The sequence below is a fragment of the Pipra filicauda genome, unplaced genomic scaffold, assembly GCF_003945595.2.
Source record: "Pipra filicauda isolate LSUMZ 115617 unplaced genomic scaffold, ASM394559v2 scaffold44_size3831614_pilon, whole genome shotgun sequence".
In the NCBI taxonomy this organism is placed as follows: domain Eukaryota; kingdom Metazoa; phylum Chordata; class Aves; order Passeriformes; family Pipridae; genus Pipra; species Pipra filicauda.
Window position 1 is genome coordinate 3,119,045 of NW_024104587.1, and position 72,089 is coordinate 3,191,133.

Sequence of the window (72,089 nt, forward strand, 5' to 3'; positions counted from 1 at the left end):
AGGCAGGAGGGACCAGCTGCAGGTGGCTTCCCCACTAAGTCCTCCACCTCTCTCCTATTTTGGGGCCAGGAGGGCATCTCTGCCGGTTTGCAGGGAGGTGGTATCGCCCCGTCGTGCCAGGCAGAGCGCGCAGGGAGCGGCGCTCCCCCGGGCCGCGCTCATCCCCCGGCTTTCGCATCCCAGTCCTTGGACCTGTCACGTAGCTAGAAGGATGCCAAGGACTTTATGGAGTCTGTCAAGCACTCAGTACTTCTGTCTTTAGTGGCATCCTCATAGACAAACTTCGCAGGTGTTAAAAAAATATGCCGGAAAATAGTAATAATAATACTAATAAAAAAAAACCAACAAGCTTAACAGCTGCTCAGGGACACTGTAAACCATCTGATTTTGCAGGATAGGGCTACCATCCTAATTCTCCCTGGCAGCTTTTCAAGTGCATTTCATCGCTGGTTGCCAATGGAGGATGGCTCTGTCTCTCCCTTCGAGCCCCGCTCGGCGCCTGCCGGGTGTCTCTGGGAGCGGTTTGGCACCGGGAAAATCAACTCCCAGCTCGGGAACCGGGGTGGAAAAAAAAAAAAAAAAAAAAAGGACCGGTGTCTGGAAAAATAATAATAATAGTAAAACCAAGTTTTGAAGTGTCAGACTGTAAAATTCAGAGTTTCAGCCGGGATAATGTTATGCCTTCTGGCAGGTGAGCACTGCGCGGGGAGCCCCTCACCCTCCACAGGGCAGGGAGAAACTCGACAATCGCAGACAGTTTGGGGACACGCGTGTGCTTTATGAGCCCAAGGGTGACCTCTGTGCCAGCCTGTCACCCCTGTGCAAGCCATGAGGAGCACAGGGTTTCATAGGAAGGACCGAGGGCAGAAATCACAGCGCGAAGCACCTCTGCACCCCTTCGCCCCCAAAGGATGCACCCCCAGCCCTCTCCAGCTTGCCCGGCCGGGTGACTGTCAGCTTGTTATTTCTCTTTGGCTCATGGGTCTTGTGCCGGGTGTATATTTATTTTTGAAGTGTTGAAGCCCCAGTAACACGAGGGGTTTTTCTCGGAAGGAAAAACAAACCCTAACGAAATCCCAGAGCAATCTTCACCGCAAACCGGAGCTGCCTGTTTCTGGAAATGATGCTTGCAGAAAGGGTGAAAGTCATGAGCCTCTAACCAAAAATGTAACAAACCCTGGCCAGTATCACAAGGGCAAACTTCCCATGGGCCTCAGGGTTTGCTGTTATCCTTGCTTACACTGATAAGTCCTTTTGCTAAATCCCCCAAAGTTGCTTGCTCTTCCCTTTCATGTATAAAGTTACCGAAATCTGACAGATAAGACAGATTTACTGTTTCTGGATAAGACTTATAGCCACACATAAGAGACCACACTGCAAAAGATCAGTTAAAATGTGTTGCCGCTTCAGTGAAAGACTGTTGAAAAAAAAAGTGGTTTTACTTTAAACGATAGCATGAGGAAAATCATAATATAGTAAGAGGAGAAAAGAGGCAGCTCCCAGAAGAATAAAGACATTTTCTGCTCTGCTGTCACTTGTGTTTTCACCTGTATCTCTGCTTTCAAGAGCAGGCAGTGCGGCTCAGGGAGCCGCTTCTCTTCTCCTTTTCTTCTATTTTATTTCAAAATGCAGCTGACACCTTCACAGGTACACGACATTATCTGCACTCACACTAGAAGATAGGTCTGGAGAATGTGGTGGAAGAATGTGTCAAGGATGAGGCAAGAAAGTGAAAAATTAGAAAATCTTGGAAGTTTTTCTAAAAGCTACCTGAAAAGACAATTTAGCGTGGAGTCCTGGGATTTTAACATTTTTGTACTCTTCTTGGAGACCTTTATCATTTCAGGAAGGATGACCAATTTCCGCATAGTCAACTGTTTGTTTCTTCCACTTCAGCGACAAGGTTTTGCCTACATTTGCAGCCGCAGGTGTTTTGCTGCACTGTTGTTTTGGGGGAAGAAAGCCCAAAACCAACCTCCTCATCTCACCAATAAATTCCAGCTTTCCTTTGGTTATCCAAAACTGTTTGAGCTAGTAAGCCCCGAAACTCTTACAAAGCTGAATAGAGAAATATCCTGTGTGAAAGTGTGTTAGAACTCAGGGAGACAAATCACAACGCAGTGGCTAAAATAAAAATTAAATAAAATAAAGTATGGGCTCTCGCTCAGGTTTATTTTTAATTTTTCTATTTATTCTTTTAATGGTAGTAAAAGAATCGAGGGGACGAATAACAGCTTTAAAGTTAAATAGGAGAGGAGAATGGGGGATCACAGGAAGAGGAAAGCCAGGTAGGAGTGCGGCTGCTGGAAACCAAGCGTTCCTTTGCTAAATCTCTGGGAGATGGGCGAGCAGACACAACCCTGGAGCCAGGCAGCAGGATTTGCCCCTCTGCTAGACACAGAGAGGGCATCGCTCTTCTCTGGGTCCCCCTAGCCCTCGGATAATAAACTCAAGTGTCTGCAAGTCTCAGCCCTGCCCATCTTCTTTAGCCAACTTGACAAAGTGGAAGAAATATGACATGTGAATTATTAAAGAGGAGGCAGTTGACTCCTAACCTCTGTTGCTTTTTCTCAGAACCCATTACCTGAGAATTTATCTTGCAGGAATTACAGTGTCTGAAAGCTTCGGGAGGAGCAGCGAGGAGGGAGGGGGGCGTTTGAATAGGAGTTTTGAAGAAATGCCGCTGAAAAGCACCAGGTTTCACCTTAGCATTTGCACCACTCAAGAGGTGGATAACGTGTTAGAGAAAACAAGCCATTCCTCCTTAGAAGTGGATCAGTTCGCCACAGGGAGCCAGGGAATAAAATCCAGACTGAATTTAAAACGGCTATCACCACTTAAATACCTTTAAAAAGTAGAGAGGGGGAAATAGCTTTTCCGTGGTTAAAATTTGTCCTTTAGCCCAGTTCTTAAAGTTAACGAGGGCTCTTGATAAATAATCTCCCCACCCGTCCTGGGTGAAGAGGGGCTCTGCGGTGTGTCTGCTCAGCCCTCGGCACCTAGAGACAGGATTTAGTTCCCTGCCAGGGATGCAGAGCCCGGAATCCCGGGGGAAAGGCACAGCTCTCGGTACAGGCTCTAAAGTTTGGAAGATCCGACATAATCTTCCTTGCAAAAGTTTCACAGTGCGATGGAACTGCCAGGTAACTCTCAGGCCGAGCAAAGTGGTTGCTATTTTTTTTCCCCCCAGGAATTCGTAGCAGAGGGACAGATTGAATGGCACGATCATGGATTTTCTTTTTTCTTTTTCTTTTTTTTTTTTTCTAATATTTATTTTATTTAGGAAAGGGAGGAAACCCACTTTGGGAGACAAGAAGAAGGGGGTGATTTTCCTGGTCCTTTGGGCACAGATTTGTATCTACCGCTGCCAAGCCTAAGGTAATAATTGAATCTCTCCCAAATCTTGGTGATAGAGCAGTCAGAAATGACTCCATCTGACAGCAGAGCCATGAGGCAAGTGATGGATACTATTGTCCAAGCCTGACCCTCCATTAACACCACCTATCAGCATCTGTATTCTGTCACCAATTCCCATGCCGGAGCCAAGAGGGGTGACTCTAATATTCTGAGCACATTGAAGGCTTCCATGCTGAGTTCAACCCTGCATCAACTAAATGGGTGGAGAGGATGACCTAAACCTTGCTCTCTCTATCTCCACTCGCCTTATTACCCCTCTCCAATCCCATTGTTTTGCAGGTGCCTGCAATTTGCTCCTTATCTCCTCACTGTTTATGAGGGCTCCTTTTTATTAATACAAAGGGAGAAATGTTATTAATATTAATTAACAAAATAAAAAATGAAGCAGTTTTGGGAATCCACCAAATGAATAATCTCATCCCCTAATTGGAGATGAAGTGGGGGGGGGGAGGAGGTGTAAGAGAAACAGATGACCTACTGGGTGACAGGCACAGGTTGGAAGGGTGACATTTTATTGTAAGCCTCCCTATGAAAGGAAGAAAAGGAAAGGACCAGTCAATTTAATGCAGGGACCAAGAGTGCAAGAGTGTTGCTAAGAGACAGAGATGCTGCTAAAGTTCTGTGAGAAGCTGTACCCTGACCTTATGCAAATGGAGGCTTCCAACTCTTTGTGGAAAGGCTGCAAATTCCACCCACTGTGTCACCAATACCTGGCATCGAGCCTTTTATTCAAATGTTCTCTAAAAACACACACGCAGAGGATGTGACAAAGCATGACACATTTAGGGCTGGAAGGGGGAGATGCGGAGAAGGGGGAGCAGAGAGGGGGAAGGACAGATCTCATGGTGGAAATGTCACCCATCCATACCTCCCAGAGCCTGTCATCTTCCCGAGCTGAGAGACGAACCTAAGGATTCCTAAATTACCTTAATCCAGATGTATTAGGAGTCATAAATAGCATCTATTTCTTGTGCGTGGGGGAAGCTTTGGAAAAACAGAGGAGCCACCACGATCTGCTAGCTAACAGATATCTAACCTACACCTGCAGCACCTATAGCTGAGCAGGGACTTCCTTCTGGATTTGATTACTCCTCATGGTCAAAATTAGACCGAGGAAAACTCTTGGTACAGCTTAGACAGGGCCCAGCCCTATGGGAAAGTGTTAAATCCGGGGGAGCAGGGAGGTGAAACACTCCCAGTGAAGTTCAAACACAACCTTCACCAAAGATTCAAGGTGAAGAGTGACTCCACAGTGGCTTTTTCTCAATGCAATCAGTAGAGAGTAAATACCCGGGTAGATCAATACAGCCCACCTCCTGACGGAAAACAAGTTGGTTTTTTTTTAATGGAATGTGAGTTCCAGGCGGGCATCAATGTAATTGAAGAGTTATCTCGGGGAAAAAAATTCTATCAAACAGGTTATGCCAACTATCTTACTAGTATATTAAACACCTGTAGATGCTGGATGCGGGCTCCCCAAAGCCCCCGGACGTTTCTCTCCCTGCACCCTCCTCACACACAAATGGCAAATTTATATTTTTCCAGGAATGTGCAGGTTTGCGATGCAGAAAAAGGAAGGGCTGTTTGTGCTCGGAATGTTAAATAATAATAAATAAAAAAGAGCAGAATGACCTGGGCATCTCTCTCGAATGGGAGCGCGATAAAATGCTCCGGGAGAGGCTCGTCCTGCCGGGCTGAGCTTTAACCGGTGGTTAAATTCGATACCTCCCTGTTTTCCACGCGATCTGGAAATTATCGGTTTACTTTCATTTCAGTTGATCCTCGGGGCACTTTTGGGACTCCGACGGCCAATTTGCCTTTCACAGGAGATAGGATTTCTCTGTCCGCCCTGAGCAGTAACTGAAAAGTGACTCAGCTGCGGTCTGCGAAGTAAGCTGATGCCCGATTACTCATCTCTGAGACGCTCAGGGTTTCGCTTGGGCTTCAAACCGGCTCGAAAAGTCGAGCTGGGGAAAGCAGTCAAAAAACTTACAACTCCTCTCTCACCACCGGACCCACCTGATTCCCCTCGGCCCCATCGCTCGCCGGGGAAAAGCTGCTCTGGGCATCTCCTGTCCTCAGGATGCCACAGACCAGATGGAAAACGTGACCCTTCACAAGTAGATGACTCAGCTCCGTGGGTGGAGGTGGCACTGAGAGGAACATGCTGCTTCCTGCGGTGCCACCCCTGCTCCGGGGCTGCTCCCAGCGCAGCCCCTCTCCACCCCTCGGCCCCCCGCGCAACCCTCCCCGCGGGGCCGGGGCTGCGGGTCCCCTGCGCCAGGTGGACACACTAAATGAATTTTCCCGTGCCAATCGCCCGGTATATGTTTTTTAATAATAAGAATTTTCATAATGTGCACAATACTATTAATATTTCATATTAGCAGCGCGTGTATGGTGAACTTTGTAATGGGAAATTCAATCGCCGCTGTAAATATTAATAGAATATGAAATGAAGCCACAGCTTCCATGTAGCACTGACAGTAAAACGGAGTGAACATGTGGTGGCCCTGGGGCAAGATAGGCCTTTCCTCTTGTCTCTCTCGCTTTATTACATTAGCCCGAGCCTCTCCTTACAGTCCTGGGCTCAGAAGCTGAAGTTCACAGGTCAGCCATGACAAATGTCCTCACGTCTAGCCAAACAAGACCCCCTGGCCTTGCCATTACATCTGCCCAACAAGCCCCTGGAGAGTGCTTAAGGGTGGCTGGTGCAGGTAAAAGGGCTCTTTAGCGCAACTTTCCAAACAGATCAGAGGAGCGGAGGCGCCCTCAGCTACTCCAGGGCCGGCTGCGGGGACCCTGCCAACCCCCCACCGCCCCCGGGGGGCACCGGCCCGAGCCTTCCTCCCGTGCTCCGCGCCCACGCGTGGTGCCCTGCCACGAGCTGTCCTTTCCTGGAGAATTCCTTCCACCCGAGGTGTCCCGACCGCACCCGCGAGGTTCGGGACATCCCCGCGACGCCCATTCGCGACGAGTGAAGGGTTCCCCAGGGCAGACGGAGAGGGCCGGGAACCAAATGCCTTTTTGGTTTCTCAGCCCCGTTTATTTTGGCTGACATCAGCCCTGGATCGGGAGCTTCCTGGGCTTTGGGGCGTTTTCCCCCTCTTTCCCCTATTTCCAGGATTTCTCCTGTATAAACATCACTTCCAGCCGCCTTTTTTTTTCTTTTTTTCCAACGGGCATTAATCTCCATTTGTTAGGGGAAACCTCGTCAGAATTCCCTTCTGCCTTTCCCCATGGAGGTTTGGGCCGCCCAGTGATTTATGTTGTATCTCCCCGGGGCTCGGTGCGGACTTTTCCCGTGCCTTGAGGGGCTTAAGGTGGGCGAGGAGAGGCTCGGGAAGCGGGAGAAGGGGTCTAACGCCGCATTGCTGCCGCCAGCCCCTCAAACGCGCCGAGGGCTTTGCAACCCGCCGGGAGACCCGGCAGGATCAGGGCCTGTGTGGGGAGGGGGTGAGGTGGGGAACTGGGGCAAGGCACCGCAATGGGAATTAAAAAAAGGGACACTTAAGTGAGTGGAAAGCGAGGAGGTAACAAATGGGCGATAATCCCAAAGCGCACTCGGGCGACGGCCCTTTTTATCTCAGTAGGTAAAACTTCCCTCACCTGAGACGGGGAAAACACATTGCACCCCGAGAGTCCCCCTCCTTCCTACAAAAAAAACCCCAATCCAAAAAAAAAAAAAACCATGATCCAACCTTACCAACAACTTTTATTTCAAAAAACACCCGGGAGAACTGATTTCTTTTAGGAAATTCTAATATTTTTTTATTTCTTCGACAAACTATTAAAAAAATATAATCTGAGCGTCCTTGTCTCTCCTGCTTCTCCAGCCGCTCCAACTGTCCGGCAGCTGCGATAGATGCTGAGCTGGTAGGGAAGAACCCCCGGTCGTTTCCTCCTTGGAGGGGCTCGTCCCTAATTGCATGCCAAGAAGAAACAGTTCGGGAGCCTTTTAGCCACCCGGGTTGTGAAATCATGAATGGAAAGGAAATAAACCCTAATGCGCAGCCAGGAATCGGCTCCGGCCACTTCTACATTGACTTGTTCTTTTAACAGCTTCTGTATTTTTCCAGCATCGTGGCTCAGGTACTTTGTACAGTGTCTGTGGCTTCATTAAAAGCTTTCTATTATATCCCCCAGGAAAATGCAACTGTCACCTCTCCTTGCCTTTTAAGAAGAGTTGCACTTTCAAAGAATATTTTTCTCCCCTTTTACTAAAAGAAACAGCACTGAATTCAGGTTTTGTAAGTGTTAAATAACTTTCCCAGCGTGTATTAAAGGAAGATTGTATTTTATCAACAGCTGATTGATGCGGCCATGTGATCCTCTCGGTTTGTCTATAGTATCATATTTATTTAACCTGCTGGGGGACTGTGTTCAGGGGCCGCTTGCTCCCGCTGGCAAGAGCACACACATTACACACTACCCCAGGTATTCTGATTGATTGTTCCCACCCCACAGCCTTTGGATCATAATTTAACACAGCAGGTCCTACAGCACAGAGGAGGTTTTCGGGAAATACAGTGAGGGGTTTCTATGAGCCAATACCGAACAGCTACTAGGCTTTTCTGAACTAAAAATTTGATGTATGTATGGAGAGAGGTGGAGGAGCGCTTGCACAATCGTGATGCGAACGGTGGCACAAGTAAATGCCTTTAGCCCCTACATTTGATCCAAGCCCTTCATTTTTAACAGGTTCTTCCTGCAAATGAGCATTTTCAGGGACTTTCAGGGCACCCACCATCATCCACGTCAAACGATCCATAGCGGCAGTCAGTCAATTATATTCAAGCATATTTAAAATGCGGAGAGAGTCAGACGTCATTTTTCTCCTCACTTTCCCCAAATGAAACAGTTCAGAAAGTCTTTTGGCTGCCAGCTGCTGTTTGGCCCCAGAGAGGAGGTAAAACCAAAACACCCTCCACCGACTCCCCCTCCAAAAAACCCCTCGAACAACCCAACCCCCCCAGTCCACAACATGCTCGCCCTGCAAATTGTTTAACAAGCTCTGTGATGAATTAATTTGCGCGGGGAGATCTGGATCCCGGTGGCTGCTCCTCGCAGCGGGGCTGCTGGTCCCTTCCCGGGCAGCGGCGGTGCCAGAGCAGGGCGTCCCAAGGAGAGGTGCGGGATGCGGGTCTGGACTGCGCCCCATATAGGGCAGGTTTATTTAAGGTATTACTTTCCCCCCCCCCGTGTTTATCCTGCGTGCAGCCACGCTTTACTGCGAAAAGCAACGTTTTCCAACTGTTTTTCAAAAATAATTATTATCTTTATTTCCCCCCCCCCTTCCTCCAGCCGGGTCAGGGATGCGCTCCGGGTCAGGTCCTCGCCCCCCAGCCGTCTCCTCGTGCCTGTGACTTTTTTTCCTCTTCCCTGTCTGTGCCCTTTGGAATGATGGGGAACTCACTCATTTACTCTCTGAAGGCTGCACTCTTGTCCCGCAGGAGCCCCTCACGCTGGGGCCGGGAGGCGCCGGCCCCGGGCGGGTACCCCGGGCACAGCCTGGCACCCGGCGGTGTTTACCCATGACTCAGGGCCAGGCGAGGGATGCAGGGGCTCACCAAGGTGAGGGAGATGGCAAAGGAGGTGCCAGGTAATAGATCGGCTCCGGTCCCGCGGGGCAAAGGCGTATTGACAGATCACGTTAATCAGTAATTCTTTTTATTTTTTTTTTTCCTAGTGGGTGCCGGTGACAAACAGGTCCACTCTCCGGGCTCGTAACCCTTTCGTGGCCGGGGCCCCTCTCCCTGCCCACCCTCTCGCCACCCATGTGAGCTTGTCCCGCTCACCCCTTGGGAAATCCCCCCCGGGGGAGGCCGGATGGGTTTCTCAGGGCATTTCTCCTTTCCAGCTTAATTTTGCTCGAGGGAAATTCCGTCACTCAGCACCACCTGTGGTGGGACCTCTTCAGCTGGCCAGGAAAGGCGGTTTTATGGTCCAAATGTCTCTTTTGGAAGAGGGAACGGGAAAAGCTTTTACTCTCCAATAGAGACTTCCCACATTACCTGTTCTGTTGACAAAGTAAAGTAAATCCCGCTTAAAAAACATGATTCCTAGGCTCTGTGAGAATGAGGCATATATGTTTTTAGGGCTTGTTAGTGCCAGGTCATATTGACTAATTCCTGAATAGTTGCCATTGTGCCGCGCTTGCTAAAGGAACCCGAGCAAACACCGCCCGAGAAAGGCTTGTGGTTCCCTTCCAGCGCCGGCTGCAGGCTCGCAGCCAGCCTGTCCCTCCCCTGCCTAATCTCTTCCTTCTAAATTTGTTTAGGAAAGAAAAAAAAATAGATAATTCCTGAGAAGGTGGAGAGGGAGAACGGATCAAACAGCACGGCGAGGGTCATGCACCTCCGAGGCGGTCCCGGGGAGAGCATCAGCCGGAGGGAGATGGAGCGCGCCCGGGGGTTCCCGTCGCTTTTCCCGCTGAGGGGCGATTTCTCCCCGTCCAGGAACGGGATGAGGGATCCCTGCGTGGGCTGTGGAGCAGGGTAGGGCTGTTGCCTTTGGCAGGGTGCGGGGCAGGACCTGCACGCACCGCGCTGCGGGAGCGCCGGGGCCGGACCCGCCCCGACCCGCCGTTCCCCCTCCCCGAGGAGCTGTGGGAGGAAAACAACAACGTTTGTTCATTCCAAGCCTCGGCAAACAGCTAAACTAGTTTACACAGTTGGTTTTGACGAACGAATAAATTGTTTTCTTTAAGTACACCGTCCTAAGCAAGCACACACTTTAACTAGTTTTCCTAGGAGGGAGCTTTTTACTAGATTGCTTTTTCATTGCGTGGCTATCGAAATAAGATAATGACCAAAGAGGTGGAACCTAATCAGCCTTTTAGTTGAGTTTAAAGAGTCTAGAGGTAGTTTAAAGGTAGCTTTGGTCATGTTTGCTGGCCAGCTGCGATGTTTGCACTACCACGTTATGATGGGGAGAGTAATGTGTTTGATAGATAAGGGAAAGAGGCTAGCCAAAAAGCAAGGTCAGGTGTGATAAGGCTTGACACTTTTACTCATTTTTCACACACATAAAAGGAAACTTTAAAATATGAAGCGAAAAGAAGGAAAGACTCGACATGCTAACAGCTATCATAAAAACTGTACACTAACAAACCTTACTTCTTATTTAATTAGCCCAAAACCTTATCATAGTTTGGAACGTGTCATGCCTTTTAAAAAGAAAATCCCAACTTCTATTTTGTCAGCAACTAGGTATGTTCTAAAAATAAACCCTCACTGTTCATGGGATAACCACACAATTCCTCTTCTCCTTTTTCATGTTTTATCTTCACTTTTTAAAGTAGTTAATAAAATAAGTTATAAGCTGAAGATAAGAGCTTGTGAGTGTAATCAATAGTGAAGGGAGGGCATAAGGTTTTGATAGAGACAGAAATCCTGGGGGAAAAGGAAAAAAAAGTCTCTCTGGAGTTAAAATCAGTTCAAAATAAAAACACCAGGATTTGATGAAGAAATATAAAGTCCAATGTAACCAAACAATCAATGGCAAAACTCTCACTACCTTAAATAAGACCTGCTGTGACTTGAATGGTATTTTAGAAATACTGGTGTCCAGGAGCACAGCTCCATATTATTGATCCTACATTCTATGAAAATGAATTGATTTTTGCCATATACACAAGAATGCTAAATCAGAACTTACTATATTTTTTCTTTCAGGAAACATTTCTGCCACCTTCAGCTGAAATCTAAGCTACACTTTGAAGATCAGTCTCTCAACACGTACCTTCCATTTCAGTCCCCATTCAACAAAAAAGTAGTAAGACAATATTTGCAGAGCCATCTAAAACCAATTTTCAAAGGCAAATTAGGCTAATGTACAGAGGCACTTACACACCCATGTCCAAAATGTGGCTTCTCAAAATGCCTGTGCAACTGCTGGTCAAAATAAATCCAGAATGTGTAGGCACTGCAGTTTTTCTCCTTGAAGCCTGGCAAGCACCTAGAATTTGCCTCTGGGCAGGTCTAAGGTGCTCTGTCCCTTGGCAGGGCTGAACAGCTTGGTGTTTTCTGCTTTTTCTCTGAGCTCTTCACAAATGAGGCTTCTGTGCTTGCCCAGGGGGTCTCTAAAAGAGAAAATGAACCAGGTGAAGAAAAAGGACTGACCTGCTGTCTCTTCCCTCCTGGAAGGTGTGCTTTTCCTAACCTTTCATCAGCCCTCTGGGGGTTAGACTAGCCCCAACGGGATAGTGATCTAAGCTCAGGGTCCTCCTCCATCTGAGAGGACATAAGCCCCTGCCCCATCTCTGCTGGGAGATGAAGAGAAATGGGTCACATTTTCACCAGTTCTTCCTGAAATGGCTCCATCCTGAAGAAAAATGGGGCCAGAAAGAATGCAAGCATGAGCATGGCTCTGTATCTCCATGGTTAGAGTCAGCACCAGGGAAAAAGAGGAGGAAATGTAGCTCTTGGGGGAAGCTGGTAAGTCTGGGATCCCCTGTGCTTTCAAGCACCTAAAGCACTGCTGCTGCAAATCCCAGCCCTCAAAACTCCCCAGTTTCTGATATCATTCCAGCTCATAAGGGAAGGAGATTGGACGTTGAATGGTCCCTTGATTCCCACTCCATGCTGAGCACCAGGGCAGATCCCTGAGGGTGGACTGAAAATTCACCCAGAGGAGTCTGATCTTGGCAGAGCTTTCCTGCAGAGTTCAGTGCAGTGCTGGGTTTCGAGGTCCCTGAGCAAACAAGAACTCACGTCCCACGGCTGGTACTGTCACGCCAGCACAGCCCTGTGCCAGCAAACAGCTCCTAATCAGGTGGGGCTCAAATACCTGCATTGTTCCCAGCCAGCGCATTTGATGTGCACTCACACATCCAAGCATAGGATAGGCTTGAACACACACCTAAGGCTTATGAGATTTAGGTGCCTGAACACCTACAATGCTTTGGAAAATCAGTCTGACACACCTGAGTCACTCAGGTATTTTTTATGATACTACTCTTAAGCACCTGCTTAACTGATGCCACATGAGGGGATCTCATAGACTTCATGGAAGCACCTCATGTCTAAAATAGAATTGAGGGCTGTGCTGAACAGGAATGAGATCACTCACCCACTTGGGGATCATACCATGTCCTAACACGCCGCTGGATCATGGCCAAGGCAACAAAAGTACAAAAAGCAGACATGGGATAAAGAAGGTGAAAAGCAGTTTCTCAAGCTTAGCAATATTTTCAGCAATCCTGAAAATAATCCAGGTCAGTGTCTTGGCAAAATCCACTGCTGCACTTCCAGCAAGGACTCATGTAAAGATGGCAAAGGGTTTTCCACATCACCCCAGCCTGGGACAGATGTTTGTCTCCAGTGTGTCTCTCTGCCCCTGAGTCCCACAGAAAAATGACTGGTGGGTGCAAACTTTCCTTAGAGTAATGGGCAGGCAACGGGGGCTCCAGCTGGATTATATTTTTCATTAAAAAAAAAAAAAAAGAACCCTTAGGTTTCAGGAATTATTTTCTTCCTATAGGGGCCACCTTGTACACTTTCTTGGTCTCATTTTAATAATCTATATCAGTGTTGTTTTTTAGCTGATTTTAATGTCAACTGGGGATTAATGTGCATTAATTAAATTGACTGTATTTTCTTTAATGAGCACAAAAGGATTTTATGTTAATACTGATGATCCTAATAAGGATTCTGTCTACTTATCTGTGTTTTCTCAACATCCTGAAATACTTTATTAGGAAACAAATTAATTTAGTTACTATCACAGGGTACAAACAAAAGCTATCAGGTGACTGCTGACTGGGTGTGATGATTAAGCTGTTAGAACTGCACTTAGCTGCAGGACTGTTCATTGCAATGCATTATTTTAAACTTAATTTATGCTTTTTTTATGTCTAGTTTGGCATCGATTGACCTTTCTGGATTGAAACACACTATTAAATGAGCACCTGAGTAGCCTTAAAAGAGACGCTGGAAGTGAAACTGGGTTAGGGCCCATACCTCTTGCCTTGGAGAGCTGCTAAGAAGTAGAAAACAGGGAATTAGCTGGGACCAGATGCTACAGAGTGATTACAAACAGGTAGACAGGTATTAATGTGCAACCGCCTTTCAGCTGTTCAGATTGGTAACGCAAATTAGTTTTTAACTTGCTAAAAACCTATAATATAATAACAATCATTCGCAACAAATGAAAGAAATACATTTATTTGCATGCATGAATATATCTGTGTCAATATATTTTTATACATTCACAGCTGCTCGGAGCTTGAAAGACACTTGACTTGCTGAGCAAGCATTTAATAAAAAGCCCATGGAAATGTTAATTAATGGTATTTGGTACTAAATGCTCACTTTGATGCTAAAATGTTACGCTGTGCAGATTTAAAATTCATTCGGCATTTTTTGCCCTTGTTACCATCTGCAAATTTCCACCCCACACCCCATTCTCACATCAGGTTGCTGAAATAATTTGATAGTATTATAGCATATGCCAGTAATGAACACTAGGGATGGCTTCTGATCCTACTACACCTGTTTAACATCGTGGCTCTCAACTGCCTGAATCTTGTCAGTCATTCGCCTCGTTTCCTTGACTATCCCAACTCAAGCCACCCTTGGTTTTGCACAAGTGTGTAGGAAGAGGAAATGTCCTTCAAAGAACTCCCAAGAACTTCAGCAGCTGTCAGCTCTTAAATAAATCAGAGCAATTCCAATGAACTCAGAAAAAAGTATTCTGCTGAACAGAGTTGTTCAGGCATAAAATAGTTTGCGAGATCCAGCAGCAAGTAGAGGTGTAAGAAATCTGACAGTGGCTTTAGGATATGCTGGAAGAAGGGATCTGAAGGCTTTCAGGGGCTAAAAGCCCTCTTTGCCCACTTTGACCATGGAAAGGAGCTCTGTGAATCCTACCTAAGGTAATTCTGGTTTCCTAAGCCCTGTGGTATTGGGAAATTCAGTCAAGAAAGTGGTAAATATAATTTTAGGGCTGATAATAAGGTAAATTGCAAACTCTTTGAAAATATCTATATGACTGAAAGAAAAAATTGCTTACATTTCAAAGACTTTAATTTTAACCTTTGTTTACAAAAATGTTACCGATCTGATTTACTAAACTACTTATCTTTTATTTACATTTGTCCTCAACAAGAACGTGCAAATGAAATCACAATAACAACTTAAACATATTTTAAAATAATTCCATTGGCTAAAATGTTAGAAAAAGGATTGATTTCTTAAACATACTAAAATTATTTTTTTTTAGATTAAAATTCTTGCTGGAAAAAGACCTCACTGATGTGTCATTTGTAAGGAGAGAATAACTCCTCTAAGATATCCAACTACTCTATGAAATTCCAATGGATAGATGGCTGTGTAGATGTTTAGGCATTTATTTCTTTATATTGTTTCTTTATGTTCAGTTCGAGTTTTCAAATGAATGTTTATATGGGGTTTTAATAACATTTCTGTTTACCTTGTGTCTTTCTTGACAAATTAACCTTTTTCAACAGTAACTATAAATTACATAATCACATTACAGCATTAATTAATTGAAGATATTAGTAGATGACCTATAATTAATATAAAATAATTACAGAAATTATTGTTAGTTTCGGCAATCTGGAGCTGAAACCCTATTTGTAATGTCTTATGCCAGTATTCCTCAGTGTGATTATAGTGTATGCTACAGTAAAATATCCCACGATCATTTTAACTGTGTGCACAGGAGAATTAATTTTTATGCCAGATATCCCCAGCATGTCCAGGCATTGACTTTTACAGAGTGGACTGGGGGCATAATTATGAGCAACACATTTTGCACAGGTCACCAAAGAGCTCCAAACTATAAAAATATAGAATATAAAAATATAAGTGACACCTTCTACCATTTTTTTTTGTTGTTGCTGTTGTCTCTGTAGGCTGTGAATTGTGCTGGCATCAGGTTGCTGTCCTCTAAGGCTTCACTTTTCCTTTCTACCTGGCAGCCTCTGCCACATCCCTCTTGGTCCTTTTGGAGCATCTCAAATGCAGTAGAACTGAGTGTCTAACTTTGCCTAAGGAAATTCAGCTGTAACTTGACAAATTGGCCAAAAAATTGGCCAAGGGGTTAATTCTTGTTTTAAAAAGTGTTTTGTGAGACAGTTAATGACCTATCCTAACTTATTAAAAAACTGGGCGTAGAATGTAAGAATGCAGCAGATGTAGACTTGAGGGATTCTGTTTAGGTCTGCACTCTGGGCACTTTCTATATGTGAAAACTAGACCATAAATTGATTAAAATCCATCTTAATTCAATTATCTTTGTAATTGTTTTCTGTGTCTTCCTTTCCTACACATTCTTCCCCATTTAATAAAATGCATAACTCGATTTGCAGAATCTCAACCTTGCTCTGTCTCCAGAGGCCAGTCCTGAGTTCTCACTCCTAGAAACAGAGTGAAACCTTCCCAAGGATCCTAAACCTTCCTAAAGAGTAAACCAGTCTTCCAACTCCAAACTCTGGTCCCTCTCCTTCCCTAATGAACTGGGAGATTCATTTACCCCACAGTTTGAAGGTAAAACTTTCCATATTAGACTTTCACAAGAAACAGGCTCATTTGCAAATATTTAGCAGGGCTCTGCAGCCCTCCCCAGGGGCAGCTTGGGCAGAAATGTCAGCCTGAGAACTGTAGGACTTTCAGGAGAGTAAAACCACAAAGCTCTGAGCTGACTATAAATGTTACATTACATTTCATTATTGGTTTGGCACACACTATACAAGATGAATGTAGACGTCTTTATCTGTGTGTTTGAATCTCTGTACACGCATCTGTCATGAGTGATATTTTTAAGGTTGCTGCCTTGGTTAGATGAAGACAATAACATTTATTTGTGCAGGGATTGCACTAAATATTGACATGTGTATAAATGGAGGCTGTAGCCAGAAAATACAATCCATAAAGATTTAGGGGATGTCGTTCAAAGCACACAAATCTATGCCTTGTTCATATGCATCTATAAATAGCTGTATAAGAAACTCGAGGCAGTGTCCAGTCTAGATCACGGCCTTATAAAAACAGCTCCTGTGCAAGAGTCCACTTTACAATTTCCTCTGCTCTAACCACCTCCTTTCATTGCAAATTTAATGAGTGCTTTCAAGTGCACGACAAATACAAGATGAGAGAGTTTGGGGAAGCCTCCTTGTCGGGGAAAAGCAACACCTTGAATTAAAGGCATCAACTAGTTGAGCCTCTGCAGTCAAAGCTGTGTTTTCAGAATGTAAAAATAATAGCATTCATTGAACTACTGAAATACTATAAAATAAAGGAGAAAAGTCCAGTAAACACAGCCCCTAAAAACTGCAAAGAAATGCTTGCTTTTGATCTGCAGGAGTATCCGCTTCTCTATATCGTGCAGGAATGATCACTCAGCTTAACCTGTGGGTGCTGCCTAAAGCAATATTTTAACAATTTGATATTTTTTAAAAGCACCCTTGCAATTTCTTGGGACTTTCTTAATTCATTTTTCCCTGTTTTTTTTTTTTGGTGTGTGTTCTTAAGCTAAAGAAAAATGGGATTTTTTTCCCTCCTCTTGTTTTGTCCGTAAACTGATTTATGTTACAGTGAATAGTTACATTACACACCCTTGTGTAAAACATGTTGAACACTAAAGAATAACTGACTATCTACCACTTGAAGATTAATCTTCTCTTTTTTTGACTATCTGAGACTACATGGCACTCACAGCTGGAAAAGAGCATTCCAGCTACAGGTTTGTGTTTTTAATAGCATATGAAAGTTGTTGTCAGTTTTTTTGCAGTAGAATTTATTTATCATCATCATCGCCAGAATAAATCATTGTAATTCTACTGTACATTTCATCCCCAAACCTCAAAGTGCTTTACAGGCATTAATTATCCCAACCAAATTATGCAACATGTAAATGATGCACAGGGATAATTTAACAACTACTAAAAGGAGCTAACTGTGAGGTAGCTCCAGAGAGGTTGTAAATTAGTTGTATGGGTTATCTGAATGAGTTAGTTGTAGCCTGGGAGAGCTGAAAGGTACATTACCCAACCAAAACAGCAATGTGGCATTAGCAGACTGAGTATAATTATGATTTGGCCAAGTTTTTGGATCAAATTATCACATTATGCTGAGATTCACACTGAGATGGGTAAGAGTCCTCCTTCAGTGCCATGTGTGTGCTGGCATCTTTGTGTTCTCCATTCACTAGGGATGATGTGCATTGATGAAGTCTACAGAAGATAAATAATTTTTACCTAGACAGGCCAAACTTGTGACTTTTGGCCCAAAAAAATCAAGGAATAGAGAGGAGTTCTGTTAATTTGATTTTACTTTTAAAGGAAATGAAACCATTCCTCATAAACTGCATTTACAAGGCTGTTCTAAGTCGCATCCCAAAGACATTTCCAACAGCATAGGCAATGCCACCACTCTGCTGAAATGTGGGTCACTGTAACCCACTGTTATCTGGTGAGATGTGATGGGATCACACACCCAGGCAGTAAGGCTGAATGAATATAGAGATGCAAATATTTCTATTACCAATACAGGAACCAGGGGAGATGTTTCCAGCATGACTAGGCTCTTGGTGTGCTCCTCACCTCCAAGTGGAAGGAACTTTAAACTTTTATTTTGAATGCTTCATAGAAACTTTAATTAAGAAACAGAGAAAATTTTAGTCTTGAGGGGAATGGTGCTATTTTAAAATTTTACTGAAGCTACACTTTATGGAACACTCATGGTTTTAAAACACATTTGCAGTAACAATGTTAATTTTGGTCTTTTTCCAGGATTTATTAAAAGGTAATTACTATCACTCTTCCCATCAGCTACTCACCTCAGAACAGTGGCTGTCCCTGACATCAGTCAGATGTTGCCATGGGAAAGAGTAAGTTGTCTTAATTGGACATGTTGTCACTTAAAAACGCCAGAGGGAAAAAAAAAGACAACCCACAACCAAAAGCAATGACCAGGGAACATCTACATGCACTTCTAACAAAGGCTGGAACAAATACACAAGCAATGGAAACTGTTGCCTTTCGTAGGATCAGCAAGTCCAATTTTCAAACAACAGTGCTAAGGTGAGGTTTAGGGGTGCATCTCCTCAGCTACAGCAGCTCATTCCTGCTTATTTCAGGGATAAGACAAAGCCTTTCACCAGCTGAGGATGCTCAGATATCACTCAGATGCCACGTGAGTGCTGCATCCCCTGGGCTTTGAAGAGATGTGGAGTGGTGACCTGTACACACATGTGGGTGTCACAGTGAGAGGTTTGTCAACAGGGTTCAAGGTCAATATGTATCAAAACATGGGGCCTGGCTAATTTATTGTCATTCATGCACTTGGAGTTAAGCAGCAAAGAAGGGGTTAACCATAAAGTATTTCACCTTGAACCTTGCACTCTCTTTATCTAGCACACCATAATAAAAGATCAAGAGTTCCTGCTTATTATCTTATTTTTCCTCCTTGTTCCACTAGGCTAGGGCCCAGACTAGTTATGGATTAACACTGTGATCAATAGTAAGCTTGCTGTCTCACTCTCGGCAGGGGAAAATGAACTCAAAATGCAGTCAAACTCTTATTGATCAAGGATATAGGTCTCACTTTCATTACCTCTGTCTCCTGATAACCCACATATAATGTGATGAGTTGCTAATCTCTCTGATTTTCAATGGACCCTTCACCCCTCCTGTCTGCACAGTAGAGCTTTTATTTTTGCTTCTTCTGTGTAATGCTTGTAGCATTAACTCTCACTCTATTACCATCATGCCTGGTCAATCAGGACTCATAGAAGGACTTTTAAATAGAATTGGGTCAACTGTGTTATGATTTTATTTGGGTATCTCCAAGCAAGTGAGTTACCCTTCAATAATAAACCCTGAGAAGATTGGGTCGTTTGGACAACTCAAACCCATCTCAGGAGAAGATGTTTATGTGGATGCTTGAATTAAAAACATGCTGTGCCATAGAGCACCTATAACTTTTAATTTCATTCTTCCATCCATTGTGGATAAAGACTTATTTCATGTCCATCTATCTCATCTGTCATTTTGGATACTCACAAAGAAATACTTATTAGTTCCTTTGAATAAACTTGGTTGGGTGTACACAGGCGAGTGCATTTTGTATGCAAAGATAACATTTCCTCATATCCCCTGAAGCAAATATCTCAGCACCAAAAGAAAGGCAGAAAAGCACTTTATTGACTGGTACTGATAGCCAGAGACATGCAGAGCATTTGGTCACCTTCTGCCAATTTTTAGCAAGCTCAGAAACCACCTTCCATTTGCAGTTTCCAAATGAAGAAATATCCTTCTGAAATACAATGGTTTGCTGGCTAAAAGGAAGGTTTGTATTGATTTTTCATTGAATTTTGAACCCAGTATTATAAAAATGTTTCCCTTTGATGGATTCTAAATTTTCTTCATTTATTTCCCATTGATATTAACAATGGTAATGATAAAACAGAATCAAAATTAAATTCTTATCAGAAGCTTGAAAGAAAGAGTAAAAAAAAACCTGGTTCTTAAAATAATGAAATTGGAAGGGATTTTGTTCTGATTTGGAGGAAAACGAGGCTTGAAATACCAGAATTCCCTGCAAGAGGAGATTCCCAGCATCAACTAACCCTGCTATCTTTAAAACAGATAATTTGCTGGTAATCTAAATCACTGGATTAAAGTAATCAGAACTGTGTTAATCAATGTCCCCAAGCAGTGTTTTTCCCAGTTAGTCTCAAACAAGTAGTCTGTGTACTTCTGTCAGGTAATTGAACCAGGTCCCCTTGCATACAGTGTCACAGGAATTCAAACGGCAGTTCTCGTAGATCCAGTCCTTGTAGATTCTACAAAGTCAGTCATTATTAGCATAATTATTTGTGTGATCTTCAATCGGGGATCTCATCACATTTTCTTAAACATAATATAGATTAAAAATAAGACGTTATTGATTGGCTCTGAAAGAGAAAGGTCTCAGGTTTCATGTGTACTGTTTGCCTTCAGTGGTGGTTTTCTTTATACACGAGATAACACTCATAACCTCGTAGCCATTGTGAACACTGAGCTTCCTTTTGAAGCTTACATCAATCATATAATTAAGACATCTTAGTACCACTTTCACAATCTAGCCAGATTGCGATCTGTGCTCCCTGGGCCTGTTTCTGAAACTTCAATTCATGTGCTTTCTTTTTTGTATGTGTGCATGTGTCACGTAATTACCGCTCTTCTTTCTTTATGCTTCTTCCAGGTACTCTTTGCGGTTGGTCCAAATTTCTTTAGATTAGCCTTCCTGTTAGCTCTAAGTCCTTCCATTTTATTACAAAGAAAAATTAATTGGGTTCTAATAATGAGGTAGGCATGCGGGGCACTTACCAATGAAATACAATTGTTTGTGCATAATAGAATCTCTATGGTGGCATCTGCTTGAACAGCTAAATCAAAGACCAACCAAAATCGCTGGTTAGAGATAATTATCTTTGCTGTAAAACATGCTCAGATCTATATGGTAAGATAAAAGCTCACCCATGATATCACTAACTAATACCTTTTTTTGGGGGGGGAGAGGCACCGATGCATTAGTTAAAAAAGCAAAACCAAGATCAAAATATTCAGATGCTCCAACGTTAAGCAGCTGATCTTTCATTTTATCACCTTAATAAAAAGGGGTCTGGGCTTCAAAGGGGTTGTTGACACTTCGTGCTACCCTTACTGCTATGTCTCTCTTTTTTGTTTCTTCTCAGACATGTCTTCTGACACCCAACATTCTCTGCTAAATGTGACATATTGTCAATTTGTGTATTAGAGTTGAAGTTTCTTAAAAATTGCTCATTTATAGGTGTCGGACCTCCCCATATGATTTTCTTTACTACTTCAGTTCTTCATTGAATAGACAAGAATAGAAAATGATAAAGGCAGATGTGAGGAGGGAAAGATATTTTACAGTGGAAAATATTTTTGTGGAAATGATGAAGGTGTCCATCATAACGAAAAAAAGTGAGCTGAATTTTTGATGTATAAACCTGAGACACAGTCTTGCATGTGTCAAATGGATATGTCAGAAAAAGTGACAGTGGTATTTTTTCACTTTATGACCCAGCCTGATTCTTATCAAAGTCAAATCTGGCCCATAAAGATCATGGACATCAGATACTGGATAGACCTAATAAGGCAGGTTTAGTCTTACAGTCTCAAATGCATTTTATCATTGGAGACCTAAAGCACACTTAAAATGTTGCATACAAAGCAACGTAAGCCCAGGGTATAATTTGATAAGACTGGCAAGGTCCCCACTATGGAGACAATTTATCTCTAGCAGAGGTTTGGTAGAATAGCTGTGGTGCAAACCAAAATCATTTAACCTTTAAATACAGAGGTGGTTTGAGTTTAGTATTGTATTTCTGCTACTTTTTCAGTCAAATCAAGGCCCAGGTTTTCCATTTAGTTATTATTCCCTCTTTCTCCAGAGAGACAAACAGGGATAGGCCATCACCATGTGAATTAATGAACTGCTGGCAATAATTACAATTATACTTGACAGTCACACTGCAGTGCTCTACCTACTAGTCATGACACCAAGAACAATACCTGAGAGGAAGAATTAAATTCTCCAGAAAGGAAAGAATGGGTTAAAAAGCCATATGGAAATTTACACTGGGGATAATTTAAAGCAACTGCTAAGATTAAGGAAAAAAAAAAGTATAATCACAAAATGTCCACCAATTAAGCCTCAAGAAAATATCCTTTTTTTTTTTTTACTTTCGTGTTTCGAGATGCAGAGTTCACCCTAGAGCGCTGAATTTCCATTCATGAGCATAGTACATACATAATTAATGCAATCTGCTGTCTGTTATGACTAGAGATGACAGAAATTTATGTGACAGCTACCAAATATGTATATATTTGGTTGTTGTGTATATGGCTGTTAATAGGTTTGACTGTATCTGGCATTGATAATATGCCACCAATGTGGTGGAGTTAAACCCATCCCACGTCTTCCAGGCCTGGTGTGTGGTAGGGCTATCCAATTTGAATAGCTCCTTTATGTTCTTTTTCAAACCAAACGTTTTTATTTTTGTCAATAAACTGTGTCATTTATTATAGTTAAGAAAACTCATGTTGTTTGAGGTCTTTATCAGAGTTCCTACAAATCAGGTTAATTGGTGATCAACAGAGCTTTTCTGCCTTTAATGAGCCCTGGTAGCCCAAGGCAAGGCCCAGCTCTTGATAAGGGACTTTCCCTTTCCTTATTCAGGACTCTTTGATCACTTTTTTTTAACTGGGAGAACAACCGCCGGGAATGTCATTGTTTTTTAATTGCCTGATTACCAAATGTTGGAGATAAAAGATAGATGTTCTCAATTAATAACATTTACATAGATTAGCATCACTAACAAGCCTCATTAGTAGCTGCTGACTTTTGTTTAGACTGCGTCCCATGTCAGTTGTGCTCTGATAGTGCACTGGTAACTACGTTCTCCATATTAAAATACATTTCTTTCTAACCTATTTCCATTAATCAAGCTATATATATGATATTTTAAAGCACAAACAGGCTTCCATTAAAGTTAACTCTCACTTCTCGGAGCATTCAGTGCAAAGTTGGATATATTGTGAGGCTTTGCATCAAAAAAGCTTTGCCTTCAGGAAGGGGAGTCAGGCCTGAGGTACATTAATGTATTTAGAATAATAAACAAGCCAGTACAGCCAGTTGCTTGTGTTCCTCTGCAACTTGTTTTGCTGATTTAGTTATTAATTTTGAACTGTCAGATCATTAGCTTTTCCTGTGCCTCAGTCTACTCATCCATGAACTGATACATGTTCTGATACACTGATACATGTTCTCCTTAAAAGTGCTTCGAATGTGAGGCAGAAAATACACTGGTTGCACTCACAACATATTGAATAAATATCTGGAGTGAGAAAATGAATCTCTTTTACACCATTCTGTTGGTGCAAGTGTTATTCTTGAAATCTGACCTTCTCCTGAGGCTGTTCCTCAGCAAAGCATCTCATCCTAATGATTAAATCATAGATGTCAAGATCCTTCAGGTTTGCACTCCTTGGTCCTCACCCTGAGATTGACTTTTCTGTTGGCCAATGCACAATGCAAGCACTGTCGGGGTGGCAGGAGAAACCTCCCTCTCCCCTTCCAGCAAACCCTCATCAAGCTGGCTGTGCTTTAAACACACTTGATTTTTGACAACGAAAATCTATTTGAGAACTTGAGCTTTTCTGCTTCAAGAACAAAACAAAACATACCAAGCGAAAGAAAGAAAACAGCAGAGGAGTACTGTTAAAAAAAAAAAATAAGGCTTAACAGGTATAGCTTGCCACAAGGGAAGGGAAAATGGTATTCTGACTGAACTGTCAATGAAATCAAGCTAAAAGCTGAAATATATATAGAATGTCAAATACTTTGGGAGATAGAGATATACTTCTGCATGTCTTTGTATGTGTGTGTACAACTGGAGGTACAAACATGTATGGACTTGTGCAGATTAAAAAATGCTTCTATCTATTATTTTGATCAATGGTCTTATTTTTTTGTATTTGCAACACCTACTGCACTGATACACACAAACCCAATATTCTTTACTCCATCTGCTTGAAAATCTCTAGTGTCACGGCCTTTGCTTCAATGTTGAAGCTGATTTCAGGGTTGCACACAAAAAGTGAGCTCTATAGTTCAGTCAAGCAGCAATGGCAAAGTGCTAAAGCAGAAGCTCTCGTGCTATCAGTGGATGGATTAAATAAATAAATCAATCAATAGTGAATGTAAACTTTTTTTTTAAAATCTCTCTTTTCAGTAGAAAAACTAAGACACAGACTCTTCTATCCTTAGTCTTTAAGACAGAAATAGGTTTGCTGACTTCCACCAGAACCTGTGGTGTAAGATATTTCTCCCTTGTCAGCAAGGGATATCAGGATGTGAAATCAAACAGAACTCAGGAGGGATTAACATGTTTTGATTTGTCACATTTTTCAGCCTGTCACGTATGTTTAATTTTTATATTTTTTAAAAAGCGAGAAAATAACCCTCAGCTTTGCTTTATTGAGGCATGCACTTCATAGGGCAATACAAAGCATGAAGCAGAAAACAAAGACAAGAAAGATGTGGGAACAAGATATTCCATTTGTGGCTTTGCAGCAAAAGATGACGGAACTGTGATTACAGTATTTATTATAAAAAATACAGCACATGTATTTATTTTTTAATTATCTGTTTTAGAGGAGAAAAGGTAGTACTAAAATTTCTCATGTGCACAGTACCAAGACTGCTAAGCACCATCATGCAAGGTGTCAGAGCCCTAACATGACAGATGTGCTCAGAGAGTGAAATTCATCTTTGTTTATAGGGCCAATGTGGAGCCTGTGAACCACTTAAACCCCGTTATGGGGAGGGACGTGGCCCACAAACCCACAGTGCTTGGGCCCTTGAAGGGCCATCGCCTCAGACTTGGGCTGGGTTCAACCACTTCCCCAAGGGAACTGCTTTTGTGCCATTCTCTGTCTCCTGGACTACCTCCTCCACAAACACAAGTTGTCATTATTTATATCTTAGTACTTCTTTGCTTTTCCTTTTTAAACTTTCACCCTTTGTTTGTGACCAACAGAAAAGAAAAATAAGTAGAGAGAAAGATGAGTCTAAATAAGCAAGTTGGGTCTTTTTCTATCCTTACTTTTCGAGACCAGGTAATTCCAGCATTCTGCTCCTCCAAATTCTTTGATTCATGTTCAGCCAACCAGAATATTTTCCCTCTTGACAAGGTATAATTTCAATGGAGCTGTGTTTTGTCTCTGTATGATGCACTTCATATTTTTCATGATTTTGCATCCCTCACACAAGACTCTGTCAATTAAAATGATAGCTCCTTATGTGGGACAATAAGTGACTATGAGGGAAGGGATTTGTGGAGGCAATTTACAACCTCTAATTCAGCTCCAGGGATGTGCTCCAGCACAGCCACCCTGCAATGGCTGTGCCAGGTAATTTGCTGGAACACTCCACTGAGGCATCAGCCTGTTGATTGCTTGATGTGGAAGAGGCCTCAGACTGGGTTATATTCGACAATTAGTTCTAGTTAAAAAATCAGGAATATTTCTTTCAACATTTGTTTCAAACTAGATTATGTGCTCCCAAATTGCAAGGGTTAAAACATGCAGAAAGAGGGAAGCTTAAATAGAACACTAAAAAAAATTAAATCACTGTTTTGGTTGAAACAAAACATCACAGATTTACCTAAGATCATGTTGTTTGTTGCATTGCAATAAACCTTTACATCTGTCCTTAAGCGCTGACGCAAATCTTATTTAGAACTTGATGTTCAGCCGCAGAAGAAAAACCTCCGAACAACTATTTATCACCTAGATCTAATCCTGACCACATTTTCTCCTTAGCTAGTAGAATATTCTAAAAAGAAACAGATGGTTTTCACCATCTTTCCATACCAAAATATAAAACTGTTTAATTAGTGTGTAAGCAGTCATAGCCACGCACTGCATGTGCAGCTCCCTGCAGTATCTCCTCTCCTCCGTCACTGAAATCCTCCCATTCCCATTACTCCCATAAACCTTGAGCCCAGACCTTCGACTGACATAAATCAGAGAAGCTCCACTGAGTTGGATGGAATTGTGTCAATTTGTGGAACTTGAGGTTCCGTGCTCGAGTCTTAATTCCTCCCCACCCCCCCCCCCAAAATGTGTTAAGAATGTAAGGGAATACAGAGGAAATTCCAAATGTGGTAGCATTGATTCATGGTTTGACCCTTTCACCAAATGTAAATACACTAGAATGTTGGTTTGTGTTTTTTTCCTGAACACTGTTCTCATTTACATATGCACTTTTAAATAAAACAGGGCATTTGCTAATGAAATGATGCAATTAGACGCATATTGTTACAGAATCTACAGAAAGAAGACCAGTGAAGATGACCAATTTTAGAAAAATAGCTTTTTCACTGCAGAGGAAACAATTTTTGCAATTGCATTTTTTTTTTCCTCCTCAGTATTTTATCCTTTTCTGATTTCTAGGGAAATTATGATTTTTTTTTTTTTAAACCAAAACAACCTGTTCCTATTTAAACCACATGACGATTCAGGGCAGCTTAGTGGGTAAGGCAGCCAGAGATCACCGACAGGACCTCAGCTTGAACCAACTCCAGGTTACAACCTAATTGGCTTCTTTGTCTGAGCTCAGTGTCTCCAGGTCGGGCCATGGATCACTGCCAAGGCATTAGGGAAACTTGCAGTGGAGTTGAGTGGCCTGGAGATAGACAACTTCACTTACAAGCTCTGCCTGTCCTGACCCTGATCCTTCCCTTGCACGAATATCCTCTGCCTGGTTAAAAGAAAAAAGAAAATCCACGCTCTCCCCGGATCAAAGCCGTTATTTGTCTTTGCTTTGCAAGGCATCCGGGCAAGGAAAAGGAATAAAAAGGTGGTTCGGGTTGTTTGTTCGCTTTTAATTTGAATATGGAGCAGAACTCTGGGAAAAAGTAATAGAAGTTGAATCAAATAGCTGGAAAAACAGTGTTTATGTAGTGGCTTTTAGGCAACTGGACCCATGTGATCAAAGATTCATGATTTCTAGAAAAGAAATAAAAGAATAGCTCTAAGAAGTGGGACAAATCCAGAGCCAAGCCATTAGCAAAACTGGAGGAGATTATTCTTATGATTCAATTAAAACAAACAGACAAAAAAGGAATCATAGAATCATTAAGGTTGGAAAAGACCTCTAAGATGTCCAAGCATTAACTTGAGGTAATTCATTAATTCTTCAGTTTAAATTTTGTTATGGTTGGACTACATCGGTGATGGAACTGGTTTTAATGGAGCATAAAATCCCAACCTTAACACCAGAGGACTGACATGAGGAGACCAAACAGGTGTCAGAAGGGAGGGACCTACACTAGGTAATGTATTCTTGAGAAATCAGATTTTTTAAATTAAGCCTCCTGAAGAATCTGTCTTTCTTTATTCATTGTTTCTCCTGAATAAATAGTTATCCAATGAGGTCTTTCCATGTTTCTTCATGCAAGGACTCTCTTTTAAAAATCTTCTATTGGTTTTGGTGGCTGTACATTAAATAAGTATATTCATCTCTTCAGCAAATTGATATATAACTTAAGCCTGATTATAATTTGGATTTATTGGACCCATTTGATATTTTTTTTCCTTAAAACATTTGGTGAGAACTATTTTTAATAAAAAATATGTTCCTATGAGGTTGGCAGTCATAAAACACTTTATTTTCTACAGAAGTGCAAAACATAACTACCAACCAATCACATGAAATTTTAAAATTCTATTCTCAAAGAGTAATTTTTAAGAACATTCTGGAGCTTTATATTTGGGTGGGGAAAAAAAGTGCAAAAGAATGTTAGTGATTTATTTTTCCATTTTTTTTCCCATTTTTTTGCTGTTTCCAAATTTTTAAATATTTCATGGCTTTTGGAAAGTGGCCAGAAGAAAGAGGAGGCTGTCATTTAGTCAAAATCTAATTTTTCTAAGCTGGAGGAAAAGAATAAAGTTTACAGAGTAGACAAATAAAGTAGAGAGGAACAAGAAAGTAACTGAGTGGAGCCACTTCTGTCCCTGAAAATAAACAAAACTAAACCCACCGAATAAAAACAAAACAAAAAAGCCAAACTACAAATCATGTTGTTTCAAATGCTTTGAAAAGCAAACAAATGCCAAAAAGGGGAGGAGACATTTTGGGGGGGATTTTTGCAGTATTAAATTGCAGAATTTGAATTATGGTGACAAGAATTTTGGAGAAGAAATGTAAAATTAAGCTATGAACAGGGTTCCCATTGCATGCTTTTCACAAATACTCTTTTCCTCCCCTCCAGCAATCTTTCTTTGCACCTCTCTTGCTTTGTACTGCTTCCAGTGACAGTGATGTTCAGTTTTACAGGGTCAGATGTGCCCTAATTTAAATGGCTTTTGCTGTGACATGGAGCAAGACTCCACCATTTCATGCCCTGGGGCAGCCCCTGTCACAGAGCAGTTTCTGGGAGAGGTTTGGGACAGGTGAAATGGATATGTAGCTCCTGGTGGTAGGTCTAGTTGTCATCCCAAAGATTGGCACAGCAGGAAATGAATGTCAATAATAATTTTTGGCATCCTCGGCATCACGTGCAAGTGGTATTTGCTAGATCTCAACCCTGATCTCTGCACCAGCTGAGAGGGGAGTTAGATTCTATAAATCCCTGTTTTTCCTAGGAACTGAAAATGAAGAAAATCCTCAGATTGGTGACTGTGAGCAAGGAATGCCTGCCGTGACTCTGTTCCAGAAGACTCCTCATGGAAGACACCAACAGGACAATTCAAGTTAAAACTTGACTAACAGGTGCCTCTTACAGCCTTTAATCCCATTATCAGCCAGGTTTGGCAGAGAAGGGGAACATGTCATTTCAGCCCTGTGCCCTTGGCACAGGAACAGTGTCACAGCACTGCCAGGTGCCCGTGCCACGGGCTAAGAGTCATCTGTCATCGATTCCCCTGGAATCAGACAGAAATTATCTTTTGTTGCTTTTTGAATCTGCGGTTTATTAAAATCACTCACGCTTCTGGGCTGGGAATTTTCTGAGTTCTATTAGGAATATTTTTTTTTGAGTCATTTTGCATCATTTGCAATTTCTGATGCATTCAAATACTACATTAGGTCCCCAGAGCAAAACCTCTCTGTCAATACACCTCATCTGACAGCAATTGTGGAACGGAGCTTTGAAACTCAAGCACTAGTTTTAAATGCTGGAAAAAGCTGCCCAAGAGATAAGAAAAGAGGAGATAACTGGTAGTCCTCTTAAAAGTGCTTCATGTCACCCTGAGAATCTCTTGAATATCTTACAAGAGAAAAAAAAACCATGGCATGAATCAATTCAAATTAAATACTATAGAAGATGTTTTCTAGATAAATCAGAATGTCTCATATAAATTTGAGCTGCACACCTCAAATTAATTTTTCCATTGTGTCTTTTCACTATATGAGTGGGTATAAAATGCTCCATAGACACTCCTGTCATCTTTCCCTATCACATTGCAAATATGTTCATACATGAGATTTACTGCCTTTTCCTACAATGAAAATAAATAGCGAATGTTCTTTTCTACTCACCACGTTATATGTTTCAGAAACTTCCAGAAATAAGTCAGAACAGCAATATTTATATAGTTAGGCCTGGCATATTTGTGTATATTAGGTAAACATGGTTATTTGGAACCAAGCTGTGCCTGTATGGTTTCTTCACGCTGTTTTGTTGTCTAGAGGCACAACGAGGCCAATTTTTTAGAAGAAAAATGTGCCATATAATTGCCACTGTGTGATGCATTCAGCTAAAATTATGGAAAGAAAGAATCTCGGTTCTCCCTTTGATGCATTGTGCTGTTGTTCCACTCTGGCTTTTACGAGCTTTCCGATGCAACTGTCCTGTTCAGTAGGAGAAAATACCGGAATTACACGCACAAGCGCGCACACGTAAACACACACACGCATACTGATAAGGTTTGTCTAACCCCTGACTTGAGCACACAGCTCAAAAATTGCCACAGAGAAAAGGATATATTTGTTTGAAGGGGAAGAAAGGCTACACTGCTAAGAAAGGTGCGAGCTGACACGGTAAATAAAAGCAACACAAGTGAAGGCACAATTGGAGCAGGAGATACTTGGGAGACGTGATTCAGCACTTAGGCTGGGAGATTATGTTTAACGTGAGGAGTGGAAGATGTAAGGCAGCTCCTCCTCGCTCTGTGTTCATCCTAATCTGGCAAATGGAAAAATGAGGGACCAAGCTCATTTGAGACCAATGCTGTGCAGTCCCAAGTTTTCATCTATTGCCATTAGAAATGTGGGAAAACAAAAAGACTGTATTATTGGTGCATTAAATCACTCGGTAGCTCCACTCAATGTTCTGTGGCACCAGGATGATACTTTAAAAGGGTGCAATTACATTCTCTGTATGACAAAGATGGCCCTTTGGAAAACACCGAGCCTGACTTTTTTTTGACATTGTCACAACAGAAACACAATAACAAGTACCTCTGCCCACTGCCTGTAGACAGTTTATTTATGCAAGAAGAAAATACGAGGAATGCTCAGATATTTATGTTTTAACATGAAAGAAAATTCAGGTTCAGGCCAGCACACAGGAATTATTGCTGAAAATCTGTTCGTCATGGAGAGGTTATCTCTGCAACGCTGCCAAAAGCAGTAAAACATCGTGTTACCTGTGATGTGATTGCCATCAGAGAGAAGGGATGGAGTCACCTTGGTCACACCAGTATTTCTGTAAAAACACTCTGCGCATTTGTGGTGGGTTTGCTTCTCTCTTTTTCTGATTCCACCATTCTCCCTTGCAGATCAGATGCTGGGAAATGCATTCAACATATCTATAGTCTTCCCAAAAATGGCACTGCAGTTCCACTACATGCATTTTGTTCCCACAGGATGTTTTACACCTGTGGACTAAAAATTAAGAAACTGTGTGTAAACCTGGAATTTAAACTTCATTGAGTTTTTGACATTTTGTTTCTTCCTGCTTTTGGATGAAAATGCAGAATTTCAAATCCTTTAAAAATGGGATGCCTTGAAAATGTTTACCTCTGAAGGCATCAACATCACCATTTTACAACAAATGCTGAAACAAAACTTTATTGAAAGCATCATTTAAATATTTGGTGGTTTAGAACAGAATATCCTTTTTATTTAATATATTTGAAAATTCCTGGTTGAAAATGTAACATTTTTCCTTCATAATTTTTGAAAATTTTCATGCATATATGTTGATAGGGCATCTCATTAAAGTGCTAAAGGAAAAGAAATCTCTGCATGTGGCATCATATGCCAGAGGATATGTAATTTAAAACCAAAATATTGACATTTAATCAGAACGGTGAAGTCAAAGTGAAACAGGAAAATCTGACAGATGATACATAAATAAGAATAAAATGAAGTACAATTCCATTTTATAACCAGCCATCAGCACTGTAGACAGAGCTGGTAAAACTTACAAGCTGGTTCAGCTGAAATGAAATGACACTCTTCACATAATTTTTTCCCTGAAATTGTGCAGTAAGTTATATGAATTTAATTTCATATGAAAATGCAATCCCCTGAGTGCAGGATCCAGCTCAGAGCACATCCTCTTCTCTTGTCACAAGACATGAAGACATGAAAGACCATCAGGCTGGTTTCAACAACTTGAAATTTCTCCTGATGGCTCAACTCTGACCACAGAGAAATATATCAATACACCTCTCTAATGAAAAAAAACCACTCTTCAGTAAACAGACATGGGGTTTTTTTCCTTTCCTTCTTTAATTACCTGCAATTTTCCAAATGTGTGAAACGATAGCAGCTTCCGCTCCTTGCCACTGGACAGAAGGGGTAGGTATGTCTTAATTTTGTAGGAGGAATGGCTTGATTTGAGCAGTTTCACAACCCACTCTAGATTAGCCACATCAAGGAAAACTTATGCTCAAATTATTTTTCATATTTGAAGAGACAAGGTTTATGATACCTCTTGTTCACAGGTGGTCAGTTCAAGGACTCATTAAAAGTTAGACAAGTTTCCTATTGATAAATATGTGGGAATTGTAGTCAAACTGTCTTAAGAAGTCACAGCCATTAAAGAACATGTGCAGCACTAAAGGGAAATAACAAATTATTATTTAATGAGATGACTACTCTTGCTATTGTTGCTTTATTTTCAAGTAACACTGAAATGGGCTCCCTGGTGTTTGTAGTTTCTGGCTATCTTTTTTTCCCTCCTCATTATTAATTCCTTTTTCTCCATGCTAATCAGCCAAAGCACTGTGTGTTTGGAAGACTGATTTTCATACTTCATTCCCTTTGGATTTAAGGGTTACTTGTCGGCCCAGCCAAAAAACTCCAGCAGCAGGTAAAGTCAAGGGCAGTCCTCGTGACCACTGTGACACACACACTCACACGCAGAGTTTATGCGACTGCTACACCTCCGGGTTAGGGTTCATTGAGGATTTCCATAAATCCAATGGGTAATGTGCCAAATAAGATTAGAGAAGACTTCACATTATTGTACAATCCAATGAAATATCTGCTAAGCTCCTTCTGGTGGCGACGGGGAGTAGGTAGCTAATATTAGCAGGTGTTTGTCTCAGAGGCAAAGAGAAGGCAGGAACACCTGCTTATGCCTGTGCTGAGGGTGGGAGCAGCTATTGTAACTTCACCTGTGGCAAAGTCTTCAGTAAAAATGCAATTTTTAAGAGCTGAAATTCTGATCATTGCCACGTTGTCTCAAATTCCTTTCTCTACCTTTGATTGCATTATGTTTAATCTCACCCTGTTTTGTATTCCCAAATGTATCTTGATTCAAAATTCTGTTTAAATTTACCTAGCTGTACTTTCATATGCTACCTAATTCCTGACACTGTACTTTCACATGCAGAACTGCATTAATAGATGGAGCAGGTGGATTTTTACATCTGATCTGTGCCTGTTTTATCTATACACATATTTTTCTTTCAAACCTTGACCTGCAAGAAAGCAAGAAGGAAGAGTCAATTTTGATACCTACATCCTGGCACTCACACAATAATCATTCAATATGTTTGTATTTGAGAATAAAGGAAAATGATTTTTTTCTTTTTTTGTTCCATGAGGCAATAGCAGAGGAAGCCTTAAAGAGGCAAGTGCATTTGCATTCTGTATTTGTCTCCTTCACAAATGTGGTTAACTAATTGCCTCTCCTTTCATCAGTTATCAATCCTTTGTCCCTGAACACAAGCAGAATCAGATTCTGATGCCATCACTGAACTTGATGAGCTCCTGACTCTATTAGTCATCCTCTTGAACTCCATGGTCCAGATTCTCAAATGGCAGAAATCAGCACAGCCCATTCCCATAATCAAAAAAAGCTGACCTAAGGAGATAATCTGTGGAATAAAGTCCTACATGGTGAGAGTAAGGAAATTGGAATCATAATGTTCTAAAATCTTATGAAAAATCCTTATCCGTAAAGCTTTAAAGAAGTAAGGTGGGAATAAATGCTTTTGAAACAATCAGCTGTGTTATTCCTAGATAACATGGTTTGATGAGACATGATCTGTACTTCTGCTCTGAGGTAGAATGGATATATAATATATATTATATATAATACGCTGATGTTTATGAAATGACTTTAAAGCATTTAACCTGTTTAAAGATTGCCCAATATATTCATTACTCATAATTGTTGGATACTTGTGAATAATCCTAAATGTTACTCAGGATCTGTAAAATGTGAATGTTGCATCTTGAGGCTCCTGGAACTGAGACATATGGCAGATGCAAATAAATGATACTGTTACAGCAGCCTGTCTAGATGGACCTTATCTTTATAAACTGCCATGTTTGCATAAAAATGGGTTTTGCTTCATAGCAGAAAAAGACTGACTTCATGCTGCCCACTGGCTGGTAGCTTGTAAGTGTACCAGAAATACAGCTGTAGTAATGCTTCCAAAAAGTTGAATGGAGCAGGCTGAGTACAAGATCCTGTCTACAAGTGACCAAAACGTTGGAGTCACAATAAAGGAACAGTGCCCAAATCTTAATCCTCTGATGTTGACACGGAGGAATGATGAATTTCCACATTTGGTGTGCAAAAGTGATGTCCCTAACCATGGCCTTGGCAATCTCTCAGACCTCAGAGTAAATTAATGCAGTCTACAGCTGTTCTAAATTTTGTCAAATCAAAAAACATTAAAAAAAAAAAAGAGGAAGAAGAAAAAAGCATGTATCCCATTTCTGGCATGATTCTCATTTGCTTGTTCTCCTCCTGGCTCACTGCCATTTGCCTTCCAGTGACTCAGTTATAACAAGGAGGCATGGAAAACATCTCTCATCTCTAGTTCTCCCAGACCTTTAATAGCACAGTGGTTGGGGAACATATGCAGAAAGTGAGAGACTGGATTTTAGTCTCTGCAGGCTCAGGAAGAAACAGGGAAGCATATTCTGGGAAGCATCCAGAATATGACCATGGCTAGTGGTCTTCAGCTCCTACGTAGGGTACGGAGCTTCTTGCAAGCAGCAAAGACACAGCAGCGCTCACTCAAGTTACAGCCACGTGTCCCTGGGGAGTCCATCCCCTCATGTTTATAACTTACAGAGTATATACTATGCAATTCAACTTTGTCGACTTCTCTGGAAACACAGTTAATCCAGCACTGAGTGTTTGTAAAACACCAACCTGATGGGCGGTGAAGAAACGCTACAAAAATAGAGTTCTGCTCTTTGCTTCCAAAAGTACCACCCTATCAGTGAAAGTGGGAAAGGTCTGCCAAGGTAATGCATCCCACACCGGGCAGAGATGAAGGTTCATGAGAGACAGGATGAACTTTATAAAACACTTTTAATCTTTGGCCTTTAAGCAGCATAGCCAACAACAGGTTCACATCAGGGTAGTGGCATTAGCCAAGACAAGTTTACAAATCCCTGAGTGTGCTTCCATCATCCTGAGCTTGAGATATCTGTCAGTCCATAGCAGATGCTGCTGTTGCTGTGCATGTGTCATGTTACTGAAACCCCTAGATAATGATTACGACCGATTATACAAGATGCCATGTTCCTTAATCATATCACTTACATTTCTGCTGAACGGCAGTGACAAGGTTTTGAAAGGAGAAGATCACAGCTGTCCAATAAAAAAAAATAATCAGATAAACCAGACAGTGTTTGCAGACAGAAGATTATGCTAACCTGAAAAGTAGCTTTAGTGTTGTTGATTTTTGCACTCTCCCTAACTGAGCTGAACCCTCATTCATCCTCTCTGTTTGGCATCACATCTGAAATGGAGGTGATCGATGCATGAGCAGGTATATTTCAGAATTTTTTTTTGGTGTGTGTGTTATTTAAAATTTTCTGTTCCCCTGGTGAGCATTTGAGTGGTTATTTATTTTTTTCTACTTTTTTCCCCTTCCCTCACAAGATTGCAGGTCTCAGAGTAGCAGGAACTGAATACCAGTTCCAATGCAGACAGCTGGAGTGAGAAAATCCCCTCCTTGCCCTAGAGGTAACCCCAGCTCTAAGCTGAAGACATTCGCCTCCTTTATAGGCTGGCTCATTTTGGAGTCTCACTTGTGCAGAGGCTGCCAACTGTCCTGAATTAAATACAGTGCATTTTGATATGAGTAACTGCCTACTAATGACTGAGCAAAACCAGTGTATTCATTTAAGTAAAGAGTTCAAGCAGGGTCCCAGGAACGAAGAGCCATGTGCCCCACTAACAAAGCTATCTAGTTCAGTGCACAATCTGAACTATGCAAAAGAAAGAACCTTCTACTTTTAAGCAGTTATAATGCTGCACTAGAGCACTTAGAGTTTTCGGTGGAAAAGTCAGATGTAATTACTGTTTGACACAAAGGGATTTTTTTCTTTCCTAGCTCTGCCGACGTTCTATTTTAAATAATTAAAAGTATAATTTAAAACTTAAATTGATCGTTTCAATAGACCTGATCCTGTCCTCAGAGGGAGCCACTTGTGTCATTGTTAAACTGTTGATCAGCCCAGTGTCACTGTTTCTCCTTCATCAGAACATGTACCATCAGATCTATAATTCTTTTTTGCTTATGATGGCAGAGCTCCAACATGGGTGTAGTTTGACCCAGGTTAAGCAGATTTAGCTAAATGCATAAATTGTTCACATTCTGTCACGTGAAAGATAAGGCCTTCAGCCAGTGTTGAGAATACAACTGATAGATCACCCAATGAAGAAAGTAATGTATATATACAAATTTTCATAGATTCAAGTGTCTGGACATTACTTTCTTCAACTCCTACCTCTCCAAAGGAGGTATATGGATTAAAACAATGTCTTTGATTTTTATAAAAGTTTAGATGATTCTGTGTCCTGATGTTAACACTCATAGAAAGCAGATTTCAAGGATATACAACTCACTGAAAGTGGACTTTCAATCTCCTTTTGGTTTTCCTGGCCCATTTCCACCAATAAAATCACATGAAGAATAAACCCATAAGCCAAATAATAAGTCAAAAGGTTTTCATGGTATAAACCACAGACCCAACAGGATGCCAGTGTCCTGCAGACGAGGTTTATTCCTCTGGATTCCTTGTACCATAACACAGAATCTGGTTTCCAGTGCATTCCTGTCCACTGGCAGCTTTGGTAGAACTGTCCTATCAGATGTGTCCTCCAACATCTGTACTATCTTTTCAGACTAGTTTTCATCAGTGTGCAAGGGAATGATACTTGGAATGATATTTCCACATGGCATAACTTGCAGAAAACAGAACTCAGCCCTGAAAGTACCATTAATTTGTGCCTTAAACTATATTTTTAAACTATTAGTTGTTAAACTAACAGTATGATGGGTTTCAGTCTCCAGGATTTTCTGTTCCATAGAAGATATTAAGGAACTTCTTCTTCCAAATCATAATGTAGATATCTAATTTAAATAATAAACCCACGTTTAACCTGTGATAATGGTTGAACTCAATGATCTTAGAGGTCTTTTCCAACTTAAACAATTTTATGATTCTATAAACATTAAAACAGTCTCTCTCAAAAACAGTGTTTCACATGATGAAGGTTTGCTCCCTTCCCCTCAACTCTCGATACTGGACTTCACTAAAAGTCAGGAATATGCGTATAAATTAAGATATATAGCCCTGTGATTTCTGGAGGTAAGGGGGTAAGTTATACCCTCCTCAACAAAGTAAGATGGTTGCCTGGTGTTCACCTAAACCTCCTAAGATGACATCTACGGCCCATATGTGACCACATGTGGTATAAATAAAATGGAAGTATAAAAGAGAAAGAGATAAACATATAATTAAAAACAGCATAACAAACACTTGTGCTCATTCATTTTAATGACTGTATGCTCCAGTTTACAGAGCAGTTGCAGGCCCACGCCGTAATAGCTGTGTTGACCACATGCCATAAAATACATCAGGGTAGGCTGGGTCCAAATTATTCAATACTTGTAATAAATCCATCCCATTAACTGGATAAATATGCACAAGCAACAACTCTGGTGATAACGCTGGAAAGTGGCATGTTGTTATTTAGCAGGAATGTTAGCTAGGGGGACCTGATAAATCGTAATACCATCGCCTTTTATTAAGAAACAAACAAACAAAAAAGATTAGTTTTGCTTTTAAGATCTCATAACTGTGTCTTTCCTTCCGTTATCTGTAACTTGAAGTGAAAAAAAAGACTGTGGCCTTGAAAGCTTCAATTCTGATTACTTTTTTGTAAGCCTAATAAAGGCATCAGTCATACCATGTATTTGTGAAAATGAAATCTTCATATATTGAAGGTCAATTTTAGTTGAACTAATATAATCACTAAAAGTCAAGGTTCCTTTACCATTAAAATTGTCCATGCTCTGAGTCTTTTGATATTCTATGCTTAACCTTGAATCATGCTGTGTATGTTGTATGCAGGGAGGATAGTGAATTCACGTTACAGTATAATGACTGAGTCATCTTGGCCTTGATTTTCAGCTGGGCGAAGCAGATATCCAAGAAATATAAGAGTTCTTTAAAATTATTTGAAATTAATACACTCTTGAAGTACTTCCTCTCACCTCAGAATAAGCAGCAGGTCACCTAAAGTCTACAAACAGCTTTTCGTTACAGTTTTATGAAATATTTATTATCACTCCTGAATATATTCCTTAAAGTTGAAAGATGGTTACACATAACTAGAGCAAGTATTGATATCGAGAAGCGCTTTGAGGTTTGCACAGAAGAAATCACACGATAATTAAATATTTACTGCAGCCTGTGATTAAAATGCTCCCAAGCACTGCAGGCTGGCCCTTCCCTGTGCACAGCCCTGCCTCACCGTGCCAAAGCTGTTGCACTGGGCTGACCAGGAGAAGGATTTGTGCAGCAGCTCACTGCTCACAGTTGGAGTAGGAGAAGTGCCTGCCCTGCTTCTGCCATGTCAGCTGAGAGAAGGGTGAACCGAGGGTGTGTGGGCTGCTTTGAGAGCAAAGCTTGTCAGAAGATCCACTGGCTAAGCAGCTCATAGGTGATTTCTTCAGGAGGTGCATTCCCCTCAGGGAAAGGAAGTGGAACAGCATTAAAAATTTGTATTATCTTGTAAAGGTGCAAGATATTTGGCTGGAATCTGGGTGCCATGGTTGCAAATTAAAATTCCCTTTGGATAGAGAATGCCTAAACTTGAGCTTAACTTTACCTAATTAAATGCTCACATGTCTTCAAGCACATACTTCATGACCTCTGGAGGACGGTGAAAAGGAATAACGTTGTTCCACTGTTTGGGATCCTTACTTACAGCACAGAAAACCCACGCTCTTACCTCTGTCCCATCTAGCCCATGATGCCTTGAAGGAAACACAGAGCAGAAAAGATGGAGAGGCTGCTCCCTGAAAGATGATGAATCCTGTGTTCAGTTTTAGGCCTCTCATTGCAAGACAGACACTGAGGTGCTGGAGCATGTCTGGAGAAGGGAATGGAGCTGGGGAAGGGTCTGGAGGACAAGTCTGATGAGGAGCAGCTGCAGGAGCCGAGGGGGCTCAGCCTGGAGAAAAGAAGGCTCAGGGGGGACATTCTCATCTTCTACAATTACCTGAAAGGATGCTGTAGCCAGGTGGGGTCAGTCTCTTCTCCCAACTAAGGAAGTGACAGGACAAGAGGAACCGGTCTCAAGTTGCACCAGGGGAGGCTTAGGGTGGATATTAGGAAAAATTTCTTCCCTGAAAGAGTTGTTAAGCACTGAAACAGGCTGCCCAGGGAAGTGGTGGAATCACTGGAAGGATTTGATTTGTTCCAAAAACTTTCCCTCTCTCTACCTCTTCCTTTTCAGTACAACTATCACATAGTAACCTCATCATTTGCAGTGAGGAACGAAAAGGCAAATCACCGTGACACTGCCAACCCCGGATCAGGGCAGGGTCAGGCTGGATGGAGGCTGTGTGTGAAGGACATTGACCTGAAAGCACTGGCAGGGCAGAGATCTTCACAAGCATGAGTGCCACCTGATTTTTAAAAGAGAGGTTTAATTAAAGAACACATTCAAATCAGTTGGCTGAGAGATGTGTTAAAAGCATCACACACAAAACTGCCAAAAGTACGAAGCAGGGCAGGTTTACAGCAGTGCCACTCTGCTCGCTCCCGTGGATTGAGTTCTGATTTCGATCTGTGTAAATGAGGTTAGATCGAGGCCTGCATCTTATCTCTCGGGAACTGGACAGCTGGAGATGACATAAAAATATTTTGTGTTCTGAAAGCAGTCCTGCACCAAGAGAGAGCTTGAGAGATTTATGTGCTGAAAGATCTAAAGAAAAGTTGTACATTGGGAAGTGAAAACTAAATATAAAAGAAATCACGGATATATAGGCTGAAATGGTCATTCTATTCATGATCATTCTGTTACAGCAGAAGTAATTTTTAACCTGTGGATTCCTTAATTTCTCTTTCCCCAAAACCCAGTCCTGTTACTCCTGAGAAAATGATTAACTACAAGCAAAGGATATGTTGATTTTAGTACTGATTATCCAGTTCTAAATTTTAACTTTCTTTTCAAAGTGTCAAGTTTATTGGAAGGTCAGAAGAATACTTAATTGCAAACCCTAGGCCAACAAAGTAAACCTTCTGATGCAGGACTGAGAGTTGGTCCTGGCCACAGAAAACAAACTTTTTAAAACCCTGTTTCAAACTGGTTCAAACTGATTATTATTATTTTTCCCCAGGATATCTGCACTCTAGAAGAGGCAGTGTCAGCAGTCTATAAATAGACCAGGACAGTATAAACTTTTGAACTGTGAAATCTCGGGGATGTAATCTTCCTGCTAAACAGAGGCTTACAGAAGATATTAAATGCTCTGATGGGACCATCGCCAGTGTTTGAATTGTCGGTGACAGGAAGGGAAATTCTGAGTTATTGTTAGCACTGTGCACTGGTGTGGTAGTGAGGGTTGGTTCAGAATCCCTTGTCCTGGTTGAATAAGCTGGTTTGGTTGCTTTCCTGTGTGCATGTTTGGGCACAAACATATTGCAGCCAAACTTACCAGCATTAGAAGTCTGATAAAGAGCCTTTGGGTCATGAACAATTAATTTAGCAGACATTTAGATGTTATGACACACTCCTTAAGCAAAGGATTTATTGGAAGAAGCAGCCTGTATGGCTGTTTGCATCACGTTTTTGTGGAGCGATGCTAATTTTCATCAGCAAAGAGTTTGTTCCATGGGAAATACAGCCAATAAAAGCTTACAGCAGTTTCCCTGGTACTGTCGAGTTCCTGCCTGTCACACTTTGAGCACAAGCAGGACAGTGCTACCTTTTACACAAGAAGTAGCTGAAAAGCAACATCACTTCCCAATATAACTATTATGCTATAAATTAACATTTGTGTCATGGCTAAATCCTCACAGCAGTTATGCTGTATGGAGAGGCTGCTTTTCAGTGATGCCAGTGTGCAGTCTGGGCACTTTGTAGGAAGGGGGACTGGAGACCTCTCAGTCCACATTGGGCTGCAGGAATGTAACATGTAACATCTTTTCTTTTCTGGTAGCACCGGCGTGTGTTTGGAGAGTTTTAGGCATTAACATTCTCAAGCAACCATCATGGCCACGAATTGGACGACGAACATATAGACCCCCTGACTCCAGCAGCTGGGAGTGCCCACAGCAAGGTTCTGCAGGGTGGTGGAAGTCCACCCAAACAAGGCTATTACCGATTAGAAACACTCCCTGCCTGCTCCCACAGCTGCCATTTGGGTGGGTGTGGAGGTTTTTAGCCATGGCCCCACCCTGCCCTGCCATAAAAGAAGTGTAATGAGTTGCATAGGGGTTTGGAGGGGTGGTTGTTGTGGTGCTCCCTCATAGAGTTGTAAACAGCTGTGGGGCATCAGCAGGAGCTTGTTAGGGCTGGGCTGCTCAACTCCTCCCACCATTCTCCAACAAGCATTTTGGAGGAGACCTTCCTGCAAGTTTTGGTTCCCTGCGTGGAAAGATACAGCAGATGTGTGAGTAACCCAGACTTTGTTATAACTTCTGGTACCTCTTGTTTGTGTGAGTGGCTGAATATGTCAGGGTGGTTGCTGGCTGCTCTGGGGAGGGCAACCTGGGGGTGCTAAGTGTTTTCCCGAAGCCAGCAGCAGCTCTGGGTGCTCCTTTCCTTGAGACAGTTGTTTTTGGCCGTGGAAATGACTTGTAGTGAGTGGTGGTGGGAGTTTAAACCCTGATGGCTGGCACCCAGATGTTGGAGATGGGGTTTTTGGTGGTCCTGGTGAGGCAGAGACAACACATCTCTGTGGTTTCAAGCTGACTGTGTCTGAACAGTGATTTATTTGCCCTCTTGCATAAGCATTTGGGTTGTGTTTTCTGTTGGACTCCTCGAGCCTGATGCTGTGGGTTGTGGTGGTGTTTGCAGTGGCCTTGTGGCTCACCCTGTCAGTGAGCACATCTATCACCCACATGGGTTGTGGGTTATAATGTTCATGAGTGTCTTGGGAGAGGGTTTTTTTGGGGCAGATTATCAAGTTCTCCCTTTGCAAGCTGAAGGTTTGTGATGAAGGCTGCAGTAAGGGTCTCTACCTCATTGTGTAGGTGGACCAAGCAGGGACTTCTGTCTGGTACACAGGTGTCCTTGGGGTGATGGGTTTTCTTGGTGGGCTACAAGTGGAAAACAAGCCAGATGTGACAGCATCATGCCTAAACTTCAGCTTTGGAAATTAGTAGGGACTTTACAGACCACTGAAATACGGCCCCAAGCACTGAACACTATTCTCCCCAGTGAATTTTCTATGTAAATTGCTAGAGACAGAGGTTTCACTTACTTTTCTTCTGTAGCTAGACTAACATATTGATTTTTTTTTTGCCATCTTTCTTTTTAAACCTGAAGGAGAAATTCAAATAAAACCTAATTATGTCCCTCTGTTTCTGAACAGTTTTGGAAATTGCAGAGCAATCAATATTAAGTACACTTTACACCAATTTAGAGCCCTATTCTGTCCAGACATGTGCTTTATAGAGCTCTGATTTTTGAGTAATTTAGGCTGAAAAGTAGGGTAATGTGGATTTTCCAATTAGCTTATGTTAAGTCAGTGTTCTTCCACCTGAATATTTTTAATAGCTTGGTTTTTAAAAGCATGGGTGTATATATCCAAAGTAGGTGAATAAAAAGGAAGATAATCTTTTCAGAGGGATGAAAGACAAGTGGATTAATGCAGAGTTTGAGATTTTGTGAGAAATTCAGGCACGCAGGCTGGTGCTGCAGAGAGAGCTTCTACTTGTGAAACTGTCACTTGTTAATTAAGTTAATGTCTACGGTGCTCTGAAAATGTAAAGCAGTATGTAAGTGCTAAGTATTATTATTAATGATGCCAATTTTGACAGGTTTACTGGAATAGGCTTTGCAGTACAATATAAGCTAATGTTCTAATGCTTTACTCATTTACAATGAAACTGTTACAAATAAGAAAGTGGGAATAGAAGGCCAGCAAAGGCCAGCAGACTAGATGGAGTCTCATTTAGTTTTCTCTCTAAGCACTGACTGGGAATAAGGTTAAAGATAATGTGGAGCTGTCTTGCCATCTTCTAGAACTCTTTGGGGAAAACGTCACGTGTATGATGGGCTGCACCAGCTTATTGTGACTTCCAGTTCTCCTTTTAGGAGATCTGTTGGACCTCCAGAGCTGTAACACGAAGTGTTGTAGCCATATGGCCAGTGTGTCCTGCCTGTCGCCTACAGACTCGTTCCTGTCACAGACTACAAAAGGGGAACGGGGTAAGATGTCAGCCCTGTGTACCCCGAGTACTTTCTCCTCTAAGGGAAATCCCCAGTGGCCAGTTAATTGGGTTTGTGGCCCTTGCCTTTCTGAAGGGGTTGCAAAGGAAATAGGTGGTTCTGATGTTGGCTGTATTTGTATTAGGTGTATTGCCTGCACAGGTGCAGAAAGCCGGTCAGTAATACATATAAAAGCATATATTAAAAAAAGTGAATAAATTAACTTTCACATTTCATTGAGTCATAGTAGTTTGCATGTCATTTGGATATGGAAGCATAGCTGCATGCAGGTATCTGACCCAGTGAATAGAATAGTGTCCTCAATGTCTTGGGCATGTTTCCTGTAATAACTGTAGGCATTGCTTTTTCTCTGAGCAAAGCTATGAAACGTGACCTGTAAAGGGAACAGTCTGATCTTCAGATGTTTTTCTTTGATGCTCTTTAAATTATTTTTTCATTGCTAGTCTTAATTCTCTCCTCTCTCAATGGCTTTTCAGTGAGGAAAACATTGTGCAGTACACAACAAACCGTATAGAAATCAGAACTGGGGTGTCTTTGTGCAGATGTCTCTTTTCAGGTCTTCCCTTTCAAACTTAAAGTAATTTCACAAAAAGTCAAGTCCGGTAGATGTCCTACTGGCATGGTCAGAGTGGTCTGTTTAGCTTAATTGCTGCAGGAAAAACTGATGGATTCTTTAGCAGTTTGGCTTAGTTCTGCTAATGTGTCAGGAGTGCATGTGCACACACCTACACTCAGCGGTTCCAACCATATGAGACTAGGCACTCCACTGCCTAATTAAATTCATTTACTGGCTGGCAGACACTCCACCTTTCAGTGCCATGTGGATCCTGGTTGTGCTGGAAGAACTTTAGGGCCAGTTGTTTTGTTGTCTGTTAGAGACTAAATTGTTGTATCCTCATTTAATATGAACTTTGGTATCGTGCCGCATTAGTCAAACACTGCAGGCAGTATTGGAACAGGGATGATGTGGTTGCTTTGGGGGCCTGGGAAATTATCCCTTTGAAAAGTAACAGCAGCAAGGGAGATGAACTCTAATAAAAACCTATTTTTTTGCCTCTTTCTGTGTCTTCAGTCAGTTGCCTTAGAGTTGGACTTCATCAAAGGCTGCTGGGAACCAGCCAGGACTTAGTCCTAACTTATACATCCAGAAAAGTGAAAAGTAATATTTTTTCTTTTTAATATTGGTCAGTGATGTAGTGTTATGAGAATATTGCACTCTTTACAAGATGAATTGGGGATCTGAGTAGGAATGGCTTTCTGGAATCAATGCTTTCATTTGTCAAAGCATCTAGAATAACAACTATCCTCTTCTGCAGGAAGGTAAGAAGGAATGGTGCCTTGGGTGGGAAGGTCTATCAGTTTACCCCATTTTCTTGCCCTTCAACCACCACTCAGGTGTTAATCACTGTGTAAAGTAGTCTTGCAACATCTTAGGGGGCAGCTTTGAACTGCTGCTATTGAGCCCACAAAGAGGGGTTTCTGCCTTGCCTTCTCTGAGCTGACTCATCTCTTGATGTCCAGGTGTCTCCTGAGCCAGATGGTTTCCTATTTACAGAATAGCAGTGCTGGGATTTGTAAACTAAGTAGGTTCACACTATTGAGACTCTGCAGCCTATTCCCTATGCAGTCTATTCCCTATGCAGAAAAGGAAGCAAAGCAACACAACAGAACTAAAAGTAAGAATAGGCTCCAGTGGTTGCTGGTGCTTTAATATGGAAGGAGAGACTTAAAAATCTAGGGTCAATGGCTGGATGTTGATACTGGAACTGTATGAAATATCAGTTGTATTGAGATCTGAGTCTTTCAAGAAAACCTTAAAAATAATAACCTTCAAAATGTAACAAAGACAAGCTTCTTGCTCTTTTCTAAAGTGCAGTAATAGGCTGTAATTCTAAAGCAGGTATATGGGCATTGCTCTGGTTACAGAATATGGTGCAGCTTGTACATCAACCCTGTCATGAAAGCACAATAGTCAGAATATAGAGTCCTTAGGTATCACTGTCTATTATAAATCAGTTAGAATAATTCATGCTATAGATTTCCCAATGCTGCAAAGCCTCTTATTCAGTAGAGTATAAACATATATCACATCTTAGATTCCCCCCCCCCTTCTTGGCATGAATAGACAGACTTAGAGAATTTTGCAAGAGAAGAACAACAATGCATTGTACAGACAATTCCCTAAAAACCTTCATAAATAGGAGGTGGAATGGAAAGATGTTATTTAGCTCCAGGATTGTTTTAACAGCTCTAGTCACACCTTCGTTATTAAGTTTGGAGCATGTTGTGTGGGAGCCAACAATAAGCCTGTGTGTGGAGCATACAGGGGCTGTGTCTGGAATCAGGCTGAAAATGCAAATAGGAGTTTCTTTCCTGGTTTGGTTTCTCAACACAAGTTCGAGCAGCTTGCACCAACTGGTAAAGGCTGCAAAGGGCCATTTTGCCAGCTGGGAGGTGCAAGGGTGTAATAATGCTGCTGGCTCCTTGCCTGTGCCAGCCACAGGGAGGAGAGTGGCAGAGAAGCCAATGGCTGTCTCAGTGCCGCTGAAGAGGAGAGATTTTTTCCACAAACCAGGCTTAAAGACAGCTTGTACCACTTGGGAGTGGGGCATTATGGATCTAAAGTATCCAAAGTCCTGCCATGAAATATTTATGCTGTGACTTCCTGTATACTTCATATCACTATTAAACTCCTAAAATTTCCAGGACCTCCCATTAAATTCAACGGATTTAAATCGTGAAGCACCAGTTAATGCACAGTTCTCCAGGTTCTGATAAACGGCCTTGGGGAGTGAAGGAGTTAACTGACCATCATCAATTACAGCATCAGAGGGGGTGATTAGGACTGAAATTGCAGGGAGGTTTTTAATTTAGCCGAGTAGAGGAGACTCCCCCAGCTTAGCCAAGCTCATCAGATCATGTACGTCTTACAGCCTCATCCGCTTACCATGCGCTGCCACTCAGGGCTATTGTGCATGGAGAGGGCACTGAGCAGACACCATGATATCATATTATTCCCTTGTCCAGAAATCCACCTGAGACTCACTGACACTTTGCCTGCCACACAAGTGCCTCGTGAGCAAAATTCTCAGAGAGCCCCAAATCAGGAATCAATCAGCGAGTTATGTAGAGGGAGAAATGGCCCAGTTTTAAAGCTTAATATGAACTAATTTATTTGTCTTTTCTTTTTTTTTTTTTCCTGGTGAAGTAGCTAGGACTACTTCTAGGAGTAGAAATGCATACAGGCATATATGTTAGGATCAGGTAGGAATCAGTTGGATACTTGTATTTTGCTTGGCTCCATAGGTATTCAACACAAATGAGGTGCACGGAGTGTAATGTATAGACAGCTTTAATTTCTCTGGTGTGTTCTGGTAAAATTGGTTACCTGGGGCGCTTTGGTCATTGCCTTGGAAAAGAGCATCAGGCTTCACCCCATGAAGAACTGTGGAAGGGAGGGGAAAGGACTAGCCCTGACATGAAGCTTTTTGGGGAGTTGCAGTCATGGGCTGCTGGAGGGATGAGTCGTCTCTGCCTGCTGGGGCCTTCTTGGTCACCCTGGGGCTGCTCCATTCCTGGGGTCGGGGTCCCAGCTCCACCCAGGGACTGACCATTGTCACTGGCTTGGCACATTCTGCTTGTCAGGGCTGTAAAATGCAGGAGGGGAGAAAAAGAAAAAACATCCTCAACATGCACTGAACCCCATGTTTTTTGTCTGCTCTTATTTTATTTCTGGTTTCTACCAGTGTTACCATTTTCCTTGAATGTTTTACCTCTGGATTTTAGGATTTTTGTAGGAGAAATGGCAAGTAGACACTGTTATAGGGGCAGACTTCATGTTCTTAGGGTGGAAAGGAGAAAAGGGGAAAGGAGGACAGCAGTAATCCAGCCAGAAAATGTTCAAGATGGGCCTGACCTGAAATTCAGAGGTAGTTGGGCTTTGGTGATGTAAAGATAAGTTTTTAGCGACTTTTGCATTCCTGAGTCTTGAAACAAGCCCCTCTCTTCCATTAGAAACTTGAGAATAACAAGAACTGAGATCAGGCTGATACTGGCGCGGTGTTAGTGATGCAGAGGCAGTGGGAAGCAGCAGCCCTGTGTGCTCCTTCCCCTGGGTTTTGTTGCTTGTAATGTTGTAGAGCTCCTGCCACCGAGGCTGGAGTTTTCTATATGATCATGTAATAAAGATTGACTCATAGTGTGCAGGCATATGGAGGCTAAAACAGTTGCCCATGAAGCTTTCGGCAGCATTTTGTGTGGCGTTTGACAAACCATTTTTATTTTGATTTTTGTTAATATGGCACTTTGTGCAATCACGGAGACACTTAGCATAGAACATCAGTCACCTGTGTAATCCTAATGAACTCATGTAAATGGAAATAAGGGGCTTCTGAAGAGTATTAACAATGAGGTGCCATGATGCTGGAGGAGACTTGGCAGCCCTCTCAGCCCACCCCTGATTTTGAAATGTGAGAGCATAGCTTTTCCCATTGCTGGGGGAGAATAATCAGACCTAGTCCTTGAAATGGTCTGTAGTGAAGCAATAGATATTTTAACTCCAGGGTTATCACCGAGTGAACCCTACTCCTTACTCAGGCAAATTCCCATTGATTTCAGAGGAATTATGCCTGAATACAGAGAAGTACAGGGCTTGAGTGTAAGCCTTGGTGTGACCTTTTTCTGTTGTTTCTTCTCCAGCCCTCAGTGGTTGTGAAATGTTGTGTTACTAATATAATAATTTGGATATATTGATTACTGTCAGTTCCCCCTGTGCGGTAAAATCCATATTATTCATATAGGGCAACTGGAAAGGAAAATCTACCTTCTCAACCTGAGAGCAGCCTGTGGAGACACATTGCTTTGCTTTTGGTGTGCTCTGAGCAGTGTCTGTGTATCGTTGTTTCCCTTTGCAGTGCTCTTTGCAAAGGTGGAAAGGAGATCCTTGGTTAGGCAGGTAGAATTCAGGGCTCCACAAGCCCTTTTGACCACGTCTGAGTTATCCATTGTAGGATCTGCTGTGGAAATTTTATAGCTAGAGGATCTAAAAGCATTTTCCATTTTTAGAGGTGAAGCCCAAATTTTTTGGAAATGGCTATAAAACTAGGGCTTAATGCAAAAGTTGTTAAAGGCCCTGAAGTAGAAATTAGAGACGTGCGGTGTTTTCTGGACACGGACCATTTCTTTCCTCTTGCACGTAAACTCATGTTTTGTAAGAAAACGGGACTGCTTTTTTCCAGTGGGCTGTTGGAGATCTTGTGGGTCCTCTGCACTTCCTAAGGCTCACAGGAGGCTTTGTAGACCCCCAGCAGAGAAACCACAATGTTGCCGGGACTTCCCAAGGAGCCTCAGCAAGTGGATCTTTGACAGGTCCATGCCAAAAGTTGCTGCTGGCTGTTTTTCACCTGTCTGCTTTCATTGTGGTCTTGCTGACCTGTGAGCTACATGTCACAGCTCTGGTGTGATGTGTGTGGCAGCTGCTTGTCCAGACCCATCACACTTTGTATTTCAGGCTAAAAGTCTGTCTGTGCCACTGTTGAGTCGGTGGGAGTTGCACCATGGGCTAAAGCTGGCAGGGACATCTCTGTGTGGGGGTTGTTACTGCGCATTTGGGGAAAGCATCCTGGTCAAAGTAGGCACCAATACTTCTGCAGAGGGGCAGGAAAGAAAGAAGCCTCAGTGTGCCCAAAACTACTCAAAAGGGAGTTTCTATAAGTGCAGCCTCTCAGAGATTTGCTTCCTACAGAGCCTTAATGTACAATGAAAAGCAGGGCTCTAACCCTAGAACAGACACATCTTCTCATGCTGTTTAATGTCAGTGATGTTCAGGCAGTGATATCAATTATTATTATTAATCCAAAAATAGATTATAGAAGAAAAAAATGAAGCTGATCTCTGAAAATTCAAGTAATTTTGGCAGGAAGTCAAGTTTAATTTGATAATAGCTCAAATTAAGAGGAAAGAAATTCTTTGAGCCTGTTGAGGATCCTGGTCTGAGCCCTACTGAATTCAGGCAGACTGTTACAAAGATTTTGGTCAGATTGCAGGACTGGAACATAATTAATATTTTTCTTTTGTGGGAAAGGAAAAGATCTGGGTTTTTGCATCTTAGTTTGCTGAATTGATTAACACTTGCATTTTCTAGTACCAGCATATTAAATATCTAATACATTTTTCATCTTTTCTAATTTATCTTATTAGGAAAAATGGACAAATTACAAATATATAAATATATAATGTTTATACTTTAATATAAGCTGCATGCTGCATTCAATAATGAATGTTGTTGACTATAGTAATTAAGTATGATTCCAGGTCCAAATAGTTATTTACTTGTCAATATTAGTGAATCTAGTTCATCTAAAACTCCAAGCAGTTTTCTATTTACCATATAAACAGTAATTGCCTGTTTAAGTATTTGCTAAAATATTGTTTAAGTCTAAAATCAAGATCGCAAGTGGATTTCAATAACCAAGTTAATTTACTTTAATTTTGGAATTCTCTCTCTGCATGGGAAGAGAAATATGAAAAGTAATTTCATCTCTGTATAGTTGATTTAATTGTACGTACTTTTGATGGATTAAGTTTCCAGTTAATTGTGGAAAATGCAACAGCAATATTATAAAAAGAGGCTTAAAATAAAACAATTGCTGTCTGCTTTCCATGCTATTTTAAAAACGTGTTTAACATTATTAATTTTACAATGGTAATTTATAAATATTAGTTACATCTTCTCACTCAACCCCCCCCAAATAGATGGTTTTAATCATACTTATTGATATTATCTACATAATTATTTTTCATTATGCAAATATGTCTCAATTGCGGTGTAATAATGTGATGGAAACAGTTTCCAGTGCTTTAAAACACTTGCTTAACTAAATCCAGGAGACAACGGAAAACTGGAGTGAAAACCAGAAAAAAATGGGCTAAGATTTTTTATTTTTAAGCTTTATATCTCTAATATTTAACACTGAAGGTTCAGGTGGTTTCAAAATACGCTATGAAAAAATGAATGAGCAGCAATGACACTTTAAGCTTTTAAAATAATGATCTTTGGTCATGTTACTTTGTATCCTTAGTTAAAACTGACACTAGATTAAAATCTGACTGATTTCTAGTAAAAACATGATTTGTTGGTCTTTTTTGTATGTGTAAAAAATGTAAATAATCAGCTTCTCATTCACGTATATTTCTCAGAACTTTTTGTGGGTGCCTTTTCCCAGGGAGGAGTGATATCCAGTGCTAGAGCATTCTGAAAAGTTTATTTGAAAGTATAATTAACGGCATATTCAAATAAAAATAGACATTAAAAAATGGAGAGGTTTCATTTTAAGGCTTCTTCTATTTGGAATTTAAAGACTGTGAGGAGAAATACGATTATGGGGGTTGCTTGGGGCAAAATTGCAGTGCCAGATCGAAGTTTCTTGACTTTTTAGGGTAACTACGATTGTGAGATTAAAATAATGTAGGCAGTGCTTTCTTTTGTAAAAGTAAAGTATTATAATTTCTAGCAGTTGATAACTTGTGATTTGTTCTTTTTTTTGTGTGTGTGTGTAGATAGTTAAATAAGTAAATAAGACAGTTTTTTTTTTAAAGGATTCTATTGAGTTTAGTGGAGTTTTAACTTTAAAACAAAGTAAACGGTTATTACTCTTGGTGAAAAAAACCCAGGGTTCTTTGAAATAATAATTTATTGGATGAATGTTCTCTGTGGATTTTTCTTATAAAAAGTTGCTTAAGTGCTTTGTTTTATTAAAGAAATGTATACACATATGTAAACCCCCCGAAGTGTAAGTGTTACTTCAGCCTTTATTGCAGCGTCACTGTCTGCAGCTACAATTTCAGCCCTAAGCTTAACTTTTTTTGCAAAGTATGTGGTTTTCATTAAACCTGTAATTAGTATAATTAATAATTATTCCCTAATTGAAACACAGGTTAACAAACTTCCATATGTAAAAGTAAAGGGGGGGGAAAAATGTCATTCATTCACACTGGGCTTTATAAGCCTATAAAACTCTTCAAAGGACTTCAAGATATCAAGCAATCTTTTATTCAGCTAAACCTACCCCCCACCTTCCCTCTTACACGCACTTAAATACGCAGTATGCTCACAGCTTGGAAAAAAGCAAGAAAAGCCTTAATGGATCACTGATTCTAACCAAAGAGGTTAGGTATGTATTCCATATAAATGGTTTCAAAACCATTTTGGTGTTAGTATTAATAATTTTCATCAAATGCAAACAAGCGTCTGGGCGCTATAGAAAGCGAAGCTTTCAACTGTGCATTTATTAACACAGCTTTTATTTCAAGCTCAAAACGTCTAAAACAATTACACTGGAGCAACTGTGTAATTTACTCCTTTCTTTACCACGCAGGTATAGTCTTGTAGTCAGAGGCTAATAAAGATTTAAGGGTAAAGCAGAGAGTGAAGGTCCAAATTTTGTTCCTCTTTACACCCGTGAGTAATTAACCCATTTGAATAGACTATGAGACAAATAACATAAGGAGAAGTATTCACATGTGCAGAGGTTGCAGTGCCCAGTTCGACTTAGATACTTTACAGCTGATGTAATAAATCAAAGAATAGAATAATTATTTCTCAATTTACCATGACACAGATATCTTGTCATCACCCTGGTTCTATGCACCTTTAAGAAGTGGTGAATGTTAAAAATCTATTTAACCACATCAGTGAAACAGAGCTAACACAGCAGGAAATATTAGTCTTTTTTTTTTTTTTAATATAAAATCACTTGTCAAGATATTTGCTCGTATTAGAAACCAAATATTTTCAGTCTGGAACTGAATATTTTGTACCTTGGACATGACTATTTATTTTTAAATGGTTACATATTTAAATAATTTAAAATATTTTGCTGCTGGGGATATTTTATTTTCTTAAAAGAAACACTAGATAAGTCTTATATTTAGCTATGTGCTTCATGAGCTGTGCATTTATCTGAAGTGTTTACATTTCTTTTGCGGAACTTGCTCAAAATATTTATTTATATCAGAAAAATATGAAGGGAAGGCATAGACAGCCCCAAAGAATGCTTTTCCTGCAACCATTTGGATCTAATGGAGTTATTTATTTAGGAATATTTATTCAGTAATTTTCGTCTGCATTTAAAAAGCACAACACTGAGCTAAAATTGAACGTTACAGTAAACTAAACACTAAAATCTTCTCTTAATATCAAGCTTTAAAATGCAATTAAAGTAGTAACAAGTCATGGAGAAATTACTGCTGTGCAGTTCCGCGGTAGGCACTGAAATATTATAAGCTTTACTTTTATAATGCTGCCTTTCAAAATCTGTTATCTGTAGTTATCTTAAAATTGGAGTGCTTTCTAGAACACCCAATTTAAAGTTTCTCAGGAGAATATACTGTTTCAATCAGATAGTTTTATAGAGTACACGTTAACAAAAATCCTTACAATTTCCTGATATCTTTGTCCTTTTTTTAAATGGAAGAGAGAATGCAGCGGATAATGACTTATGCTTGAATGCAGTTCAGTGTATTTTGTGTGTTTTATTGATAAACATATGCATCTACATATATAAACACAGGCAGAGGTATGTGTTTATTTGTTATTGAGTTAAACAAAAGCTGTTAGAGTTCCCTCAGCAAGATTTAGCGAGTTTGTCCTACTTGCATATTACCGACAAATATCAAATCCAGCTCAAATAGTAATCAAATGCTCAGGATGACTGAAACAGCATCTTTTCCTGACTTAATCTGACTAAACAGGTAAGGATATTAAAAAAAAAAAATAAAAAAAAAATCTGGAGACCTTGCTGTACCTTCAGCTTCCCTGCTGATGCCTGTCAACTTTTAAAAACAATTTTTAAGCTGGGTTTGGGAAGGTGGGGAGAGAGTAAAAGCTCCTTTCAATTCCGGATGATCAGTGAGAACTGTGACATGGTGGTCAAGCTTCTCTTATCTCTTAAGGGTGTCCTTCATAGTTCAAACACTCAAATGTATTTGAGGTGCACACTGGTGGTAGGGGGGAGTCATATCTCTGCTGCTATTGAAGTTTTTCAGAGTTACTTACAGGTGATACCTACTTTTATAACCAAATCCATATACTGCATTACAAACCTGAGACCAAAATATATATTTACTGCCTTTACAGTGTGTCCACATAGATAGCAATATAAAATAAAAATAATAATAAAAATACTTCCTGTTTTTATTTCTTGATTTTACTGGAAAAGTTTGTATTATGTGCTTGTTATGAACACTCAAAACTTGTTTCACAGAATGGAAAATATCTAATAATTAGAAAATGGGTAACATGGTCTATTCATACTACTTAGAAAAGTGTGTTCTCTAAAAATCAATACAGTAAACTTCCTTCTTCATTATCTGACTAGTAGAGTGTTCTGTCCAAATAGGATTTCATCTACACTGGGTGGGTCACCCAGGAGAGTAAGAGACCTGTTAGTTAACTACTACGTTTTGCTTTGATTCTTAACCTGTGGTAATAACAAAATATGCTTAACTGCTGGTTTTCTCATATGAAAATAGCACAAATGCATGTGAATGCATCTCTTGATTTTTTTTTTTTCCCTCACCTGAACTGTAAAATTTTTAATTTAAGGGTATGAGATTAATCTATTAATTATTATTTGTAGCTGGAAACATTCAAACAGTGACAAAAATCTCTGAATACCCAGAATAAGGCATTCTTCTGTCCTGTTTTAAGCTTCTGGTTCTGTTTCCCTGATTTCTTTTGTGAAGTAGTTTTAGTAGACTAGGTCAGTCTGACAAAAGCATTTTACGAAGTAATTTAACTGTATTTTCGTGGCACTACAGAGATCTCATAAAGGGCTGAATCTTGGAGCATCTTTCCTTGTAGGGAAATTAAGGTCAATATGTGTGAATTTACTCTTGTGCCAGAGTTGGAATGCGTAGGTAGGATACATATGCACATATTTCAAGTACTGGAAAATAAATCAATGTAAAATAGCAATTATTTAAGGTAGGGCATAGTCTTGGCATATATCTAGGCAGCATTTAGCATCTGTGGGCATTATTGTAGCAAAATAGTTAATATTGGAAATTAGCTTGGATTAGTTTCACTTGTAAAGCTGATTTTTGAGTATAAACTACGGGTTTGAGCCCTAAACCTGTGTATTCCAGCATGCAATGCCAAATTTTCACTCCGTGTGCAGACAAAATGTTTCTGCTTTAGTTGGCAAAACACTCATTTATCCAAGAAGATGTAGCCTACATCAAAAACATTCTGATTGCTCGACAGCTTTTAGCACTTAACACATCTCTAAGCATGTACTGGAAAACTACTTGGGAGGAGATGTATGTACATGCATCTCACCCCAAAACACCCTAGAAACTGATTAATCTGTTTTGTTAATCAAAGATTTCATCTTCACATTATAGCACAACCAGATTAGTGAAGCTGTGATGGTGGGACACAGGATAATTTGCTAAGTAAAGTCAAAATTAATGACAAATAAAATCAGTTTCCCTTTGTGGTTATTTCCAGCCAGCTGCATCCAAATATAAAAGAACTATCAAAGGGAGATACCCATTAATTATTAACTCAGAACAACTTCAGAAAGCACTTCTTAAACCTCCATTGACATCATCCTGACAGGCTCCTAATCTCAGAAAGTTGTTGGTAAGAGTTGCATTAGACTCAGCATGCCACCAATTCTGACTTGAACAACTGCAACTAGAGATGCACTGCAGCAGAGATAGGAGCACATGGGACAAACTACTGCCTCTTAAGACATCTGTGAGTAACATTTACAGCACAACATGCTGTATAATTCCCTGCGTAGCTCTGCCTCTGCTGTCAGCATAATAGAGTTGTCAACAGTCTAATTGCAAGATGCAATATGTAGGGGGGTCATCCAAAAAAAGGAATCTCAGTGGAAAGTAACACAAATCAGCTGTCATTATTATAAAGCTGGACCAACCTTTGGCTAAACCATTTAAACCTCCAGATTAATCCCTAGATTTATCTATATAGATTGGATCAAAATCCCAAGTTTGACTGCAGATGAAAGAGAAACTTCAAAACGAAGGCTATCGTTTATGCCCATTAGACAATGCATTCAGCTAATGATCTGCAACATACATTAGCCTGGAAACAGTGTTTTTAAGGCTTAACTGTTGCATCTTTTTTCTTTTCACTTCGACCTTTTTGTCTTAAAACATTTTTCTCAGAAGGTGAAAATACTTTTTTTTTTTTAACAGAAGATTCTTTTTGTTTCTGTCTTTCCCTTTCTGCCAACATATATGATTAAATATCTGCTTTAGAAGTTAACTTAGAGCTTATTTGATTATGTGGCAACAGTAGATCTCTTTATTGCAAAGTGTATATGCTAAATCAAGCAGCTGAATTCTTTTGAATAACTTCTTAGAATGTTATGCCACTGATAAAAAAACAAGTAGCAAAACCGCCAAACAATTAAAACCAACCAGTGCTGGAAAAACAGTAATACAGTGAATTGGGTTGGTTTTTATAATGATCATCTGAAGTTACGTGTATATATATATACTTATGTATATTAAAAAATTGACATCATGAGACTATTCCAACTCCACTGTTTTTTTTGTTTTTAAAAAAGCCAAGCAAACTCAGACAAAGCTATCCAGCCCCCTCCTCCCCCCTGCTGAACAGGACAGGCTAGTAGTTTTTATTCTTTAAAAAAAAAAAGATACTAGCCATTCTTTCATCTTATGGGGAGACATTTAAATTTAGAATAATTACAAGACAACAATAAGCAGCTCTGAGCATGAATGACAAAATGCAGCTCAAATTGATGTTTTAATGCAGTTTTCCCCTCTCATCAGTGATATTAACCCTTCTGACTACTTCACTATTCTTCTCCTTATTTTCCAGACCATAATATGAATGATAAATTATCAGAATATTACCAATTTATAAACGTGGTGAATGAGCACTGAGTTCAAGTATATTTTTTCATATACTACCTCAAATTTCAAGACTATTTCTTTCTGTGTATGTTATAGGCCTTGCGTGTGCTAGGCAACAGATCTTTTAGAATAGCTCCTGGTTGGATGTAAAGAAGTGAAAAGCAAGATTACTGGCGTATCTCAATCAAAATAATTAGAGTTTTAAGCAAACTAGATTCAATATCATTTCCTCTTTTAAAAAATGGTTTCCTACCTTTGCTGGCCTGTTTCATCTCTTTCATTAAAGATGCAACTTTTACTGATGCTTCTGCTCATCCTATGTTTTCATCAGTGTGAAACCTAAAATGCTCTTTGCCTAAAGTGTAGGTTAATATAATAGCTACTTGAAGCAGGAAACCTCTGCTATGTGTCTATAGTTGTCTTTATTTGGGCCTGTGCAGCATTTTGTTTGTCCTCTAGCCTTTTACGGCAGCTGGACCCTGACCTTCAAGTTCTTAAAAAGAGGAGGGGGGGGGAAAGTATTCTTTTCAGATTCCAAGTTCCTCCCTTTTTACCCTCCCACTGACACCGTCCCATTCAATACTAGAGATAACTTTATTCATCTATACATCATTGTATCAAATTCAATAGGCAAACTGCTTCAACATGCTTCAGAGCTGGACAGGGCAGTAATGTCTTCATTTTTTCTTAATGCAATGAGTTTCTTATCGCAGTCCTTTCAAGCACAAAACAAACACTGTAACAAAAAATGATCTCCAAGTTTTTCCCACCCTGCTATTTCACCATGGGCTTATTTCTTTGTTCCATCTTTTAGTGGACAGCTACAGATACAAAGCTGTAAAATTGATTACATGCATACCTACCTAACAGGAGTTAAAAAGGGAATTGGGGGGAATCTTTTATAATTAGATACTGTATTGAGAAGATTTACTTTGGGCTCACACCAAGAGCGTGGAAGTAATTTGTTCCTGAATCGGCTCTCATCCTTTAAACAGGATACCAAAATTAAGTCTCATCTAGAAAAGCCAGTAGAAATGTCATGTCAACTGCAAATCTAGCTGATCACTATCTGGAAAAGACGGATCTCTTTCCCAGCTGTAGTCAGTGTGAATTTGATACACCTAATATTACAAAACTCTGTCTATCATTAACTGCCAAGCTTGACTTTAAGCTAATGACACCAGCTTCATGGATGTTAATAGAGCCCCAGCAGCCAGGAGTCCAGCTTTTCCTAGTTATTCTGAGTCCTGCTCACCTGCAGATGAGTTTAAAGGAAGGGAATTGAATGCTTGTCCCACATGTTCGTGTTGTAGTGTGGTTTAAGCTTGTTAACTGAGCTCAAAAAAAATATGCTACGAACATACTGATAAGAGGGATAGATCAGTATTTTAATGAACCACTTCAAAGGTTTTGTAGTGCCTTTTTATTGTAGCATGAAATATGTAATATTAGGATACCCAAATCAAGCTCATGTCTCATTGACATCTTTGTCTTTTAAATGGAAACTAAGGCTGGAGGGGAGAAAGTTGGTTAAAATACAGAACTTCTGAAGTGCTTAAACCAGCTAATGGTACTAGATCTCATTTTAGATTCCAGGGATGAAAAAGAAAGAAATAAAAAAATCAGACTTACATCCCTGACTGGGTGTTTTCCACTATAGGCCCTACATGTTTATGTAGAGGGTATTGCGAACGTTTGGAGGGATTTGGGAGTTTCAAAAGGAAGAAGTTTATACATTAGTGCTGCAAGTTGCAAAACACTGTTGATATTCAAATGTTTATTGTGTAAAATCTGGGATAAGCTTCAGCATGAGAGCTCCTTTAAGTGCCTACAACTATTGCTAATTCCCCTCAGCATTGAGGCTTGCACAAAGGCCTTAATCCAATTCCACTTTTTTTTTTTTTTTCAGAAAGCCTATGCTATTTTCTCTCGCATAAACTAACAACACTATCCCATCACACTGCAGAATGGGTCAAAGAAAAAGGGCTCTGTGTTTATACTTCACCAACACTTTGTGTTTCTTGGCCAAGTATGGCAAGAAACTTTAAGTGGGTCCCCCAGGCCCCACGCCATCTTTAGAAAGAAAAATAAGCCTTCAGAGATTGAAAACACACTATTTTAGGCACTAAAAAACCTATGAAATGTCAACTGTTCTTTCAGTTACTATCCCTGAAAAGAAATTGATCACTCCAGCCTCATTCTTCCAGCTCTGATTTAAATTATGAAACACAGGAATTGCTTTGATATAACAGTGTATTCTACCTAGCATGTAAAATGCTTGAAGATATTTTAAGAGTGTTCTCAGATAGTAATATTTGTGTATACACATTTTATTCTACTACAGCAAGAGAACCTACTCATCAAAATGGCTTAAAACAGTAAGTTCCATCAGAGAAATTCTATAAGTTCTCTGTGTTTACTTTTATGAAGTGCAAAAGAAACTGTCTTGCTTTAGGAAGGATATTTGTAGGCTTCATCCATAATCTGTTCTGTACAGAAGATCCCAGTCCAGCTCCAAGTGGTCAGGTATTGCCTGTATATAAACCTTCACTTATTTCTGACAATGCCAGCAGTGTTGCCAAGGTTTAAACAACAACAAAGACTGAGCTGCTTTGAGGCTTGACCTTCCACTAGCAGGAGGGGAGAAGCTGGTCTGGTTCTCATCTGATCATCTATGAGACCCTACAATAAAAATTCTCCTATAACTAGTGGGGTTGTGAAAATGCCAGAGCATAAATCAACCTTTAAAAAGGATAAAAACAAAACAAAACAAAAACAAAAGGGGGGTTTGGTTCCAGCAAAAGTTAAAACTTATTTTATAATCAGTGCTAATTAATTTTTAGCATGAGAACCCAGCCTACACCCTATAGCACCAGTTGTGCTAATTCTAATTTAGACAGCATTGATTACAGTCTCCAGAATAAGCCCATAGTTACCTTGTCCCTGAAGGAGTAAGTAGGAATGAGCTTGGAAGGGGAATCACTAACTGAAGGCTTTGACAAGGTGGAAGTTATTCTCCCATCACAACGTCTTTGCTCTTGAACGTGTCTTTTAGTGGCTGAGCTAAATCTTCCCGCGTCTTTTCACTCCTCTCTGATTACATTTATGCAGCAACTACAGGAGGGACTGCGTTATACTCAAATGAGTTTTGAATGCTTTGTCATGAATTATATTAAATACACTCAGTTTTCCTGTGGGTTTTGCTTCTCCAGAGAGCCTTAGTATGTTCCAAGGAGCTGTTTCCCCCCTGCTTCTTTCAGGATTTGTCTCCCTCCAGGGCGCTCAGGAGGGGAGGGGAAGGACCTGCTGCCCTCATGGCCTTGCACTGCCACCTAGAGCCATGTGCTGCCCAGCCCTGAGCAGTGCCCAGCTCCCATTTTCCCCAGGGTGGGTTAGAGCAGTGGAAGATTCCCACAGATGTGACGAGCAGTCGATAAAGTTTGTGTAGGTCCATGTTCTGCACGGGAAGGAGTCTGAAGCAGAGTATTTCAGCATATGTATGAGTTGCCCCTGAACTCAAATGAACTTAATCCACTCTTTCAGCAGATAAGGTGATGGAAAGTGAGGATGGCTGCTTTGAGGCACTGTTTCTTAGCAAATACTGAAAAAAGATGTTTTCAAGGGTAGTTTATTTCCTACAGCACTTTTTCTGAAGTAGTTCACATATTTCCATGGGCTCTTCTCTCCTGACTGGCTTTTAGCCTTTTGGATCATACTGTACCTGTTAGCACACACGGATTAGCTGAGTGCTGAAATCACACTTGGAGGGTTTGGCTTATTTCTGAATGGCTTGGAAGGCTACAGCTGTAAGAGGGTTTTATGTGTTGAGGTTAAAATTATCCTGCATACGTAGCTAACACAAGACTTAAGTATCACTTAGTTCCTGTTTAATTTAGTTTGAGCCTTGTGGCAGGGCACAGCCACTGGAACTTGTCCCTAAAAGGCGCTTTTCTGGAGCATCCTCTCTTTCTTTTATTTTATCCTTCATGAAAAACATACCTATGGAAAAAAACTCTAGTGTGCTCCTGTGAAGGACATGCATTCAAGTTAGAACCTCAAACATTTCAGAATAGGCACCGAAATTCTTCTTGAGATTTTAATTTTGCTATGCTACAGAAGTTAAATTAAACACATACATTTTATATCCACAAACACATGAAGAAAAGCTCATTTTGCCCCAAGAAATAGAAAATCTGGGACTTTTTTTTTATAGGATCATCAGATGACTAAATCTTTCTAGTGAGAGATTAATTTCTTCTGCATTGTGCTGTAAGCAGTACTTATTGTGGAGAATTTATAAGAGTTGATATTTTAGTTGACTGACAAGTCTCTCGATGTATTTAACAACTTTAATTATACTTGTCATTTTCAAAATGAGTGAAGAAATGTACAAAACCAACAGAAATATGTCAGTTGGTTATTAGTTACAGCAAAGTCTCTCTTTTATCTCTCTTCTCTCGGGTGGAAACCATCCTTTCTATTAAATAGGGAGTCAGTTCAAAAACTTGAGACCCATCACTGTCTTCAGGGTTTTTAATTACTCCTCTGCCTTTTTCTCTTTCTTTTGGATTGTCGTTGTGTTAGATGACTTCTGTGTTTTTAGATTTCCTCCTTGCCTTGCTGTCAGCACAGTGTCTTTCCTTTATCATGTCATACAATTCAGATCCCCGATTGTCTCATTTTTGGTGCCACACTCGCTCGGCAAACATGTCCTTTGTGAGGGGGAACGCACCTTGTCACCACGGGGAAATGAAGGGAGAAATTAGTGGTAGTACTGGGAGCAGAGAAGCAGAGTTCAGGAAGTATGCAGGAACTGGTGGGTGGGTTTTTTGCTAGCCAAAAAATGACCCCCAGGCCTCACTAGTACGTGCTGAAGTGAATGTCTTGCTATTTTATAAATTAACTCGCTTTAAAGGCTGCATTTTCCTTTCCTCTCTTTTTGCGGTTCAGTCTTTTTTGCATGTGCAGGTTCTTTCTGTTGTCACTCTTCTCCTTCACTGAAAGGTGTCCGTGAAATGCAGATGTCTTAAAGGGTTTCCTTTTGGCTTGGCATGGTGCTTGGAGGTTCCTTCTGTGAGCACTGGAGGTTTGGATCTGGTATCAAAGGGTTTAAAGCTAATGATTTTAAGTATGGTTGAATTTTATTGCTCCTCTGGTGGGCTAAAACCTTCAGCAACTCTTTGACCTCTTCCCAGTCAATCCAATTCCATCTAATACTCTGTGACTAATATGGTGGATATTTAATCTACTTTGCTGCTGAAATTACTTTTAGAGTCACTTTTTTCCTTAAATCTTCCTCTTTAGAGAAATTGCTGATCGTAAGCTCTAAATATGTTGCACACTACCACATAGGTTTTTGAAGAAAAAGCTTTTCTTTTAGTAAAAGAAAATTAAGAGATGTAATTTCTTTTTATAACATAAATGAAATGAAGGGATATAATTATATTATGAAAGTAAAAACCAGGTTAAAATGAAAAATTGACAGAAACCTCTCTGCTGATGCTGGTAATAGAGATATCATGATGAATAGCCACACCTTAGCCAAATATTTCCTGTAATATAATTAAGCTTTGAAGATAAAATTAAAGGAAGGTCCTAAGGACACTATTCTCACCCTCTAGACAGTACTTACTGAGTTAAAATTTGGAATGTGGATCTTTTCCTGTAAGTAGTATCAAGTAACTGTGCTGAGTTTTGCTTATACCATATTTTTTTCCTTAAAAAGTGACCAAACTGAGTAGCTGAGGCCACGGTTACCAATTCACCATGGTGCCTATGATACTTGGCTGCTTTTCCCTGTTTTCATCTGTTAAGACATCCAGCTTGCAAGGACTCTGCACTGTGCAAACATGAGCAAAAGGGATTTGCTTATCTGATTTATGTGAGGACCCACCAAATTGGGTCATGGATAATGATCTCTACATCCACAATCCTGTGCCTTATAATTTAGTCATGGGCATAGGCCCATTCAATACAACGGGCTTGAGTAATCTGAATTTAATGCAATTATTTATATGCCTGAAATTGGGTGTTTAGGCAAGTTTTTGCAGGATTGTGGCATTAACCTTTTCCATATGTAACCTCTTTAAATAAGTGTACCATTGCATCAGTGGAAGTGATACAGAGTTGGGGCCTCAACTTTCTGTCTGAATCCAGAGCAGGCTGATATAATAGCAAGGGTGATATGAAATGAGATTTCTGGTCACAGTCTAACTACCAAGAAAGATGTACTTACTGTCCCTGTGAAAGTTGAGGCTTCCACTGCCAAGAGGGAATGGAAGGAAGAATGTGAATTCTCTTGCCTGTCCGTAATACCAAGAATATTATTGGTGCAATAACATGATGCTAAATTGAGGGTGGAAGTGAGAACACACCTTTGAACTGTTCAAAGAGTGAATCTCAAAGCAGCCTGACCACAGGAGCAATGGTGGAAACAGAGAAGGTGAACCCTCAAGCCAGGCAGTTCTAGCTGGAGGTTGATCAGCCCGTGAAAAGGAATGTGTGTGGTCTGCAGGAGCTGGGAACCAGACTTGGTGATCTAGCTCAGATTTCCTAAAATGTTACATCAAGGGAGGCGATGCATTAAAGCAGCAGTGATGGAAAGAATTGTGCTCTACTACTCTTGCAAGTCAGTGAAGGACTTCAGTCTTCAGAGCTGCCCATATGGCAAATTTCACATGCGCTAAAATTAAGAGAGGGGTGAGGTGACCCAACCCACATGTAACAAACATCCGTCCCGCTTTGGATGGAAGTGTGTGTTGAGGGAGTTGGCGGAGAGCCTGGGGCGTTCTGTGATACAACCTTTCTTAAATAGGGCCCCGGGCTCACAGGAGCAGAAGCCAAGCCTGTGGTGTCTTTAGAGCGTGTTCTGTACTGGGAATACCTGAGATCTGTGGATTTCCTTGAGAAAAAACTCCCAGTAATAGCATTTAGCTGCTGACATGAGTACTGACTGCTGCTGGAGAGCATGAAGGTATAACAGTCTCACGGTACAGGCCAAGAGAAAATGGTTGGTGTTGAGATGAACACTGTGAGGGTTTTTTTGGTGGGTCTTTAACTAGATATCTGCCCTGCAGGCCACTGCCATTAAAAGCAGAGCTCTGGTCTTCTGTCTGTAATATCGTGGAATCATAGAATGGTTTGGGTTGAAAAGGACCTTAAGAATCACCTAGTTCCAACCCTCTGCCAGGTTGCTCCAAGCCCTGTACCAGCCTGGCCTTGAACACTTCCAGGGATGGAGCATCCACCACTTGCTTGAGACATTGGTATTTGAAGATAGTTCAGCACTTGAGATGCCATAGAAATACAGGGTTGCTTTTTCACCTTTTTTACATACGGTTGATGCCTTGGGCATAAATTGCATATAAAAATGGAAAAATACGTAGCTATGTTTATACCCCTCCTCTTTTTGCCTGATGAATAGAACTGTAATTGAGGAAACACAAATGATGTATTAAATTTCTTGAACACATGGATAAAATAAACCAATGTGAAAACCACCATGTGCAGTTAATTTATAGACAAATATATTTGGAGCAGGTACAAACAAAGGTGTAAAGTACTATGTTTTAACAGATTTTCATGCCATATGCATTTGCTTTTGCTGCCTGAAGGAAAAAAAATTGATTGAACTAGATAGCTTTAAAAAAAAAGTTAAAATACCTTTTGAAATTTATCTTTTTTTTAAATTACAGGAACATTACTCTTCATGGCTTATTAGTATGTTTAACTGGTTTAACTACTTTAGATTATTTTAATAAATTAATGGGTTTTTTGCCATTTGTTTCATTAAGGAAAGCAAATTCAGAACAAAAAAACCCTGAACTTTGACATTCTTTCTTGTATTTATTACATATGTTTTGAAATTACCTAATTTTAGCAATTCACATGAAAACAGTGGTCACATCTCGTCATTTGAAATTAAGTCTGACAGCTCAGAAGTTAAACCAGTTTAGCTTGTTTTAACAGCTACACTTCAGTGATTCTGGGTTATTAAACTCTTTGGGAAACCTTCCACACTTTATTAGGGAAAGGAAATTTATATAGTGGAAAGAAGAAAAATATATGTAATTGCCAACATATACATAGTGACTCTGGTAATAACATCACTTTATATAGATTGTTAGTATCCAGTACAGAATTGTACATATATATGGTTTTGTGGGAAGGAAGTTATATTGGCATGACAAACAGCTTCCCTTAAAACAATCCTCAAGGCAAACATGAGGGGCTATCCCATAGCTCTTTTGGGAAGCTAAATTCAGTGAAGTGAATTTAATCCACAGCATGACTTATTCAGACAGAACTCTTTATTCCAACATTTATATAAAATTTGGTCAAGCTTGCAACCAAATCTGAACATTAGGTTTATCCACCACTTGGATCCCGTGGTGAAGCTGTGGAGGAAGATTCAGAGAGAGGTTCATCCCATCTCCTGTCTCACAGTGTCACCTTTGGAGGCCATAAACATGTTTGTTCAGCAGGATGTGATGTATCTGTAAGGACCTTGACTCTGTTCAGGGATCACAAAAGCATCTTGCTCGCCAGATAAAAACTATCAGGTATTTCATGTCCTACTGTGGCTCCAAGCCGGCTCAGATCTCAAGCTGAAGCACTTAAAGGCAGGGTATGGAAGCAAGGAACCTTGAAGGCATGGTGGACTTGGAAAATAATTGTAGGCTGGGAGGCTGAGATGAGCAGGACAGAGCCTCAAGTCAGATTTAATGTTTCATTAAGCTGTAGAGACACTTACATGCATGGCTGCTGCAGAGTTGAACAAGCAGTGGTGGTTCCACTGGCCATGGAGGGTCCAGACCTGGGGTGTAGGACAGAGTGAAGTGGTGTAAAGGTTCTGCTGTAACCTCCTGTTTGTGCTGGGTACAAAGACTCAGGGAGCAGCTCAATATGTCCTGAATACTCAATCTAATACCTTCTTCCCACATCAGTGTTTCTACATTGAAGTCAGGCTAAATCTGAAATTTTGTGGGCAATCTATTTAAATTGAGTACTTTTTAGATCTCTTTCTACACAGCAGATTTTCCAAACTTTGGCTATTTCTTTTAAATATTTTAGGGAAACTATCTTAATTTTCTATATCCATGATTTTGATAATGACTAAATCACTGCTACGTATATTGCTTGTTCTCCCTTCTTACTTTTTTATCCCTGTTTATACATCCAAGAATTACAAGCAAATTTTAGTCACAGCTGGTGATCCACTATGACTCTTATCTGCTTTGAAAATTTGTGAATATAGCCCTGTTCTATTTCCTTCTGGTTTGTTGATGTATACACTCTGCAGTAGTGGATCAAGACAAACTGTGTAAGGCACATCTTCACAGAAATGCTGTTTTTTGACTGATTTCCTGTTAACAACGTGTTGAAAGCCATCACCCAGTTTTTAATCCCTTTAACATATGCACAATTGGTTTTAATAAAAATATCCTGTAGTACTGATTGTGTCTGTGCATTATCACCAAAGCTTGAAGCCCAAAATATCTGTGTCAAAACTGTTTGCCAAGGCTTATTTTCAGTATGTTCTCTGGCTAGCGTAAGGCCAGCACCCCTGCCCTGAAGGAAATGTTTAGAGGGCTGGAAAAATATTTAAAACTGACAATAACTGCTAATATTGGCTGGTAAAAGATAAGTAGGAACATATTTTGCTGTGTTTCATAGTCTAGGTAGATACCAAGGTTTCAAGAAGCATTCAGACAGATGCTTACTTGGCTTTGTTATCCTTCATGAGTTATTAGTCCTAGATTTTAATGAAGTGCAGGACTTAGGTGTTGATAATTTCAGGTCAGGCTACCTGTAAAGGTATAAGGAGCATGTTCAGAAAACCCAAGGTCATGCATGGCCACTGTTGCACTGCACTAACTGATGCTGCCCTCCTGCTTAGTCAAGGTAATCTGTGAGCTAAATGACAGTAATTTCCATTAAAAAGACCCCTAGAAAAGCAGGAGTTTGTGTGTGTGTGTGTGAGCATGTGCTTTGGAAACTTTGCTTGATGATACATTTTCTCTTTCTTTGATCTATCTGAAATAAATGGAATGTATTAGTGCTATTTAACTTTGCCCTGAACTGTCAAAAAATGGAAAAAAAAGCTGACTGTAGTGTTTATTCTCAAAATCCTACTGACAAGGTTTTTTTTTCTTCAAGGGAGAAGAAATCTCTTCTTTGCTGTCATGGTCATTATATTTTATTTCCAAAAAAATAACACTGTCTCAGTGTTTGAAACTTCCTGTACAGGTGGGCAGTGTGAGCATGATTGCAAGATATCATTCCAAGCAGTTCATGTATAGGCTAATCATTAGGACAGGAAAGAAGAAAGGTAGTTTTAATGTACTTACATATCAAGGGCTAGTGTTATTACAAAAGCTGCTTTTGGTTTGGAAAACCACATATCGTGATTATCATATCATTAGAGCAGCTTTCAGTGCCTAAAGGGGCTACAGGAGAGCTGAGGAGGGACTTTTGATAAGGGCATGGAGTGTCAGGACAATGGGGAATGGTTTTAAACTTCCAGAGGAGAGGGTAGGGTTAGATTGGATATTCTGAAGAAATTGTTCCCTGTGAGGGTGGTGAGGCGGTGGCACAGGTTACCTGGAGAAACTGTGGATGCCCCATCCCTGGAAGTGTCCAAGGCCAGTTTGGATGTGGCTTGGAGGAACCTGGGCTAGTGCAGGGTGTCCCTGCCCGTGGCAGAGGGGTTGAAACAAGATGATCTTTAAGGTCCCTTCCAACCCAAACCATTCTATGATTTTATGATGAGTATGGTTTTAATACTTAGGCAGATGTCAAGAATATCATGTAATCAAAGGGTGAGTGTTGATAATTTCTGGGCTGTTTGGGGGCTTAGACTGGTGAGGATGACTGGGGTACTGTTTTTAATCCCTAGTTAGCAAAGGGAGAGGCAGAAGGCTGTTAAACTCATGAAAATCTACAGAGATGTACAAAGACACTAGTAAAACATGGCATCCATTGCTTGTTTGCTCTGTACAGAATAAAATTCTAAGATTGTATTGAATTAATTTGGAGAAAAGAAAAAGACAAGCATTTGGAAAAGACCGTCCCATAACGTGGCCTACAAAAGACAGAAGTGGAGCAGTCAGAATGTTCATTGCATAAATATATATATATATATATACACACACTAGGAAAAGAAACAGAATAATGAAACTGTTTCTTACCTCAGAAACACTTTCACGAGTCCTGCGTTGGGTTTAAAAATGAGGGATCAAATTTGTGAAAATATAATCAATCATTTTTCCTGTTTGGCAGATGAAAAGATGATTTTCAAACTTAAAAAGATGACTTCTGGCTTTAAAAGAAAGTCTCACAGCAAGTCAGTGGGAAATACTAATCTCTTCCAACATAGGGGCCAGTGCAGTAGATAAAAACACACAGATGTAATCAAGGCACTATAACAGCATCATGATTATTGTCTCTGACAACACAATGGGTCTTTGCATGCACTGTAAGCCCAAAAGTGGGCTACGCTAGTGAGATTGAGATAATGGCAATTAGAAAAAAAGCAGGTTAAAGTGGTTTTGAGTGTCAAATTATCCCCTCCTGAGCCTGATCAAATGCCCACTGTAACTAGTGCAGACATCCCTTGACTTTGGTAGGCATTGGAACAGACTCTGTAATTCAGGTTTTTCCTGTTGGTTTGTGCTGTTTATTTTATCAGACTGCTGCCAGAGTGACGTTGAGAATGACCTAAAGAAAAAGTCAGATTACACTTCTGACTTTTCTCTTATTTTGTTTTTAGGTGAGATAAGGAAATCTGAAGGCGTAACTTGCAAATCAGTAATAGGCAGAGGGAGAAGAAGCCACATGAAATAGTCTCCTCCTCCCAAAATGGGCAAAGAAAGAACACTTTTAAGAATCAAAGGCGCAATAAAATGAGATGTTTTCCCAGGAGGCAGATTGTGTTCTCCTTTACACAGATTTAAATCAGAAATGGCATGTTGAACCATTTTGGGTTATATCTGTAGGAATGCTGTAAATAGTGCTGAATTCACCTTTGAATGGCATGAGGGCCATGTGATTATCCATCACTTTTTTCTAACACCTTTTGTCACAGAATTTTTCACCAAGGCAGACCTGGTGGGTGATAGTGAGAACTCATGTGAGAGTCCATGACAGGTTCAAAGTGGCTGATGCCCCACTGTCCATCAGTTTTGAGATAAGTACTGATCCTCAGCCCTTCCCTTCCTCAGTTTCATACATATGGATTGGAATTTGGCTTCTTACCTGGTAGATCCACGAAGGACTGGAGGGGTTTTTGTGAGAAGCGACATGGACTGTGTTGGAAAAACTCTGGATTGAACAGTAAACTATATTGTAGTGGCTATATATTGGTGGTACATGTAGTAACTAAAACTGCAACAGGGAGATGAAATTTCAAGTCTGCTGAAGGGCCTCCACAATCTGGGCAATCTGTTAAAGGACTGTACATAATGAATGTTGTACTTCTTTGTAGCTGAATTCTTAAAACTCATTTTCACTCTCTGTTCTCTCAAACTGAGGTTGTCAAATTGGTGCCAAATAAGACAAGTTTATAATATATATTATGTACCTTGGAAGTTGGTGGAGGCTAGTTCCACTCAATTTAACTGTGTTGCTTTTGAGGACAATTTGTTCTGACCTGGAGTGTGAAGCCTGTATACGAATCAGTTGTTTTACATATGTAACCGAAAAAACTTATAAGAATGATTTTTTTTCTATTAATTCAGGCAGCTCTGAGGGGGATGGGAAAACATGGTTTACACAGAACTAGTTAATGAGAATGTGTTCATCTACTGGTTGATTTCCCATCCCCAACTCAGCTGCAGAAATACCTTATGTTTAAATTACTTGGCCTGGGCCCCGTAGAGGTGGGATCCATGCTAGTGGTTGTTTTGCAGCCTTCCTGTAAGACTTCGGACAAATCACCTCTCTCTCCTTTGTCTTTTTTCTGCTGTGTCAAATGGGGAAGACTTTAATCATTTCTCTGTTAGTAAGTTGTTTTTTGGAAATATTGGAGCTACAGGCTCAAGAAAGCATGAAGTATTAACCAAGCAGAATGAGATCTGCGTGCTAAATAACACAAAGTGCAAAGATGCATTTTGATTTGTTGTTCAAGTGTAATTTTGCCAATGCAGGTGTATCCAGCACTTTTAATTTGAATTGTGCAAGTTACCTATGGAGATTTTCTTGGTAAGAGCTCTGAAACACATGTGGCCATGAGAGTCATGTGACATTCTTGGCCCTGACTGGGTAAGCTAACTCTTAGATTTCAGGGAAAGATATTCTAATTTTAATGGAAGAGCTAGGTGATTAAGAGAACTTTAAACCGTTCTTTCTGGGTGGATTTTCTGTGAGAATTACTCATAAGTTAATGAGTAAGAATGTGTTCATTAAATATCTTTTGTACAAAGCAATTCTATATCATTTTATTTGACAGCTGTGAGGTTGAATACTACTTTGGTTTATCTGAAAGCTTTGGAGCTCTGGTAAGTATTTAATTACTTAATTCAGAGTACAGAACAAAATACTGGCAGGCAAGGGAGGCAGGCCCATATACTATTTTTCAATTTCGGCATGAGGGGTGTTTTACAAATGAGTAGAAGCTACATTTGCTATGACACCATCCTCTCACAAGTAATGATTAGATTAAAATGCAAAGCCAAACTTGTGTAACTTTGCTACAGAAGATCTAGCTGTGAAGTGCTTGGTATATCCTGCTATTAGAGAGGAAGCCTCCAATCCATCTAAAAGCAGTAAAACAATAAAAAGTCATTAGTTGTGTTTTGTGACCTCTCAGGCACAATTAGATGCTGTCTGAGAGTCACCTGTGCAGTGTTATAAGGAGCTGTTGTTGCAGAGAATACAAATATAAACCACTCAGGCTGGTCATGAATAGTTATGCCAATTCTGATTGTACTACAGTTTTCTGTTTCATATCCTCTAAGGTACAGCAAAAAGAAGTCTGCCATTTTAATGAATCTTTCTGGTGAGCAGAGAAAGACGATATAGTCAAGCATAGGTCATCTATAGCCCTTAGTATCAGCTGTAGCATACATGCCATTATATCATAATACCATTTTATCCCTCATGATCTTTGATCAGTGCTAATGATCAAAGTTTGCATAGCAGCCAAGAGAATCATGAGACAGTAGATATTTATAGCTTATGGCCAATTCTGATTACTCTATAGCAGCTTTCCCAGTGTTCTGTAGTTTGATTGATGTCATTGGCATGCTTCAGCATTCAGAATATATCAAATAAATTTGCTATGCTTTGAACATGAAAGGGAAGTAAAACACTGATAATTTAAGAAACCAGAAAAGTAGGGAAGATAGGGGATACACATTGCTGCATGTCCTTTGGCAACTAATGCCATACAATGCTCAGCAGCACTGTGCATGCAAATTGCCAAGCATCCTCTTTAAGGCAAGGCTTTGCTTCCACGGTAAGAGTGTTGCTATTCAAAGGGGCTGGTAAATGAAATCTGAACTGCATATGCTGCAATGGAGAGGAGGACAGGAGCAGGAGACAGCTGTTTGGGGTGACTGCTTTACAAGCAGAAGCCTTTCAGTTCCATCAATCAGACAGTGTGAAAGGCCCAAATCCACAGACACCAGCATCCCACCCCCTTTGATCCCGATCCTAATAGCGTGCCAGTCACCGATGGAAATGCATTACAAAGTGAGAATGGTCCATTTTCTTCCTCCTTTTGCTGAGTCTGTATTTATCAGATTTAACTAGTTAATGATTCTGCCCTCTCTCTCTCTCTCTCTCTCTCTCTCTCTCTCTCTCTCCTGCGTGCCACGGGGAATCGCGCTGCGGAGGTGGCAGTTGTTTATTGTCAGTGGGCAGTTAAAGCATCAGCAGTCCCCGGGATCTGAGGGAGCTGTTTGGCAGGGCTGAGTTCTGCATAGGGTTAAGCATTGACTTCCTTCAGAATCGATGGCAAAATTATATATACATTTTCCTCATCGAGACACTGTTTAGTTGGGCCCTGTGAGGCTGTGCCGTGGGGTGTGGGGAGCAGATTGATTCTGGAGGAAGTGTTGTGGTGGCCTTGTGCCGAGCCTGAGACCCTGGTTTTTGGAGATGTGTGTTCTGTGCCTGTCTCCACCACAGCCTTTGTGTCTCTATCAGCACTTTCTGCCAATAACAAGCCCATGGTTGCCAACCAGATGAGTTTTTTCTTACCTGTGAGCCTGCAAGCACAGTTGCAGTGTGTCCTTGAGCTCACGTGGCACCTTGTCTGCCCCAATACATAAGTCATATCACCATGTGTGAAATACCTGTGAAGATGCTGAGGTGGACAGACTGTGCAGCAGGTAAAGCATGCCCATGGTCACAGGTGAGATGCCATAAAGATACTTGGAGTGATATAAACTATATGGTCTTAGGCCTCTTAGATTTTTGTGGCGTAAGCTTCCATCTGTGATTTGGGCTTTACAAAATACTCCTTTGTCTGTCGTGCCTATGTAAGGTTTTTTGGATGTCTGGTACCTCGCCCAAGGGCTCTGATTCCAAGCCCTACAATAATGAAAATAATACTCCTGTACAGAGAAGGGCTCATGGAACCTGTCCCTTCATCTGTAAAAGTCACTGTCTCATTTTTTCCAGTGTGAAACATCTTATTATCAGGCTTTCTTACTGATTTGCAAACACGAACGTTTGCGGGGTAATAAAGAAATGGGCAGCACACTTGGGTGATCTTTTGCTTTTTTCTTCTTTAAAAGCAATTTTCTTGGCAGTGAGTACGATAACAACAGTGTTAAGCTATGTCATTAATTTCCATAGATGGTAGATGGAGAATGTTAAATTCTAGGCACCTGAGTGGATCATCAAACTCTTCTACCACATAATGACTCTAAATAATCATATTCATCATAATTAGTACCGTTAATAATGTTAAAAATAAACACTTGTACCTCAGACCATTAGTAATAGTAATCTTGTCATCGTCCATGAAAATTGCTAGACCCGGTTATTTTTCACAGTGGGGCGCAGATATATGAGGTATATAATTAAAATATTAATTA

General features: G+C 40.6%; 1 long non-coding RNA gene across 1 annotated transcript; it reads right to left on the reverse strand.

Annotated features, from left to right (window-relative positions):
• Positions 1-8,955: 8,955 nt before the first annotated feature.
• On the reverse strand, positions 8,956-56,460 carry LOC120324188. The gene is made up of 4 exons (XR_005565291.1): positions 56,300-56,460; positions 30,608-30,845; positions 11,268-11,500; positions 8,956-10,022 (listed from the first exon to the last, which is right to left on the reverse strand). It is a non-coding gene; the product is annotated as an uncharacterized LOC120324188 (long non-coding RNA).
• Positions 56,461-72,089: the final 15,629 nt, after the last annotated feature.